The sequence below is a fragment of the Lethenteron reissneri genome, chromosome 21 (assembly GCF_015708825.2).
Source record: "Lethenteron reissneri isolate LAM-NWPU_2019-01 chromosome 21, ASM1570882v1, whole genome shotgun sequence".
Taxonomy (NCBI): Eukaryota; Metazoa; Chordata; class Hyperoartia; order Petromyzontiformes; family Petromyzontidae; genus Lethenteron; species Lethenteron reissneri.
The window spans coordinates 11,847,251-11,919,339 of record NC_083799.1 but is presented as its reverse complement, the minus strand read 5'-3'; the positions used below and the strand labels follow the sequence as shown (position 1 = coordinate 11,919,339).

The window sequence follows — 72,089 nt, the reverse complement described above, 5'->3', positions numbered from 1 at the left end:
ATAAATGTGTCGTAACCCTCCACCACCCGACACGGCCAATCAGTAAAAAAGTGTCACGTTGACAAAAGACAAATAGTTCACAGCTTTAGCCCACCGGTGTGTTCAAGCGTGAAACCACAACATTTACAATTTGAGTACGACGTTTCGCTGGTAATTGCATCCAGCGAATTGCCCGATGATACTGGATGCAATTACCAGCGAAACGTCGTACTCAAATTGTAAATGTTGTGGTTTCACGCTTGAACACACCGGTGGGCTAAAGCTGTGAACTATTTGTCTTTTGTCAACGTGACACTTTTTTACTGATTGGCCGTGTCGGGTGGTGGAGGGTTACGACACATTTATAAATAACGCGATCTAAACCCAAAAACGTTGATTATGAAGTAGACACGTGTCTGTATACTTACACTGCACGCGGCCTGAAGTCCCGTTTGGTTTTGTGAAATTGCCAAGGCTAAAAGTAAGTCATGGCACAGTTTCGTGCCAAATTTGTCATATCCTGCTCGGAGGGTGTCTCTCTCTCTGCGTGCCTTCGTCACGACGTGCGGCATAGCGGTTCTTAATTCCATCCGAACGCCACACCCACAAGACAAAGCCAAAGATTCCCCTCCTATATCCGTTCAAGAAACTTTTGGGGCAAGTGCTATTAACGAACACCTATGAAGGCTCGACACGGCACACGAGGGAGTCGGTGGTAAACACCACGCCCGGCCGCCTTTGTCTCCCCAGTTCTGGTGTTTATTTTTAAACGAGCACCAGGTACCGAATTAAGGCTGGGTCGATCTAGGTAAAGGACCACGGCCCGTTCAGATATTTAACCACAGCGCTACCGCTCCCCGCACACCGTTCCGTATAATATTTTTTGGCGCGCCATGTCGCTCTCGTCCCTTAGGGGCCGTCCATAAATGACGTCACGCACCTAGGGGGGGCTGGGTCAGACATTTGTGACGATGTGTGACGAGGGGGGAGGGGCGGTTTGAGAAATGTGACGTCACATCAAAATGCGCAACTTTAAATAAATATAGACAACACGTTCTACTTAATTAAATAGACTTTTTAATAAATGTTTCTCCTACAACATCAGAGTGCAGCGCCACGTTAAATACGCATTACAATAAAAATAGTTTAAAGCGATTTGAAGCATGTTTGATTTTTTTTTTTTTGGGGGGGGGGGCAGAGCCTTGTGACGCCTTATTCGACCTCATGTTCTAAATATGTTCATAGGATACGAGGAATATAATGTGAGATTGCTATGAATAGGCGAACCTTGTCCTCTCACGGTAGCATTTAACCCCTGCCGCAAGCCAGCCGTGCCCTGGACATATCGAGCCAGATGTTACGCGCTGGCCGCAAGCGCGAAGTCGATTGGACTCGATTGGAACTGTTCAACGCGGGTCGGTCGATCGAGCTCACGAAACCCGGGGACGTCTTCGCCTCCGCCACGAGAGGTTTTTGCGTCCCCGTCTAGAGGGATCGTTGGTTTCGTCCTCGACGTCCCAGCGTCGTCCACCCTTAGTCCCGTCCACCCCGCGTGGGCGCCGTGGATTTTCCGCTCATGCAGAGACGCGGGCAGCGGTGCTTACCAGCGCGCACTGTCAATCAACGCTCCGCGCCTGCTGTGTACGCGTGCGTGCGTGCCTGGGTGCTGTAACGAACCCCGACCACCCGAGTTCGATTCGCGCTCACGGTCCAACACCAGTGACAAGTTATCTCAACCGGTCCTGGGCCTCCCCTAGATCCACTCAGCCTCAAATGAGTACCTGATCCGGCTGCGTAAAAAAAACATTTGCCACTAGGGAGACAAAGGCGGTCGGGTTGTGGTGTTGGCCAACCACCCGCTCGTGTGCCGTGCCGGCCTTCATAGGCGCTCGCTAAAAGCACTTGCCCCAACAGCATGTTAAGGCTATACGGGGCATCTTTGTCTTTGTGTGCGTGTGCGTCTATTTCTTGTGTGTACGTGCGTGTGCGCACGTATCTGTGCATGTGCGTGCGTTTCTGTGTACGTGTGCGTGTCTGTGTGCGTGTCTGTGTGTGCCTGTGTGTGTGCCAATCTGTGTGCGTGTCTGTATGCGTGTGTGCGTGTCTGTGTGTGTGTGTGTGTGTTTGCGCACGTATGTGTGCATGTGCGTGCGTGTCTGTGTACGTGTGCGTGTCTGTGTGCGTGTCTGTGTGTGTGTGCCTGTGTGTGTGCGTGTCTGTGTGCGTGTGGGCGTGTCTGTGTGTGTGTCTGTGTGCGTGTCTGTGTGTGTGTGCGTGTCTGTGTGCGTGTGTGCGTGTCTGTGTGCGTGTGTGTGTGCGTGTGTGCGTGTCTGTGTGTGTGTGTGCGCGAGGTTGTTCACGCAGCCCCCCGAGCGCTCTTGCCCGTTCTCCAAATAAACGCCCCTAACGCCGAGGACATTCGTAGGGATCGCGTACAATGTAAAACAAGCCCGCAGTTTGTGGCAATAAACGGGCAAAATCGTCCACGCGAGGGAGCAGCCGGAGTGCACGAACACCCACACCACCTTGCGCCGAGGGTGAGTCAGGGTTCGAGGTGTCTTTGCTATTGATTCAACCATGGCATCGATTCAACGAACGTATTAAATAAACTAAAACAACGTGGCAACTTTGTTTGTTTCTTTACCGAGTGAGTAATGTTTAACACGTGTGGCCGTTGAATGATAATATGCACTGACGGGATCAACGCCTTCGACCCATGCTGCACCGTGTCTGATCAGGAGGACTGGCTCAGACGTCGTTCACTACCGATCTTGGTTATTGGGCCGATAATCGATTTCGGGAGGTCAGGTTCACAGGGCGCTGCGCTAACTGCTGCACCGCCGCTCCCCCCCTACGTAGTAATTACTTATCGCCATCAGCAGCAGCAGCCATGCTCAATCCACTGCTAGACAAGGTGTCAATTTCGTTCATATGCCTTCGATAGTAATTGATTGAAATGCAATTTTGTTGAATATGGAATTTACTTTATTATTCTTGTGATTTAGTTTATTAACAATGTTTTTTTTATATATATGTACAGAACTTTGAATGGCATCCTTTGCACGAAATAGTGCTATAGAAATACACACTTGATTGATTGAAAGGCCTCGGCAAGTCCCCGCCAGCGCTCACGATCCTGCGATGCAATAGTCCGGCACCTGCGCACGAAGTGATTCAATCGCTCCTTCTCCTCGCTGGTCAGCCTCTCGGCTGCACTCCATTCCACGCACAACATTGCCAAGATTGATGATGGTGGTGATTGTGATGATGATGGTGATGATGGTGGTGGTGATGATGGTGATGGTGGTGGTGGTAATTATGATGGTACTAGTGATGATGGTGATGATGATGGTGATACTGATTACGATGATGGTGGTGATTATGATGGTGATGATGGTGGTGATGATGGTAATGGTAATGCTGATGTTGATGACTATGATGATGGTCATGATGGTTCTGCTGCTGATGATGATGGTAATGATGATGATGGAAATGGTGTTGATGATGATGCTGGAGATGATGCTGATCGTCATGGCGATGGTGATGATGTTGATGAGGAACAGCAGCCACTTCGCCACGATTCCCGTGCCGAACCGTGCAAGGCGTGAGCTCTGAGGCTCTGAGGCTGCCGTACACACGCAGACGCTGCGTGCTTCACCAGGGGGCCTCGGGTTCCACGCCAGTTCACCGACCGCCGTGTTTGAAGGTGAACGCACACACGCACACACGCACGTGTGTTCATTGTTCAATCGTTGCTGCTTCAGTGGACACGCACAGTGAACCTAAGCTCACGGCAAAAAGACAAAACGCAAGGAAATCCTTTCGCCTTAAGGAGGTCGAGCGGCTGAGAAGTCGAGATCTTCCTTCCCTTTCAATTACAAAAAACAATTCCCCCCTTTCATTTGTTACGTAGCCTTCGACTCACGCGCACGCACCCCCCCCCCTCCACCCCCACTTAGAGCCCTTGGTCACTCCACTGCTGGATGAAGGCCTCCACCCACCGAGCCGCCTTGGTCGTGGGGGCTTTGTTTGATCATACTTCACCACGCTGGTCAGTGCGGCGGGGTTGATGACGGCGCGGGGGAGGAGGAGGAGGGGGGGGGAAAGGCCTCGATTATCGATCAGATGTCTCTCACCCACGACCTGAGCGAAGGCTGGGGATCGAACTCGGGTGATGAAGTTTATGGCGCAGTGCCACAGTCACTGCGCCAACGCCGCACTCCATGAACGGACGACTCGCTGTGCTAAACACCAAAAATCAGCATGCTCCGTCACTCACACTGCTGAGAGGCCGTGGCTGATGATCAGTCGCGAAGGTCGAGTTAAGAAATCGCACTATCTCAGCAGACAGAGAGTAGCCAACGGAGCTCATGGCTACGAGCGGAGGGGGGGGGGGGTGAAGATAATGATGGAAGGACACACATTACCGCCTTCGCTTAGACTAAACAAATACCCGGACGCAGCCGCACAACACGAGGACACAGCGACGATTGTTTCGATGTAAGCGAGAACGTCCTTAAATGTTTCGTACAATTATACTCGAGTGTATCGATCAGACGTGCCCGTCGATGAACACGAGTCGATTCGTAACATCGGTGTGCGCGCAATTTTCCTGCGCGGTGCAAAACCGATCCTCGACCCATCTAACCCGTCCACAGCATCACTCAACGTGCAGCCACTACTCCTCGATGGCCAGAGTTGAGAGGCAACGGAGCGTGTACTCAAGCACACGATTTGTCCTGCCTAATAATAATGATATATTTTATTTTCCAATCAAGAATGTAAATCGACATCGAACAAATATGCACATGATTATAGGTTTTTACCCTTTTTTCTGGCAACAAAACAGGGTTTTAAACACCAAACTGAAACCTTTAACAAGGAATCGTGTCTGCATTAACCACAATGCTTGTGGTCAGAATGCAAACAAAAAACATACTCTGATAATATATGCATTGTCTTTGAAACTGATTGGTCCACACCAGAGACAGCTTTCTTTTGAGCCTCGTCTCAAACGGTGTTAGACCAGAGGACGTCAAACGGCGTACAACCCCAGACATATATGAGGACCTGAAGCTGCTGATGAGACTCTCAAAAAAATTAATCCACTCCTGGTGTTTTTTCTTCCTTTGCTTATGAAATAATTCCTGCTGTTGTGGATTGGTCAAGAAGGCCTTTAAAATAACTGACTAAACCACAAGTTATTTCATTGTACGAAGAGAGAGACGGACTGTTGGATAATACACGCGTATAATGAACTATGGGGGGTTGTTTGACCATACTCCTCCATGCTGGTCATTTCTGGTTGATAAAGGGTAACAGGTAGGCAGACTCAGCACTTACGTTGACTGACGTTAGCCGTGTCCGGGAATCGAACTCGTGCGTCTCAGCGAAATGTCCCCGGCACACCAATCGCTTCACCTCCTCGTTGTAGCAACGCTCAAAGAAGATTCCGGCAAATAATCCGAGATGCTTCGTAGTGGCCGGGGGATGCTCAACATTCGAATAGTGGACAATGCGAAAAGTCATCCAGGACTGCCTGTCAACGTCACGTGGACATCGCCTATAAACAACGGGCATCGTGACACAGCCATTATAAAAAAAGACCGCCTCGAAACAATTGAAAAGGTCTTGTCTTGACTTTTTGGAGTCAAAAAATATTCTCAACTAAAACTAAACTTACTTTAATTCTATTTTAACCAGGTGAGCTCTATAGATCTCTTTCGAAAGCGACTTGGACAAAAATGATGGCTCAACGAAGTGACTTCTCATCGCGTGGAAACATGTATAGCAGCCAAACACTCTAAACGCGTGTTTCTAAATGTGATGAAGGGTAAAAAAAGCACACAAAAGGAATGACCCAGAGAAAAATTCACGCGACCACGTGTGGGTCGGGATCGAACCCACGACCTCCCGCACACCAGTCGATGGAGTTAACATCTCGCCTGAACAGGCCTTGCTATCTTTGTTTGTTTGTTGAAGCGTGAAATTCGAAAACGCGCATTTTTTTCTCCGTGTGTTTTGTTTTTCAGAAGCTTGGGAATTTATCGTCGCGTCGAGGGTGGCGTCAAGAGTCGTCGGACTCGAGAAAGAGGCCCCCTTCAGCGCGATGCGCGCGACATTCTTGCCTCCTCGCCACGACCGCTCGTGATGAGAACAGCGCGACACGGGGGGGGAGGGGAGGTGGAGCGGTGAGGGGAGGGCGATGGTGGGAGGCGAGAGGGAGGGAGGCGAGAGGGAGGGGGGGAGGCGAGAGGGAGGGACGCGAGAGGGAGGGGGGGAGGCGAGAGGGAGGGGGGGGAGGCGAGAGGGAGGGGGGGAGGCGAGAGGGAGGGGGGGAGGCGAGAGGGAGGGACGCGAGAGGGAGGGGGGGAGGCGAGAGGGAGGGGGGGGAGGCGAGAGGGAGGGGGGGAGGCGAGAGGGAGGGGGGGAGGCAAGAGGGAGGGGGGGAGGCGAGAGGGAGGGGGGGAGGCGAGAGGGAGGGGGGGAGGCGAGAGGGAGGGACGCGAGAGGGAGGGGGGGAGGCGAGAGGGAGGGGGGGAGGCGAGAGGGAGGGACGCGAGAGGGAGGGGGGGAGGCAAGAGGGAGGGGGGGGAGGCGAGAGGGAGGGGGGGAGGCGAGAGGGAGGGGGGGAGGCGAGAGGGAGGGACGCGAGAGGGAGGGGGGGAGGCGAGAGGGAGGGGGGGAGGCGAGAGGGAGGGGGGGAGGCGAGAGAGGGAGGGGGGGAGGCGAGAGGGAGGGGGGGAGGCGAGAGGGAGGGAGGCGAGAGGGAGGGGGGGAGGCGAGAGGGAGGGAGGCGAGAGGGAGGGGGGGAGGCGAGAGGGAGGGGGGGAGGCGAGAGGGAGGGGGGGAGGCGAGAGGGAGGTAGGCAAGGGGGAGGGCGATGGTGGGAGGCGAGAGGGAGGGAGGCGAGAGGGAGAGGGGGAGGCGAGAGGCAGGTAGGCAAGGGGGAGGGCGATGGTGGAAGGCGAGAGGGAGGGAGGCGAGAGGGAGGGGGGGAGGCGAGAGGGAGGGGGGGAGGCGAGAGGGAGGTAGGCAAGGGGGAGGGCGATGGTGGGAGGCGAGAGGGAGGGAGGCGAGAGGGAGGGGGGGAGGCGAGAGGGAGGGGGGGAGGCGAGAGGGAGGTAGGCAAGGGGGAGGGGGACGGAGGGAGGCTAGAGGCGAGGGAGGTGAGAAGGAGGGAGGGAGGCGAGAGGGAGAACTCGGGGGGGGGGGGCGGGGGGATAAAACTCCCAGCACCCAGCCGAGTGCAAGTGCCCTCTACAAGCCGGGGAGTGAGCGGGTGAGGCGGAAAAAGGTCGAGGAGGAGCGGTGGAGAAGTGGTTAGGGGGCTGCGAACCCCGCCACCCGAGTTATAAACCCTGGCAACGGCTGCCATCGTTCGGAGATTGACATCGGAAGAGTTCCTTGGGTTCCCTCCGTGCCCTTCACCAGCAATGCGTATCGAGTGAGCATTGCTGAAGTTGTGGCCAAACAACCTCCACGTGGAGGAGTGGATTCGTGAAGGGTTACACATATTTATTTAAACTATGGCGGTGAGGTGAGGATGGTGGGTGTAGGATCGTGGGTGGTGAGGGTGATGGGTGGGGGGATGGTGGGTGTAGGATTGTGGGTGGTGAGGATGGTGTGTGTAGGATCGTGGGTGGTGAGGGTGATGGGTGGGGGGATGGTGGGTGTAGGATCGTGGGTGGGGGGATGGTGAGTGTAGGATCGTGGGTGGTGAGGATGGTGTGTGTAGGATTGTGGGTGGTGAGGGTGATGGGTGGGGGGATGGTGGGTGTAGGATCGTGGGTGGGGGGATGGTGAGTGTAGGATCGTGGGTGGTGAGGATGGTGTGTGTAGGATTGTGGGTGGTGAGGGTGATGGGTGGGGGGATGGTGGGTGTAGGATCGTGGGTGGTGAGGGTGATGGGTGAGAGGATGGTGTGTGTAGGATTGTGGGTGGTGAGGGTGATGGGTGGGGGGATGGTGGGTGTAGGATCGTGGGTGGTGAGGGTGATGGGTGAGAGGATGGTGTGTGTAGGATTGTGGGTGGTGAGGGTGATGGGTGGGGGGATGGTGGGTGTAGGATCGTGGGTGGTGAGGGTGATGGGTGGGGGGATGGTGGGTGTAGGATTGTGGGTGGTGAGGGTGATGGGTGGGGGGATGGTGTGTGTAGGATTGTGGGTGGTTAGGGTGATGGGTGGGGGGATGGTGTGTGTAGGATTGTGGGTGGTTAGGTGATGGGTGGGGGGATGGTGTGTGTAGGATTGTGGGTGGTTAGGGTGATGGGTGGGGGGATGGTGTGTGTAGGATTGAGGGTGGTGAGGGTGATGGGTGGGGGGATGGTGGGTGTAGGAGTGTGGGTGGTGAGGGTGATGGGTGGTGAAGATGGTGGTTGTAGGGTCGTGGGTGGTGAGGGTGATGGGTGGGGGGATGGTGAGTGTAGGATTGTGAGTGGTGAGGGTGATGGGTGGGAAGTGGTGGGTAGAGTGGGTGTGGGGGGTGTAGGGGATTGAGGTCGTGGCGGGGGAGAGAGAGGAGGAGGGGGGGCAGTGTTTTCACGATGGTGATGGGCGCGATATTAAACTTGTCCAAACGCTACAATGGGGAGCTTCAATCAATCTCGCCGCGGTCGGCCTCTAATTCCCCTAAATAAAAAAATAAATTGTCGCCACCGCCGCCGCAGTCTCGGCCGCCTCTTTGCGTCCTCACCGGCTGCTGACGAGCACCAGGGGTGGATGCGGTGCATCGCCTCGACCCCGTGAGCGAGCCAAGCGATGCCCTCTCCTGATACGGAGCAACGGAGTCACCGAGCCCTCCATGGTGGTGGTGGTGGTGGTGGCGGTGGGGGCGTCTGCAAAGCTGCGGATCTTTCAAAACGCCCGAATCTTCGCGAAGTTATTCGTTAAGGGGAAGCCCAGCATCGTCTCGTGGTCACACCACGTTGCATTGGGCGGATTTTGAAATAATTGAGGGTTGTTTTTGTTGTTTAGTTTATTACCGAAGTCAGAAACAAAAAAATGGCTCCGCTTGTAATTTGGGTTGCCTGACTCACACGCAGCCGATGAGACTCACGACATTGAAACCAGTCCGATTATATGTTTAATATAATGATACATAATAACGCTACATGTTAGACAACGTATAACAATAGGCTTCGTGCGGAGGGGCACAACAATTTCTAGTGCACTATATTATAGACCATGGAACTTGAATTCGATTCCTCACCACGGCTAACGTCAGTGGCGAATGATATCTGAACCTTTGAGTTATTTCGGTAAAGTCACGTGGGTAGAAAAATAATAGATCACGACGTTTCGATCGCAACGCAAGCAATCGTCATCAGGTGGGACAACCACAGCAAGAAAAAAACTTCTGAAATGTTTTTTTCAGCAGATTTTCTTGCTGTGGTTGTCCCACCTGATGACGATTGCTTGTATTGCGATCGAAACGTCGTGATCTATTATTTTTCTACCTACGTGGTGACTTTACCGAAAGAACCAAAGAGTACGGATTCCTGCAGTCACGAAAGCTTCAAATCACAGATTGATATCTCAACCGTTTTTTGGCTCCCGTCTCTTCACGAACGGGCACCGACCCACGTGGTGACGTGTAGTCAAACAACGACCACAATGGGCATGGCATGTGAAGACCTTCATGAGCGTCTTGGCAAAGGGCGACAAATTTCTATCATCCATACTTACGGTACTGTTAGGCTTACTTAAAATGCCCATCTCTGTATACAAATCACAGGCTAAGATAGGCCTGGTCATGTAAGCGTCGTTACTGGTATAAAAGCATACGTGATATAAGATACATTAAAAAAAAACTTTCCTCTGTCATTAAATCTGCATGATAACAGAAAAGGTAACTTTTGGGAAATTACTTTTGTGAAGTTTATTTATGGGGCGCCACGGTGGCGAGATGTTAACTAACTCGCCTGGTATGCAGGAAGTCGTGGGTTTAAGCCAAACCCGCACTCCCCATGCCTGTATATTTGGAGTTTGCATGTTCCACCTGATGACGGAAGCTTGCGTTTCGGAGGTAACGCAAGCTTCACTTATTTTCATTATATATTTATTATTATTATTATTTTTCATCTACGTGACTTTACCGAAAGAACCAAAGAGTATGGATCCTTGCAGTCACGAAAACTTCAAATCCAGTATATAAATGTGTCGTTAGACCAGCCACCACCCGACACAGCCAATGAGTAAAGATTTGCCACGTAAACAGAACGTGGCCAATTCGTCACGAGCACAGCACTAACCGGTGTGTTGGGAGAGCAAATCCACAACATGTACAATCCTGAGTACGACGTTTCGCCGGTAATTACAACCGGCGTCATCAGGCGGACAGCCAAATTTGTGGTTATGGACGATTTATATAATATGGTCGCGAACGCAACTGCCTACGTCGTTCAACTACCTGCTGCTAGCCCTCGCTGGTGATGTTGCTGCCTCCGTATTGCCCGTCGCGACGCGCTCTCTGGGTGGCGCTGCTGCACAAAGAGAGGAGGCGGCCGCGGTCGAGGGGGGGGTGGCTTGGGCTGCTTTGGCAAGAGCCGCTACCCCCCTTTGCGCTTGGCGTGAGAGCCACCACCACCATCACCACCACCACCATCACCACCATCACGATAGCAAGGTGAGCGGCCAGGCTCGAGGCCGGTATAACGCGGCGGCGGTGAGCCACGGTGAGATCGAGAGTCAGAGTCGTCGTCGTCGCCGTCGTCGTTCTGAATCAGAATTTGCATTCCGCGCTGGAGGAATCCGATGAGCTAAAATGCTCTTTTTTTATTTCGCGATTGTCTTAGTGGTTGTTTGTTGCAAAGCGCGCATCGGGGTTTCAGGGGGGGGGGGTTGCCGCGCGGGGGGGTTGACGCGATGGTAACGAGAGAAGCCTTCGTCAATGGGGTCGTTATCAAGGAGTGTGCAGGCGGTGCAACTGCGACGAGGCTACAGCCAAAGTAGGAGAGGGAGAGGGTCGGATGGATACGGTGTTTGTGATGGTGGGGGGGGGGGGGGTAATTATTTGCACCAGATCCCCATTCCAACCACGCTTCGATACTAACCGTCGCTTATAATTGTACGCATCTACTTAATTAACGTGTGTATTATGATGAGACAGCAAGGACCGATCTACAGATGCCCCACACTTTCGGACGAATCGCTCCCCCCCCAAACCCCGCTGCCGCAACGCAGCTGCACCGCCTGCACACCCAATAGCTCCCCTCCCGCTGATGGAGGCCTCTCCCGTTCGCCTGGGGGGGGGAATCATCGGGGTCGCGGTCACAACGGGCACTGAGAGATGTCCGCGTGGTCACACTTGGCGAGTGGGGTGGTGGGGTGTGGAGATTCTCATGTGGCGATTGGTACGTGCACCCCACATCTCACATCATTGCAGGCTGCATTCGTCCGAACCCCTTCCTTGAAACAAAACATCCATCCATATCCGAGCCCGTGTGATGAATTGACCACTCCGCAGGAGATGGGGAGCTGGTAAGGTTAGACGCGAGACCGTGGACCGCACTGTCCCCCGGCTATTTAATGAGCTATTTCATCGGTTTGATTATCTCTGGGACCTTTTTTGTTCGTGGCCAAGTATCAAAATGATGACACCATAAGAGCAGGGTTCACCCTTTCTGGCAACGAAACAGGAGGTGTTAATAAGACATTATCATTATTATTATTAGAGCGTGTGTGTTTCAATGTTCTGCCACAAGTAATGCAGACGTGATACCTTGCAAAAGGTATCTTGATTGGTGTTTGGAAATCTTAACACAATTCCTGTTTCATTGGCAGAAAGGATATTCTTTTTGATTAATTCATTGGCTTGAGTTGGTAGGATGGTCCGCTACTGGTGTCCACGCGTGCACCAAATAACAACAACAACAATAATGCCCTTTATTTATCTCACCGAATCTCAATGCCGTTTGCAGGAGCGTCCTGCTGAAATTGGACGTGTGACCCAATTCCATTTGGCGAGCGTTTAGAATGTGCCCGGATAAAACCCAGCACGCGTGCGAGTTCCACACAGATGGATTTAATAGTCCATTGCTGTAACTGCCATCTCCTGGACACCTCGCAGCTGTAGACACGAACACGCGTATGTGGAGTGGACACACACGTGTGTGTGTATTCGTCCATCGCGCGCGTACGTGCGAGAACGGTGACGATGATGACGACGACGACTCATGATAGCGTCTAATAATAAAACAACGCAACAATGTTGTCAATCCACTGCCGAACGAAGGCTTCCTCGCACCGTGTCGGTCACGAGGGTTTGCTCGGACATACTTCACCACGCTGGTCAGTGCCGATCGCCGCTGAATCGGCGGCGAGGAGGGGGAGGAGGAGGAGGAGGGGGGGGCGAGGAGGGCCGAGAAGACGTTCGCTGGGGGGGGGGGCCTGGGAATCGAACTCGAGTTCCCCCCGCTGTTCATATCGCAAGTTGCGCCGACCACACGCAGCCGCGGCTCCAAGTCCCCACGCCCACGGAGCGAATCGCAATCACAAAGCGATTGCGATTGTGCCGAGCGGCTATGGCGGGGTGGGATGGGTGTGGGAGAGGGAGGGGTGGGTGAGGTGGGTGGGGTGGTGTGGGGTGGGGGGCTGGAAGGGGATGAGATTTAGGGGCACGGGGCGACACAATTTAAGAAAAGCGGCGGCTTAGTGGCGCTCGGTTTAGCTAGTTTATGGTCTTAGCGACGTGATGGTTACGCAGCTTAGAGAGACAGCGATCCCGGGGGGAGGTGGCTGGGCAGGTCGGGATACAGGGGGAGGGGGCGGGAAGGATCTGCGTCCGTGCGTGTATGTGTGTGTTTGTTCATGTGTGTGCGTGTGTTTGTGCATATGTGTGCGCGTGTGTATAGTGGGGAGCGGTGGTGTAGCGGTCAGCGCTACGCTGCGCTATTAACCCGGCGACCCGGGTTCGATTCCCGCTCACGGCCAACACCATTGACGATTATCTTAACCGGTCCTGGGCCTTCCCTAGGTCGACTCAGCCTCAAATGAGTACCTGTGTAAACATGGCCACCGGGGAGACAAAGGCGGTGGTGCAGCCCCCTCCCCCCCCCACCTCCACCGCCCCCTCGTGTACCGTGTCAGCCCTAATAGGGGCTCGTCAATTGCACTTGACCCAAATGTCTTGAAGGCTATAACGGGGGTGTCTTTGTCTGAGTGTGTCTGCGTGCGTGGTTACAGCAGTCACCTGCAGAGGCACCGGACTCGACACCCGCCTCGTGTTCTCCACGCGCTTGCACTGAGGAGTCGTTTTCTTATATTTCCTTTTTACGGAATTCGGAACGAACACAAAATTACCTTCCTTGTAATGTTGCTTGCAGACGCCTGCCACCTCCGAGCAGGTGATTTGACTTCAGGGGGGGGGGCATCTTTGTCTTTGTGTGTGAGCGCGTGGGGAGCGGTGGTGCAGCTCACGGCCAACACCCAGTCACGATTATCTGAACCGGGCCTGGGCCTCCTCTAGGTCGACTCAGCCTCAAATCGGTACCTTGTGCGGTGTGTAAGCATCGCCACTCGGGAGACAAAGGCGGTCGGGCGTGGCGCTGGTCACCCACCCCCTCGTGTACCGTTCCGGCCTTCATAGGTGCTCGCTAACAGCACTTGCCCCCTATATCGATTGCGTGTGGCTTTGCATGGGTCTCTATGCGAACACGTGAGTGTGTGCGTGTGTGCGCGTGTGGACACGTGTGCCTGGATGTCTGTGTGCGTCCCCGGCATTCTGCGGGGAGCGGTGGTGTAGCGGTTACGCTACGAACCCGGCGACCCGAGTTCGATTCCCGCTCACGGCCAACACCGGTGACGATAAACTAAACCGGTCCTAGGCCTCCCCTAGGTCGACTCAGAATCAAATGAGTACCTGGTGCGGTGTGTGAAATGTCAGCACTGGGGAAACAAAGGCGGCCGGGCGTGGTGCTGGCTATCCACCCCTCGTGTGCCGTGCCGGACTTGCCCTACAGGGATTTTTGTCTTTGTCTATTTGTGTGTGTGAGTACATGTGTGGTGTGGTGGGAGTGTGGTGTGGAGGGAGTGCGGTGTGGTGGGAGTGTGGGGTGGTGGCAGTGTTGGGTGGTGGGAGTATGGTGTGGTGGGAGAGGGGTGGGAGTGTGGTGTGGTGGGAGTGTGGTGTGGTGGGAGTGTAGTGTGGTGGGAGTGTGGTGTGGAGGGAGTGTGGTGTGGTGGGAGTGTGGTTTGGTGGGAGAGCGGTGGGAGTGTGGTGTGGAGGGAGTGTGGTGTGGTGGGAGTGTGGGGTGGTGGGAGAGGGGTGGGAGTGTGGTGTGGTGGGAGTGTGGTGTGGTGGGAGTGTGGTGTGGTGGGAGTGTGGTGTGGAGGGAGGGTGGTGTGGTGGAAGTGTGGTTTGGTGGGAGAGCGGTGGGAGTGTGGTGTGGAGGGAGTGTGGTGTGGTGGGAGTGTGGTTTGGTGGGAGAGCGGTGGGAGGGTGGTGTGGTGGGAGTGTGGTGTGGTGGGAGTGTGGTGTGGTGAAAGTGTGGTGTGGAGGGAGTGTGGCGTGGTGGGAGTGTGGTGTGGTGGGAGTGTGGTGTGGTGGGAGTGTGGTGTGGAGGGAGTGTGGTGGGAGTGTGGTGTGGTGGGAGTGTGGTGTGGTGGGAGTGTGGTGTGGTGGCTGTGTGGTGTGGTGGGAGTGTGGTGGGAGTGTGGTGTGGTGGGAGTGTGGTGTGGTGGGAGTGTGGTGTGGTGGGAGTGTGGTGTGGTGGGAGTGTGGTGTGGAGGGAGTGTGGTCTGGTGGGAGTGTGGTGGTGGAAGTGTGGTGTGGTGGGAGTGTGGTGTGATGGGAGTGTGGTGTGGAGGGAGTGTGGTGTGGAGGGAGTGTGGTGGGAGTGTGGTGTGGTGGGAGTGTGGTGTGGAGGGAGTGTGGTGTGGTGGGAGTGTGGTGGGAGTGTGGTGTGGTGGGCGTGTGGTGGGAGTGTGGTGTGGAGGGAGTGTGGTGTGGAGGGAGTGTGGTGGGAGTGTGGTGTGGTGGGAGTGTGGTGTGATGGAAGTGTGGTGTGGAGGGAGTGTGGTGTGGTGGGAGTGTGGTGGGAGTGTGGTGTGGTGGGAGTGTGGTGTGGTGGGAGTGTGGTGTGGTGGCTGTGTGGTGTGGTGGGAGTGTGGTGTGGTGGGAGTGTGGTGGGAGTGTGGTGTGGTGGGAGTGTGGTGTGGTGAGAGTGTGGAGGGAGTGTGGTGTGGTGGGAGTGTGGTGTGGTGGGAGTGTGGTGGGAGTGTGGTGTGGTGGGAGTGTGGTGTGGTGGGAGTGTGGTGTGGAGGGAGTGTGGTCTGGTGGGAGTGTGGTGGGAGTGTGGTGTGGTGGGAGTGTGGTGGGAGTGTGGTGGGAGTGTGGTGCGGTGAGAGTGTGGTGTGGTGGCGGTGTGGTGTGGTGGGAGTGTGGCGCGGTGGGAGGGCGGAGAAAGTGTGGTGCGGTGGGAGGTGGAGCGGTGGGGCGGATATTCTAAACGCATCTGTACCGCTCAAACTCCATGCTTTGAATTATTACGTTATTATTATTATTACCAAACTGCGCCTTATTTGTTTTACGGTTGACAGTAATATTTCTTGACATATAATGAAGGTTGCTTTCTTGAGTTTCACGACCGTTGTAGAGTGATATTTTTTCTTACTTAAAACAATATATATTCTTCTCGCGTCTTAAACAAAAATGAAATTTGAACGTCACGCTACAACATTTTAACGAAAAATTGCTGACGCATTTTTTTTCATTCGCCTTTTATTCATACCCGTCCACTTGTCGGGAGAAATGTCGCGATATTCCGGCTCCTGTGTCAGAAGAGGCCCCCGCGTTCGCGTCTCTCCCGCTAATGAATCTCGCCGCCGCCGCCGCCGCCGCTGCTGTTTCAAGTCGCTTTGGGTTTCCAGCGCGCGTGGGGTGACCAGGTGCAGCGATGTATTAGTCGGGTCCGAGGCGACTTCAAGAAACCGGGGAACCGAGGTCACAGGTCCCAGCACAGACCCCCCCCCCCCCCACCACCACCACCGCCACCTCGAAAGTTAGGGATGATGATCCCGACAACGGGGGCTGTTGGAGAGGGTTCTGGTAGGGGGTGTAAAGAATCATCCTGAGCTGGCGAGACATTTTTTTGTTCGTTTCAGCAGAGGAGGCAGCTCAGAGTGGCTCTGACATGACCCCTCATTTTTGGGTGTTCATGCCTCGCATTTTTCAAATCGGGGGGGGGGGTGGGAAAGAGTTCCGACGCCGGAGGCGAGGCACGGCTGAAGGAGCGAGAGAGAGAGAGAGGGGGGGGAGTGAGATAGACGCAGGGTGTTGGTGGTTTGGTGGTGGCGGTGGGGGTGGATGCGTGGTTGTGGCGAGCAAATGTGATGATGGGCTAAAGCGTGGGGAGGGCGCGCGCTGAGAAGGTGGTGGTGGTAGGGGCGGGTGGAGGAGGAGGAGGATGGGGGGGATAGTGAAGCAGGGGAGGGGGGTGTGAGAGTCGGTAGGTGGAGTGCGCGTTGAGTAAAGACGCCGAGGGGAGGGACGAGAGCCCCCGTGCGTCCGTCGCTTGCCCGGTGCCGACAGAGTCCCGTGTAGGGGCGCGCACCGCTACCGGGGACGCGTGCGAGTAGTCTCCGAACTGCATTACACATTGACACACACACACACGCGCGTACACACTGACACACACACACACGCGTACACACACTGACACACACACGCTTCTCACGTGGGCGCTTGGCAAGCGGCGTCGGGACATAGGGACGCCAGCGTTGCGCTATTTAAATGGAGGCCTCCGCCCCCTCGGCTCGACCCCAGGGCGCGCTCCCCTCTCCGCAGCGGGCGCCTTCCCAGCTGAGAGGCGCGGCGTGCGGGCCCTGTAGTACGTGAGCGCGCGTGTGTGTGTGTGTGCGCGCGTGTTCGCTAACAGCACTTGCCCGAGCAGTCTGTTAAGGGCTATACGGGGGATCTTTGTGTGTGTGTGTGTGGCGTGGTGCTGGCCACCCACCTCTTCGTGTGCAGTGCCGGCCTAAATAGGCGTTCGCTAACAGCACTTTCCCCCAAAAGTCTGTGAAGGCTATACGGGCAGACCTTTGTCTTTGTGTGTCCCACGTACGTAAGTGCATGCGCGCGCGCGATGCGTGTCTCTCTGCGAGCGCGATTGTTTCTCTCCGACTTCCTCTCCACAGCTGTTGTGTAGTTTTGCGGTTTTGCTCGCTGCGTAAAGATCGCGGAGTTTTTACGCCTGAGTGGTGCACGGGGCGTGTGGAGGTGGTGTGTGTGTGGGGGGGGGGGGGGGGTGGTGGGTGTGGGTGTCGGTCGTGCGGCAGTGCGTGACGTGTCGGCGGGGTGGCCCGGTCAGTCGGGAGACGAACGGTGCTGACAGAGAGACACGGAGAGAGCCAGCGGAGAGAGAGAACGAGCGAACGAGCGAACGCACTAGAGGGGCGAGTAGGCTAAGGCAGTGCCAGTCCCACGCACCACGAAGACACACGGACACGCGCGTGCACGACAGACGCACAGGCACACTGTCGACAGACACGGGGGGGGGGGGTGAGCACGGAATAAAATCATGAGAACTCGAGTCGCAACCACCTTCGCCAGCAAAGGGCCGGCGGTCACCGACGCGAACGCGCGCTGACACGCGGCGCGAGTGACCGGATTTTTGAAAGCAAACGAAAAACAAAAACAAGCAAAAAAGTACAAAGAAAGCAGCAACACTCACAATAACAACAACAACGACTACACAGCGACCGGGCGGGGGGGGGGTGGAAGTTGTGGGTGGGTGCTGCCGGTAAAGGCACAGCGAGAGAGACGAGACGCAAGAGAAGGCGAGAGAGAGAAAGAGAGACAGAGAAAGAGAGAGACAGAGACACACACGGGGAGAGAAGAGAGAACACGGGGCGGAGGAGGGAGCCCTCGTCGCAGGAGCAGCATGGCTCGGCTGCCCGGAGCGCCGCTTGCCCTCTTCTTCCTGCTCCTCTACCCGACCAACATCATCGGCCTGTGGTGGTGAGAGAGCCGTGCACGACACCGCCACTTCGGGGGCCACTCCCACCCTTGACACACACACACACAAACGCATCGATACACACACAGACACAATCGCTTACACGCAGACACATGTACACATGCGGAGACACACACGCACGCGCGCGCGCGCGCGCGCAGACAGGCATGGACATGCACGCACACGTGTATGTGCATGCGGAGATACACATGCATGCCGGTACAAAGACGTCACGCAAACGAAGACACGCAGATACACACGCGCGCGCAGATACAACGAGACATGCAGACACGCACTCACATGCACACATGCGAAGATACGCACGGATGCACGCGCGCGCGCATACAGGCGCGCATACAGGCGCGCATACACACACGCGCATAACCACAGACACACACGCGCACACGAAGACGCACACGACACACATTCGTAGACACGTACCGAGGCGCACGCATACACACGGACAGCAAAGACAAGGGCACACATGGCCGAGACACACACACACGCAGATAACCATGCATCATCATTATTTATTTCTTTGTATATTTATGAAATACACAAAGAAAAAGGTCACCCGTGTAGGCCTAACAGACTGTTGGGGCGAGTGCTGTTAGCGAGCAGCACCTACGAAGGTCGGCACTGCACAAAGACATGCGCAGACATCATCATCAACATCACCGTCGTCGTCATTATCATCATCATTGGTTAATTATTTATAATCGCGTTTCAATCGGTCAAAGACGCGTCCCTTAGGCGCTCGGAGTCCGGGTTTCGCGTTGCCGGCAGGTCGCTACCACAGAGCAAGTTGGATTAGCGCCGTTGGCCACGTGCTGTGCGAAAGAAGTTCAGCGTAGATTGTGCAACTGGCTCCTCTGCAATGTGCGCACGTGTCCACCCCCCCCCCCCCCCCATACGCTCGTTTGTATTCTTTGGTTATTTCGGTAAAGTCACGTAGATAGGAAAAAGAGAAGTACATTTTATTCACCTTTTTTATATCGACGTGACTTTACCGAAAGAACCAAAGAATATGAATTCCTGCAGTCACGAAAGTTTGAAGTCAAAATTTCGCACGAGTTTGTGTCGCTGACGGCGAGTTCAATTGTAGACTGTTTTAAAATGTGCATGGTCGCGATAAATAATTCGGATGGTGACGATTTCGTCTGACAGTTGCTTATACGTTGTTTTTGTTATACAATGTGGCAAAGCAGTGCATTGCTTGCTAAACCGCAATTAACAAAACAACATGCGCGCGCGTGTGTGTGTGTGTGCATATAGAGTTTTGGGTTTATATGAAATATAGAAGAAAACAATATATTAAAGATGATTCAACTTTACCATACATATGAAACTGAGACTGCTTGCAAAGATTGACTCGGGGGGGGGGGGGGAGGGTTTTGGGGATGTCCCAGAGTCGGTGAGCAGTGTCCGAGGTGGTGTTAGAGCGAAAGTAGCGAGCTGGCTTGACGGAGGTTTCAGTGGATGGGTGGTGGTGGTGGTTTAGTTTTGGAGGGGTGGCAGAAAGCTGGGGGGTGGGGAGGGAGGGGGGGAGGAAGGCTCAGCAGGGGGCGGGGGGAGGGATGAGTCCTGACCAAGGGGATCCGTCTCTTACTCCGAGGCCAAGACTCGCGGAGAGATCCCATGAATCGTGACGCAATGGAGAGACACGTCCTGCCTCTGAAAACAAACAGTTGTGAACGCGAGGGCATGCATGTTCTCTATATTATACACAGACAAAGATCCCCCGTATAGCTTTGGCAGACTGTCAGGGCAAGTGCCGGTAGCGAATAGCTCCTATGAAGGCCGGCACAGCACACGAGGGGGTAGGTGGCCAACACCACTCCCGGCGGCCTTTGTCTCCCTGGTGACAATGGTTACGCGCCGCAACAGGTACTCATTTGAGGCTGAGTCGACCTAGGGGAGGCCTCGGACGGGTTCAGATAATCGTCACCGGTGTTGGCTATGAGCGGGGAATAAAATTCGGGTCGCCGGGTTCGTGGCTATGGACTCGGCAATCCGAGTTCGATTCTTGGCCATAAACGAACATCAGTCGTGTCGGAACCGCTCCAACCCCACCTCCTTCTCCCCTTGTCACGAACCCACACCGAGCAGCGTGCTTAAGGTTCGGTCAATTGACGGACGGCTGCCAATTATTATGATATGTACACACGCCCACAATAGAGTACATATATACGTGTAATCTCACTATCATTGATAATGTGGACCGTCATTAATATTATATTCGTCATTTAATCAATAAATGCTGGATGAAGGCCTCCCCACGCCGTGACTGTCACGGGGGTTGTCAACCATACTTTACAACGCTGGTCAATTTGTTATTCTTGTTATCACCATATAATGTGTGTATATATATGCGTGTATAGCCTGCAGAACAAAAAACAACGTGTCAAATACGCTGTTGTACAACGAAGCTCCGGAATTGTGGAGCGATGCAAGCATCAGCACGAGAGTTATTTGGAAATCTGGCTGATGACATTCGCCCAGGCTAGCGGGGTGCGTAACTTGGGTCAGTGGACTCCCTCCGTGCCAAAGACACTTTCTTCCTATAATTGAATTACGACCGCGGCTCTGTTTGTTTAAGTAAAGTGCCGGATCGGTCGTTTGCCAATTTATAACTTTCGCTTTTGAAGGAAGCGGCACTCAATCTCCCTCGTCACCGCTGCCGCGCGTCTGCGCTGGTCGATGATTAACGGGGGGTCGAGGCTCGTGGTCAATATTGAGCGCCACTTAAGGGAACGAAAAAAAATCGATGTGTGTGTTTTCTCAGGATATGTCTGTGATTATTAATGATGATTCATTCGCTCGTTGTTATTCTTATTATTGCGCAATGCTCGTATTTAACACGTGCATTATTAACTGTATAGTCATCGTATTGATTTTACATTATTGTATTTTTTTATGGCAATTACCCGCAAATTATTAGTATCCTTTTCGGTTTCGGCTGAGTTGTGTGTGTGTGTGTAAATAGTTTTAGGGGGTGGAGCGGTGGCCCGGTGGTTAGCACACTGAACTATGAACCCTGTGACCTCAGTTCGATTCCCGGCCACGGCGTATTATCAGTGGCGAAGTGACATTTGAACCGGCGCTGACCGCAACTTTCGCCGACGAACGCCGACAAACGCGGTTTATGATCAAACAACACCACCCACCCCCCCCCCCCCCCATTACCGGACACGCCGTGCAGATGACGAACCCTTCATCCACGGGAGTGGATTGATAAATACACGCATCGGCGTAATGGTGCACGCGTGCACACACAGCGCCCAATTTTAGACTTCGCAATCCCCATCTGAGATTCGTTAAGTGCCCTTAGATTATTTAGAGTATTTTGGCTGCTATAAATTTCCACGCGATAAGCCACTTCGCCGAGCTATCATTTATGGCCAGGTCGCTTCTGGAAAATAAGCGAATAGGTCAGTGGGCTTAGCCTGGTAGAATAAAACATTTTATATGTTACATTTTGATTTAAACTTTCGTGACTGCAGGGATTCATATTCTTGGTTCTTTCGGTAAAGTCACGTAGAAGGGAAATAATAAAATAATAGAAATATAAAACAATAAAAAAATTTCTCACCACGTTTCGACTGCAACACAAGCAATCATCATCAGGTGTGAAATCCACAATTTTTCTTGCTTTGGGTTTCACACCTGATGATGATTGCTTGTGTTGCAGTCGAAACGTCGTGATAATTTTTTTATTGTTTTATATTTATATTATTTTATGATTTCCCTTCTACGTGACTTTACCGGAAATAACCAAGAATATTGTATATGTTCTAAGTGATTTGCTTACTTTCCCCATACTTTGCACTCCTATCGTACATTTTTTTTCGTTTGTTGTTGTAACGTTATGAGCCGCCCAAACCGGACCGGACGTTTGTGATGAAGCGCTTTTTGGCTCATTGGATTCCTCCAGTGTTCATCAATATTTCTGCTTCTGCATCGTCACCGGCACTGTGTACAAGTGTAACGATGAATGCGACAGATTGCATGCATGTACGTTGAACTTCTTTCGCACCGTACGGAGCCGCCCGCGCCAAATCGGAGGCGCCAGCGAATCGGAGATGAACCGTCGATTCGTTAAGCTCACCGTACCTGGCACCGAGTCGCGTGCCCAAGGTGACTGTTGGAGATTCGTGTCGCGCGCAATGCGCGTTCGCGTTGACACCCGCGTGTCACCGGCGTTGGAAAAATTCGATTCTTGAATCGCCGTTCAAGAAATCGTGACGATTCATCGAATTGACGATGGTGGAGAGAGAGAGAGAGGGGGGTGGGGAGAGGGAGCGTGGCAGTGAATCGTTACGCACATAGAAAGTACGCGTGGGTGTTGTTCTTTTCAGACTGGAAAATAACTCCTTTGAGTTGGTGGGCCAAGCAAAAGGCGGTGCATGGCAGTGCCACGTGACACGCCAGGCACGGTAGGGTCACGTGGCACGCAAGGCGTGATGGCAGACACCGATCCTCCTTTCCCTCTCTGTGTACCGTACGTTGAACTTCTTTCGCACCGTACGTGGCCGTTTGTGTCTCTCGGAGCCCCCTCCCCCCCCTTTGCTCTCTTGTTCATGTTTCACAAATCATCAGAATATTTATTTACAGCGCAGGAGGAATCCAATGAGCTAAGAAGCTCTTTTTCACAGATGTCCGGTAAGGGCACGGGGTCAGCAAGTTCGCAGCCGGCACTCACTCCCCTATCTGACAGGGAGGGTCCTCTCAGCGCTGCACAGAACGTGGCAACTGATGACAATGGATGTCACGTGGTAACTGATGACAATTGATGTTACGTGGCAACTGATGACAATGGATGTCACGTGGTAACTGATGACAATTGATGTCACGTGGTAACTGATGACAATTGATGTCACGTGGTAACTGATGACAATTGATGTCACGTGGTAACTGATGATAATTGATGTCACGTGGTAACTGGTGACAATGGATGTCACGTGGTAACTGATGACAATTGATGTTACGTGGCAACTGATGACAATGGATGTCACGTGGTAACTGATGACAATTGATGTCACGTGGTAACTGGTGACAATTGATGTCACGTGATAACTGATGACAATTGATGTCACGTGGTAACTGGTGACAATTGATGTCACGTGGTAACTGATGACAATTGATGTCACGTGGTAACTCGTGACAATGGATGTCACGTGGTAACTGGTGACCATTGATTTCACGTGGTAATTGATGACAATTGCTTTAACTCGAGACTACTGGCACAGAGGACATTCTGAAGCCATGCGAGCAAAAACCACCAAAGACAAATTCTCCCACCTCCCGTGTAGCCTTAACGGAATGTCGGGGCAAGTGCTGTTAGCGAGCAGCACCAATGAAGGCCGGCACGGCACACGAGGGGGTGGGTGGACAGCACCACGCCCGGCCGCCTTTGTCTCCCCAGTGTTTACACACCGCACCAGGTATTCATTTGAGGCTGAGTCGACATAGGGGAGGCCCAGAACCTGTTCAGATAATCGTCAATGGTGTTTGGCCGTGAGCGGGAATCGAACTCGTGTCGCATGGTTGGTAGTGCAGTGCACGAACAACTGCACTTCCGCACTAAATGCAAACACACACACACAGATGCCATACGTACCCTCCCAGTAGTTGCCTCCCTGTCACTGAAAAAGAGCATTTCAGGGACACATTAACCTTGTGTAAGGTCAAGAGTAGTTGTTCTATGGAGGAACTGGCCCCTGCCATAGGATTATGGAATGTGTGTGGGTTCGTAGCGCAGTGCTCGAACCGCTACACCATCGCTCCACCACCACCACCTCGTGCTGAATCAGCACTCCTCCTCCCTCCCCCTTCACCCCCCCGTGCGATACTCACGCGTACCCTGCATTCCACTCTTGTTGCTCATTCGCAGTAGCATCAGCAGTCATCTGCAGTCACATGTCCATATCGTCATCATCTACAGCCATCTGCAACATCATCATCATCAGCATCATCCCACGTTTGCGATGGCGAGATTGTCATCTCCCCGCGCCTTGTAGGCATGAGGTTCGTGGGGGGTTCGATCCCGGACCCTGACGATGCCTGTTATGTACTTGGGAGTCGGCGTGTTCTCTCTCCCCGTGGTGATCGCGTGGACTGTCCCCCGGGTTCTTCTGGTTCTGCCCCCCCCCCACACCCACATTTAGAATGAACACACCTTTAGATTATTTAGCTGCTCTTATAAATCCCACGTGTGATGATATCAGCCTCTGCAACGAGCTATCATCACGTGTGGCCAGGCAGCCTCGGTTAAAAATTCAAATGTTTCCGTTTCACCTCGCCCGCGCATCCTCTCGCGGCGTTCGCATTCCGGCGGTGCTGCCCGTCCGCGTCGGGCCGTCGCGACAGCCGCGATACGCGTCACGGTGCAGGATTGTCACAGCCAGGAGTGCACCACCCTGTTACAGAAACAAGCCCCCCCCCCCCCGCCCACCCCCCCCCCCCCCGGGGAAAAATACGTCACGCAACGAGCGACTTCTCGAGTGGTCTTCGTACAGCGATCACCCAGGCATGTATAGACCTATACTCTTAGTTATTTCGGTAAAGTCACGTGGGTAAAAAATGAAATGAAAAATAATAAAAAAATAAAATAACAAAATCACGACGTTTCGGAGGCAACACAAGTCTCCGTCATCAGGCGGGACCGTCACGGCCAGATTTGCTGCATCAAGTGTGTTGCCTCCGAAACGTCGAAACGTCGTGATTTTATTATTTTATTTTTATTAATTTTAATTTCATTTTTTACCTACGTGACTTTACCGAAAGAACTAAGAGTATGAATCCTTGCAGTCACGAAAGCTTCAAATCTAGAATGTATAGACCTCTCAGCTGGAACAGGCCTGATTATAAGCGTCATCGCCGACGCGAACATAGTGGCCTGTGATCAGGGGTCAACTGGTGACCGGAATGAGATCGTGAACTCGCTACACTTTCACGACCCGGTTTGACCACGGGCGGCCGTGCCCCCTCATTTGAACCCAGGGGGCTCTCGGCGATTACCCGGCTCAGTATCTCGGACACGGCCGTTCGGGCGAGACCTCCACCGCGGGTGAAGGCGAAGAGCACTGGCATTGGGAACATAGAAAGTAGAGTACAACTGACGTGCTTACGTCTGTGGATGAAATTGCTTTCCAGCTCAGACCCCGCTTGCTTGACCATCGCCACGTATATAACCTCTTGTTGTAGCTGCTCTCTCCGTAGTTTAGCAGTTCCACTGCTGGATTATCTTTTTTTCCGTTTGAGGACGACCGCTTGTGTTGCGATCGAAACGTCGTGATTTCTTTTATTTTGCTTTCTACCTACGTGACTTTACCGAAAGAACCAAAGAGTATGGATTCCTGCAGTCACGAAAGCTTCAAATCAAGATAGAGTACAACAATTGTTCCACTGCCCTCTGCTGCTCGCCACATAGACTTGAGAAACTTGATTGCTCCAGTAGGAGTGTTATTATTATTACACTTGGTTACCCTGGAAAGCATCACCGAGTCTCGTGAATATTTTCAAGAGGGTCCTGCCATTTTCATTTATTTGCGTTAGCGGTTTGTGATTGCTATGGAGGTTTCAACTGAGCAATTGCGGTGTAATCTTCCATAGTTGGCAACTTTGAATCAGAATCTTTCTTTAGACGGGAGGAATCCGATGAGCTTTGAATCTCTTATTCACAAATTTTGTACCATGACGCCGGCACAACAATGGCCTACTCGTGCGAATGATGTCACAGGATCTTTAACGTCCACTGTGGAAGCAGACAGCGTGGAATTTGAATGGTAAATACACCCGCGGTATTCATCAGGGCGGCATCATCTGGATTCGGACCTTGTGCATCTCTGCAACAAGCGGTGACTTCGCTGGCGCCGGGCCGCGTCACCATCGCTCGAGGCGGTTACGGAGTTAATTGCCCATCCAAAACACCGCTCAAGCTCAACACCTGCTTAACTTTTGAGCTTTTGACGAGAATCGGGCGCGTTATCATCATCATTGGATGTGAATTCACATGCATTGGGGATTCACGGTGGCGAGATGTTATTTTCCTCGCCTGATCTGCAGGAGTTCGTGGGTTCGATCCCGACCCTGACGCCTGCTGTATATTTGGAGTTTGCGGCTTCTCTCTCCCCGTGGTGATCACGTGGATTGTTCTCCGGGTCCTCGGGTTTTTCCCTTCACATTTAGAATCAACATGCGCTTTGATTATTAGGTTGCCATACATGTGCACGTGATAAGCCTTTTTGTCGAGCTATCATTTGTGGCTAGTTTGCTTCTGAAAAAGAGCGATATAGCTCAGTAGCCCTTAGCTGATAAAGTACAAATCGTAGTAGTAGTATAGTAATCAACCATGAGGACATTGGCACAGGTACCAAATGAAGCCTTAGTACCTTAGGAAGGTTACCGATATCCGCTCTCCCTTTCCGATTCGTGCTGCATTAACTGCGAAGGTCATGGGGGAGAGGCTGTCAGCAGATATCCTAACGCTAGTCCGCCAGGGATCAATGGTGAATTCGGTATCACACTAAAATTAAACTTTCTTTATTTTTTCAGGTAAGGCCCACTCAGCTCTGTAGCTCTTTAGCTCTGTTTCAGAAGCGACTTCGCCACAAATGAGAGCTCGACAAAGTGGCATATTACGTGGAAATGTATTGCAGCCAAATACTCGAAACGCACGTTGATTCTAAATGTGGAAGGAAAAACAGAGGACGTGGAGAAAAATCCACGCGACCACGGAGAGAACATCCAAACTCTAAATATACAGCAGCAGGCGTCAGGGTCGGGATCGAACCCACGACTTCCTGCATACCAGGCGAGGTAGTCAACATCTCATAGCCACCGTGGCGCCCCAACATAGCCCAGCAGGAGCCTATACCACCTGTTTGATGGACGGTGGTCGCCCATCCAAATACAATCCAGGCTCAAAGCCTGCTTAGCTTCTGATGAGATCTGGCGTATTCCGCGTGATAAAATCGTACGGCCAATGGCTGAGACGTCTTATATGTTTTCCTATTCTTAAAAAAATAAAATCTCCGGATTTTGCTATCGTTGATTTGTGACGAGAAAATAAATACATTTGAGATGTACTTACAGTGAGCAGCGCACCACCACGTGTCAGAGAGAACATACACCTCAGGTGTCACACCACAGAACAACTTACGATAGTCTCTCCAACTGGGCTCCTGTAGCCACCCCTGGGACACCCCCGCCCCCCCCCCCCCCATGTACCCCGTGAAGGGTGTTCCGTGCGTGGAGCGGTGCCAATTACCTGAGTTCCATTTCGGGTCACGGCTAACATCAGTGGCGAATGACAGATACCTAGAGCAATCTGGAACCCTCTTTCTGCTCGCCGTGGCGAGATGTTATCACCCTCGCCTGGTATGGAGGAGGTCGTGGGTTCCATCAGGACCCTGACGCCTGCTGTATATTTGAAGTTTGCATGTTCTCCCCGTGGTCGCGTGGATTTTTCTCCAGGTCCTCGGGTTTTCCCCTCCCCATTAAGAATCAACACGCGTTTAGAGTATTTGGCTGCTATAAATTCCCACGTGATAAGCTACTTCGTCGGGCTATCGATTGTGGCCAAGTTGCTTCTGAAATAAGAGCTACATAGCTCAGTGGGCCTTACCTGGTAAAAAAAAAATAGTTTGGTTTTTCAATCTACCGACGCCGGGTGGAAAGGCCGTAAATTGTCGTCTGAAATCTCTCGCTCTGAGGCTGACTTGGAACCCAACTCAACCGCCAATCCCCCCAAAACGACCGTGCAAAGCAACACATTCGGTCCAAGTTAGAATCCTGCTGCTATCGCATCCGGCCTGGGATGTTACCCAGTTCCAACCTCACTGCACTTGATAGAACGCAGCGTAAGGCAACGGCCAGGATGATCGATGGCCCAGCAACTCACCGATTCACTACGGCCACTCGCTCGCTCGCTCACTCGCCGGCGGTCAGCGCCTCCTCGTCACTGCTGTATCACCTTCACCGCATCTCCCCCCCACCATCCCCCCCTCCCCGGCACCCCCCCCCCCCCCCTGAACCGTCTCGACACGCGTGCATGTGCGCTGGGGAGCAGAGCCAGCGCGTATCACACGCGCACGCACGCGAGCGCGCACACAGAGACGGTGGTGCGGGTGGGGGGGGGGTGAAGTATAATTGGACCATTAAACATGAAAGGAGCTCTTACAATGCGTGTCATTGCATTGCTATTTACAGAATATTTTCCTTGGCCGCTCCAGAATTTCGTTACCGTGAATGCGGGCGAAGAAGATTGTTTTTAATTTCGCTCTCGCTCTCCCCCAAGACCACCGCCACCGCCTTCCTCCTCCCGCTACCTCCAGCCACTGTCGTGTCAGCAGCAGCGGCGGCGGCGGCAGTAGCTGATGTACAGCCCTTTGTGAATCTACCGCTGGATGGAGGCCTACTCAAGCCGTGTCTGCTCACAGAGGGATTGTCTGGCCATGTTTCACCATACTGCTCGGTGACGAAAGGGATTGCACAAAACCACCATTGGTACCTTATTTGCCAGTAAAAAATATGATCATTGTTTTTTACCCTTTTATCTGGCAACAAAACTGACACTTTTTTTTACAAGGAGTCATGTTTGCATAGACCACAATACCTGCAGTCATAATGCAAACAAAAAACATAACTCTGATAATGTATGCACTGTCCTTGAAGGCGTCATCTGGTCCAACCCATGTGAGACTAGGCTCTAAGGAAAGCTGTCTCGGGTGTGGACCAATCAACTTCAAGGACAGTGCATACATTATCAGAGTTATGTTTTTTGTTTGCATTATGACTGCAGGTATTGTGGTCTATGCAAACATGACTCCTTGTAAAAAAAAGTGTCAGTTTTTGTTGCCAGATAAAAGGGTAAAGAACCAATTATGCGCAAGACCAGTTCAGATGACACTCGCCACCGATGTTAGGCGGCGGTCGGGAATGGAACTCGGGTGGCCTGGTTCATAGCACGGTGCGCTAACCACTGCGCCACCACTGTAATGTGATAGGTTTATAAACACACTAATTGTGTTGAGGTTAAGAATGACTGGCTTTCTTTATGACGAGGAACCAGTGATACCAGCTCCCTTAAAACAAACGGAGAGTTCTTGCTGAAAAACGTTCAATTCATCTTCTTGGTTCTTTCGGTAAAGTCACGTAGAAGGGAAGTAATAAAATAATAAAAATAAAACATAATAAAATAATTCTCACGACGTTTCGGCTACAACGCAAGCAGCCATCTTCAGGTGAAGAATTCTTCAAAATAATTCTCACGAAACGTCGTGAGAATTATTTTATTATGTTTTATTTTTATTATTTTATTACTTCCCTTCTACGTGACTTTACCGAAAGAACCAAGAAGATGAATCCCTGCAGTCACGAAAGCTTTAAATCGAAATTTAAACGTCCAATTGTATCTTTCCTCTCATTGGTACGAAGCATGCGAATCACCATGCCAACACATCTCTCCCCACTTTTGCAAATTGCCTACATGTAAACAAATACCCGCTCGGTGAGCCCCTTGATATATCCACGTGTAACGTGCGAGTCTGACACGCGTTTGGAGGGATTGCGATCGAGCGATGAGCGCACGCAAATACACTCTCTCGTTTATTGGCTGCTCCGCGTAATTGCCGACAGACATCAATAGCCCCGTCGCCTTTTCTCTCTCTTATCGTCTATGCGAGACATGGAATAACTCAATGCGCCGGATGTTATTTCTTCAACATCCAGCTCCCGAAGAGATGTGACCGCCCCTCGTGTGATACATTCTCAAACAGAGACCTCTCCTCCTCCACACGTACTCCGCTCACTGTAGACCTACACACACACAAAGCACGTTGCTGTTAGCGAGCACCTATTACGGGCACCACGAAAAGGGTCGTCTGGCCAGCAAGCACCATGCACGCCAGAGGGCTTATGTCCGCATATCGCAGAATGTGTCAATTATGAGCTGAGTCAACCTAGGGAAAGCCCATACACGGTTTTGATGTCGTTCGCCTATGATCTTAAACTTGGCCTGGTTGGTGGCGCAGCGCCCTAACCACTACGCCACCGCTCCTCCACCGATAAAGACAGACATACTACGCACGCACATATACAAAGACAAAGATCCCCCGTATAGCATTAACATACTGTTAGGGCAAGTGTTGTTAGCGAGCATCTATGAAGTCCAGCAAGGCACACGAGGGGGTGGGTGGCCAAAACCACGCCCGACCGCCTTTGTCTCCCCAGTGGCGATGTTTACACAACGCACCAGGTACTCAATTGAGGCTGAGTCGACCTAGGGGAGACCCAGGACCGGTTCAGATAATCGTCACTGGTGTTGGCCATGAGCGGGAATCGAACTCGGGTGGCAAGGTTCGTAGCGCAGCGCGCTAACCACTACGCCACCGCTCCCCACACATACACACACAGACAGACATACACACGCAAACACAGACAAGAATACAGACGCATGTTTTTCCAAATTCACCGTGGCATACACACAGGGACAAGCACACTGACACACATTCTCTCTCTCGCGCACTCATACATATACGCATACATATACCGTACTACAAATGATAATGCTGCCATCTGTTGACGATTCGCTCCGCTATGTAAGGGGCTGTAACCGTGGCCTCGTGCGAGCGAGTTCTCCCCTTGTTGCAGAAGTTCACGGTTCAATGCCAGCGGCCGCCCTGGTCATGACTGCGGGTGTATGAACAACAACTAAAATACGCGCCATCTACTTCACACCGGACGCTAACAATCCGAGGGCGTCGTTCGCACGAGTTATGCCATCGTGTTGCGGAGTCGTGGTCCAAATGTGCCACGTTTTGCCAAAATGTACCCTGAAAAACGACTGATTTGCAAAATACCCACAAATAGTCACCGTCGTTCCCTCCGTGAAAACTTAGCAGGAGCCTCCTGGAAAAGGGTCACGGGACTACTGAGTGAGGTTTTTCCCCCAGGGTAACGAGAGTACAACCTGGATAGGCAGGCGCTGCGGTAGTGAGATGTTAACTACCTCGCCTGGTGCACAAGAGACTGTGGGTTCGATCTCGACTCTGACGCCTGCTGTGTATTTGGAGTTTGCGTGTCTCTCTCTCCCCGTGGTCGTGTGGATTTTTCTCCGGGTCCTCCGGTTTTTCCATCCACATTTAGAATCAACATCCACGCGTTTAGAGTTATTTGGCCGCTATTCTTTACCACGTGATGATAAGCCACTGCATTGGGCTTTCATTTGTGTTAGCCTGGTCGCTTCTGAAAAAAAGAGCTACATAGCTTAGTGGGGGTCTTACCTGGTAAAACATAAATCGTCGTAGTTGAAGTAGTTTAGAGTTGCCATACGAATGGGGGGGAGACAGCTTTCTTAGACTCCCTCGGGAATTTGTCCAAGAGCCGCTGCCTCTTCTGAAGAGTCGAGTCCAGAGGTGATTTGGGTGGGAGCCTGGGGTTACGGGGATCAGAAGGAAAGGGATATGCTGGGATGTGGGGGTGGCGTGTGGTTAGGGTGGGGAGGGTGGTGGTGGTTCTGAGTAGTCGGATTCAGAGATGGTCGGGATAGTGGGCGGGGGGGGGGGTGTAGACGGGGGTAGGGGGGGATGAGAGAAGCTGCAGGGCGATTGGTGCTCCTCGCGTTTGACTGATGCTGCTGCACGCGATGTTTGAGTGCAATTTGACCTCAAAGTCATCCGTAACCATTTACGCGACCCGCGAAGCCTCCTTCGTCCGCGCAGAGACGTTTCTAATATCAGGGGGAGGGGAAGGGGTGGGTGGGGGTGGCACGTGGCGAGCAGACGAAAAACGTGGCCGTGTAATCGGTCTGATTCACGTGAAAGTGCTGGCCGAGTGATGGTGGATGATGATGGTGGTGGTGGATGATGATGGTGATGATGACTTTTGACAATCGGCCAGCGTGGGCAATGTATGGTCAATTCAACTCCCTATGAAAACCCGCACAGCGCGTCACATAGCCTTTCATCCAGCAGTGCATTGCGAAAGCGTTGGATTTTTTTTAGTTTTTATTAAAGAAGGATTTGGCTGGCGTTCACATGTTTGACCTATTTGCAAATGCACGAAAACGTGTTTGCGAGTGTTCAGCATGTGCGGTGGTGACGCATTGGTCAGTGCACTGGGCTACGAAACCGGCGATCCGAGTTCGATTCATGCTCACGGCCAGAATCGGTGACAAATATCTGCACCGGTCTTCCCTAGATCAACTCAGCCTTTAATTAGTACCTGGTGCGGTGTGTAACCATCAGCACTGGGGAGACAAAGGCGGCCGGGCGTGTTTCTGGCCATCCACCCCCTTCGTGTGCACGTGTTGGCCTTTGTTAAGTGCTCGTCAACAGCACTTGCCCCCGAGTCTATACGAGGGATCTTTGTATTTTGTTCGTCACGTCACGATTCGAGGTGACGGATGCGCTTCTGTCTTCTGTCAAGTTGGCTTCGTCACTCTAAACGCGACGTTGTCATTTCCCTTCGTAGCGCATACAGCTGCGCGGTAAATCGATTCTTACACAGATTAGCGTTAGATGTGCGTTAGAACGTACTTGCGAAGCGTTCCACGTCAACCTGATATTACAACCATAAGCGTGAGAGCGACTCGCGTGCGTTCTAACGGTGTTTGAAGGGCTAGAAACAGAACAAAATGTGCAAACAAAAAATAAAGCGATTACTGCTGAAACATTTACAACAACCCCAATTAATCGAATTTAAGCTCCCAAAAAAATCACTGCGCGGGGATTGACTGTGTGCCCTTTGATGAGCGAGGCCGCTGAACCTGAATCTGTCCCGGGATGAACGCGAACGAGTGCCCGATCCCAGTCGCGGATGAACCAAATCATTCTCCTCCAGCGGAGTGTGGTGGCACGAAAGCTGATAGAACACGAGCCGTGATTTAGCTGTCGAAAAATACAAGGGAATATCAAACTTTTTAAGACAGAATAACTTTGCTGTCACTAACAGCGAAAAACGAATCTCCAGACAACTGGAATTTTCTCAGGATACTTCCTGAAGAACGCTAGTCATCCTGAGAAAGGCCGTTTAGCCGAAACGTCGAGATGTCCATCTTCTCGCGATGACAACCCTAGGTTATTTATTTTCTCTACGCGTGTTTCCTTTCCACACTTTCAATGAAGTTTTCAACTTTCACCTGGCATATACGTATCCGGTGGAAATTGTCCGTAATTTCACGCGTGAAGTCCTTCAAAAGGACTCGATTCCCCCTTCCACGGACGCAATCGCACGAACGCAACTATCCTCGTGAACGCGCGAGAAAACACGCACTCATGTACACGAGACGAAGACAAAAATATCCCCCGTACAGAATGGAGAGACTGTTGGGGGCAAGGCAAGTGCTGTGAGCGAGCAGCACCGATGAAAGGCGGCACCGCACACGAGAAGTTGGGTGGACAGTAACTACGCCCGACCGCCTTTGTCTCCCCAGTGGCGATGTTTTACACACCGCACCGGGTACTCATTTGAGACCGAGTCGACCTAGGGGAGGGCCCAGAACCGGTTCAGATAATCGTCAATGGTGTTGGTGGTGGCCGTGAGCGGGAATGGAACGCGGCCTCGCTAAACGCCACACTACCGCTCCCCACATGTATTCGAAATGCACACATACGCACATACACACACACATATCATTTTGATAAACATAATTAAGGACGGACACGGTACAATTATGATGCATTGCGTGTGAGCGCTGCGCATAGATGTGTGTGTGGTTACAGACGCACGCGTGTGCGTATCGTAAGGTGACACACGTTCCACACCACACGTGGCCACCCGCTGTCCCTCCCCACGTGTCTCTCTCTCTCTCTGACACCCAGCGAATCATAAACACGCGCGCGGCATCTCACACACACACTCATGCCGATTTGCAAAAGGTTGCGCACTCTCGCTCACACGCACGAAAGACAAAGATCCACCGGATAGCCTTTAACAGACTGTTGTGGCAAGTGCTGTTCAGAGCGGCAAGGGGGTGGGTAGGTGGGGTGGCCAACCAGTGCTGCTGTTGACGCAGCGCACCAGGTGTCCATTCATTTGAGGCTGAGTTGACCTAGGGGAGATCGAGCACTGGTTAACATATTCGCCACTGTGTTTAGTCGTGAGCGAGAATCGAACTCGTGTCGCCGGGTTCGTAGGGCAGTGCACTAACCAGCACACGATCGCTCACCACAAGACAAAGTCAAAGATCCCCAATACATATAGCCTCAACAGAGTTTTGGGGGGCAAGTGCTGCTAGCGGGTTGTGGTTCTGGGTGGCCAGAACCACACCCGGTCCCCTTTGTCTACCAAATGGCGATGTGTACACACCGCACCAGGCACTCATTCGAGGCTGAGTAGACTTAGTGAGAAGCCCAGAACCGATTTCAGATAATCATCACCGCTGTTGTCCGTGAGCGGGAATACGAACTCGGGTCGCCGGGTTCGTATCGTAGCGCGTTAACCACGACACTACCAATACCCGGCATTCGCAACTAAGTGACGGTGATGTCACCACGGCGCTTGTGCCAGGCCAGGCGCACTTTTTTTTCATAAGCGACCAGGCTAACGCAGATGAAAGCTAAATCGAAGGCTCACTGACAGAAGGGCACGGGACAGACCCAGGTGCCATGGCTTGACTGACATGAGACCACTGGCAGATGCACCATCTGTCCCCCCCCCCCCTTTACTGTGCCAACTCGCAGCACTTTGACCGTCCGTTGCGTTGTGAGCGTCGCTCCTCTCCCCTCCGTCGTGGTTGCTGGAGGGCGACTGCTTCCAACCGCCCAGGAGCAACGTCCTCCACAGAGGCCGATCTTGACCACCACTACAAAGATCCCCCATATAGCCTTTACAGACTGTTGGGGCAAGTGCTGTTAGCGAGCACCTATGCAGGATGGCGCGGCACACGAGGGGGTGGGGTGGCCATCACCACGCCCGGCCGCCTTTGTCTCCCCAGTGGCGATGTTTACAAACCGCGCCAGGTACTCATTTCACGCTGAGTCGACGACCTAGGGGAGGCCCAGGACCGGTTCCTATAATCGTCACTGGGTGTTGGCCGTGAACGGGAATCGAACCCGTGTCGCCGGGGTTCGTAGCGCAGCGCGCTAACCGCTGCACCACCGCTCCCCGCTACCCCGCCTTACGCACCAACAGGGCCGTGGGCAGTCCCCTCGTCATGGACCCCAACAGCATCTGCCGCAAGACGAAGCGACTCGCGGGCAAGCAGGCGGAGCTGTGCGTCACGGCGCCCAACGTTGTCGCCGAGGTGGCCAAGGGGGCCAAGCTGGCGCTCAAGGAGTGCCAGCACCAGTTCCGATTCCGCCGGTGGAACTGCACCGTCACCAATAAGTACTTCGGCAAGATCCTGCAGCAGGGTATGTGTGCACGTGCGTGCGTGTGATGATGCGGCACTCTCCGAGCCTCTCATCTCACTCTACTCCCCTCCACGCACTCTCCTGCCTCTCCCCTCTCATCTCACTCAACTCCCCTTCACGCACTCTCCCGCCTCTCCCCTCTCATCTCACTCTACTCCCCTCAACGCACTCTCCTGCCTCTCCCCTCTCATCTCACTCTACTCCCCTCCACGTACTCTCCTGCCTCTCCCCTCTCATCTCACTCTACTCCCCTCCACGCACTCTCCTACCTCTCCCCTCTCATTTCACTCTACTCCCCTCCACACACGCACTCTCCTACCTCTCCCCTCTCATCTCACTCTACTCCCCTCCACGCACTCTCCTACCTCTCCCCTCTCATCTCACTCTACGCCCCTCCACGCACTCTTCTACCTCTCGCCTCTCATCTCACTCTACTCCCCTCCACGCATTCTCCTGCCTCTCCCCTCTCATCTCACTCTACTCCTCTCCACGCACTCTCCTATCTCTCCCCTCGCATCTCACTCTACTCCCCTCTCATCTCACTCTCCTGCCTCTCCCCTCTCATCTCACTCTACTCCCCTCCACGCACTCTCCTGCCTCTCTCCTCTCATCTCACTCTACTCCCCTCCACGCACTCTCCTGCCTCTCCCTCTCATCTCACTCTACTCCCCTCCACGCACTCTGCCTGCCTCTCCCTCTCATCTCACTCTACTTCCTTCCACGGACTCTCCTACCTCTCCCCTCTCATATCACTCTAATTCCCTCCACGCACTCTCCTACCTCACCCCTCTCGTCTCACTCCCCTCCACACACTTTTCTACCTCTCATCTCACTCTACTCCCCTCCACACACTCTCCTGCCTCTCCCCTCTCATCTCACTCTACTCCCTTCAACCCACACGATCCACTGGTGCGCCGTGACGACCTTAATAGGTGCTCACTAACAACCCCTGCCACAACAAGTCTGTGCAAGGCTACATGGGGGATATTTGTCTTTGTGTGTGTCAGCAGTCTGGAGTGCGGTAGGGTAGCAATTATCGCGCTCCGCTACCACCCGCTCACGGCCAACACCGGTGACGACTATCTGAAGCTGGGCCTCCCCTAGGTCGATTCAGCCTCAAATCAGTACCTGGTGCGGTGTGTAAACATCGCCACTCGGATTACGAAGGCGGCCGGGCTTGGTGCTGGCCACCCACCCCTCGTGTACCGTGCCGGCCTTTTTAGGTGCTCGCTAGCAGCACTTGCCCCAACAGTTTGTTGAGATTGTACGGGGGATCTTTGTCTTTATCGTGGCAGCATGGCGCACGGAGAGATAGCGCACACAACGCCTCATACGGTGCAAGCTTGGGCGTATACACAGCTTAAGTCTATAGAGTATACAAGGTATGTGTAAGTATATATACATTTACGTATGACGTAATCTTTGCCGCTTTGGCGAGCATACTTAGCTCATGTAAATAAATACAAAATGTAAATGCAGGCCACACCATTATCATCATCCTCAGCCGTGCATCAATCCACTGCTGGACCCACTGCTTTCACGACGCAGAGATATCGTACAAATATGTAACGACTGTTTCTCGCTGTGGTCGACAAATTTCGAGGTCACAGCAACGACATGTAATTATCTTCTTGGTGTTTTCGGTAAAGTCACGTAGAAGGGAAATAATAATAAATAAAACATAATAAAAAAATTCTCACGACGTTTTGGCCACAACGCAAGCAGCCGTCCTCAGGTGAAAAACAGGTCTGTCGGAATAAATTATTGTATTATGTTTTATTTTGTATTATTTTATTATTTCCCTTCTACGTGACTTTACCGAAAGAACCAAGAAGATGAATCCCTGCAGTCACGAAAGCTTTAAATCGACATGTAATTAGGCTAACGTTTCGGGCAATGGCCCATTTTTAGAGCAGAGTTCTTCCTGGGATCGGACGTCCTGACCGTAACATTCGTGTCGTTCGTGTCGAGACACGTGCTCCACGTGTCGTAGTTTACATCACTGCACAGCCACCCTTGGGCACTCCACTGCTGGATGAAATCATGCGCACGCCACGTTGCCCGTGGCGTCTGTACGTTTGTATGTTGAACTTCTTTCGCAACGTACACAGCGAACCGCGCTAATCGGACGTGAGTGTGAAGGACGACAAACCAACACACACACACACCAACAGTTCTAAAGAAATGAGTTTTCAATTTGGACCATACCCCAGCGCGCTAGTCAGTTGGGGGGTTGGTAGTTAAGGGAGGGGAGGGGGTGCATGAAAACGCTTAGCATTTTGCGACCGGTTACCCAGTATTTTTGGGGGGGGGGGGGGGGCCGAGTTTGGCGAGATGTTAACTGCTTCGCCTGCTATGCATCAGGATCGCGAATGGGGGTTATATCCCGACCCTGACGCCGGTAGAATCGGAGTCTGCGTGTCTCTCTCCCCGTGGTCGCGTGGGTGCTTCTCCGGGTGCTTCGGGGTTTTTCCCTCCACATTTTTGCAAGCACGCGACGATGAGCCACTTCGTTGAGCTGTCATTTGTGTCCAGGTCGCATGTGAACAAAAAATAGCGATATTGCTCAGCGGGCCTTACCTGGTTTAAAATAAAAAATTAAAACTTTGGTTCAGTTTAGAAATGACATCGATACAACATTGCGATAGGCACGTTGTTTACAGCTTTAAATACGCCGTATGAAAGCGGTCCAAAATACGTTTCGTTGACGTCGACACAGTGGCATTTAGCACTTGCCAGCGCCGAGAAGCCAGCAGCGCCGTGGAAATTGATAAATCGTGGATAACTCCGTAAACAGTCCGAGCAGCTCCAACAGAGTCGGCGTTCGTAATGGCCTCACTTTCAAACAACGCCAGGTGATACGTGATCCCGAGGACGCGCTCAAACACGCGCACACAAAGACAAAGGTCACGCGTATAGCCTTGCAACAAGACTGTTGGGGGCATGTGCTGTTAGCGAGTAGCACCCATGAAAGCCGGCGCGGCACACGTGGGGGGGGGGGGGGGGGTGGCCAGCACCACGCCCGGCCACATTTGTCTCCCCAGTGACGATGTTTTTACACACCGCGCCAGGCACTCATTTGAGGCCGAGTGGACCTATGGGAGGCCCCATTACTGGTTAAGATAATCGTTATTGGTGTTGGTGGTGGCCGTGAGCGGGAATCGAACTGAGGTCGCCGGGTTCATAGCGCAGCACGCTAACCATTGCGCCACCGCTCGCCTATGCACACACAAATACAAAGATCCCCCCGTATAGCCTTAACAGACTTTTGAGGCAAGTGCTGTTAGCGAGCACCTATGAAGGCCGGCACGGCACACGAGGGGGTGGGTGGCCAACACCACGCCCGGCCGCCTTTGTCTCCCTAGTGAAGGTGTTTACACATGGCACCAGGTACTCATTTGAGGCTGAGTGGGCCTAGCGGAGGCCCGGGACCGTTTCAGATAATCGTCACTGGTGGTGGCCGTGAGCGGGAATCGAACCCGGGTCGCCAGGTTCATAGCGCAACGCGCTATCCACAACACTACCGCTCACACACACACACTACCACACACACACACGCTCCACGTCTGCTTCAAGTGAGGGTAAAGACGTCATCAGGGCCAATGCTGTTGATGCCACTACAAGTCGTGACCGCACTTTCCTGCTGGGCAGATCGCATGGCATTGCACAATGATTCATCTACTTAAGGCTGCCCTTGGAGTCGCATACTAATCGTCTGCCTCTCGTTGCAGTTGGCAAGTTCTAAAAGAGGCACGAATCACAGTCTCATCATCACCAGCTGGTGGCTTTAGGTTTTCTCACTTGTGTCAGCACAGTTGGCATGTCCGTCAATGATCACTCTCACGGTCTATCACCATCATCATCAGCAGCAGCAACATCAGCAGCAACTGGAGTTAGGTCTTCCCCCTTTATCGACGACTGCACAGGTGTCCCACCCATCACAACCTCCTTCTTCATGACACTTTTCTGCCACGTTACAATCCCAAACTTGCACGCCACTTCCTCCACATGCGCAATTTTGTACCCAAATGCCAGAAGCTTAATTTCCAGTCGCTCTATTAAAGTATCCGCCCCAGAAACGAGCGCAGTGAACTTGCTCCATGCCTCGAACATCTGTCTCCGAAATATTACAGTTAACTTTTTAATGTTTCAAAGCTGTACGTGCAGTTCATAAAAGACGCGCCTTTCAATATATTTTATTTTAAGCCATGCCTCAGAATATAGCTGCAGGAATGTTCAATCAGAGTGCGTTTTAAGTGAAGGAAAAAAAACGTGTCTGTGGTGAACGGCTGAAGTTCAACAGGTTCACGAATTTGGATGTTTGGCTAATTCCATGAATGGGAGGTGGGTTTCATGTGGGAGGGCATCGGATAGCACGGGGAATATTCACCACACTTACGAGGGTGGTCCCACAAAGATGCATTTAAGAATGCATTGTTCGTAAAACGAAACTATTTTTTTTATTTTTCCAGGTAAGCCCACTAAGTTATGTAACACTTTTTTTAGAAGCGATCTCGCCACACATGATAACTGAACGAAGTGGCTTATCACGTAGAAATGTATAGCGGCCAAATACTCGAAACGCTTGATGTTGATTCTGAATGTGGAGGGCAAAAACCCAGAGGACCCGAAGAAACATCCACGCGACCACGGTGAGAAAATAGAAACTCCAAATAGATAGGCGTCAGGGTCGGGATCGAACCCACGAATACATGCATAGTCAGGCGAGGTAGTTAACATCTCACCATTGTGGTGTGTGATAACTCCTGGCATATGCTCAGCCCAAGTCGTTTGCAGTCTGCCTACCCAAGTGTTTACCAGGTTAAAAACCTGAGCTTCGCTTCCGAGTTATGGTCGTAAACTAAGACAGCATCTGTGTGCATTTGAGTGTTAGAACAATGGAACGAATCTTATAACACGCAACTCGTATATATATACATGAAATATAACATTACGTTTTACCCTTTCTGGCAATAAAACAGGTGCCAGAAAGGGTAAAACCTATTGTTTTATATAAATATACATGAGTTCGCGTCCATGGAACGTGATGTCGTGAGGCGAGTTACAGACCTGTTAAGAATAACTGAAGCTAAACATTCGAAATCGTGGCAGCGGTGGTGCGATGGTTAGCGCACCGTCCCGTTAACCTGACCACCTGAGTTCGATTTCCCAGCCACGGCTAACATCAATGGCGAGTGATGTCCGGGCCAATCCTACGTTCCGCACTGACCAGCGTGGTGAAGTATGGTCAAATAGCTCCCGTGGCCGTCACGGCGCGAAAAAGATTCTTGATCCAGCGGTGGATTGACCCACTTCTGTGAAATGTGCAAAGTAATAGTTTCTTGAACGCATACGCGTACGCATGTGTGCGAGTTATTAAATTTTACACAGAAGGCGACGGTGATTCAAGAACAACGTGGAGTTTGCATCGGTATTATATTAAACGATTAAAAGTGAGGCTGTCCGTTTCCTCCCCATGTCTCCTCCCCATGTCTCCTTCATAAACACGCGCACGTGCTCGCGCACACGCACGCACGTGAACACACTCACGTTACCACTCCACACCCCCCACGCACTCTCACGCACATATCCAAACTCACACTTGCTCACAGTCACGTGCACACACACACACAACCACACGTGCATGCACAGCCACACACACCCTCACACACACACTCGCACACTCACTCACACACCCACACACACCCTCACTCGCCTTCACACACTCTCACACACCCTCACTCACACACGCACCCTCACACACACCCTCACACTCACACACGAACCCCCTTGCACGCACACACATACACACACCCTCACTCACATACGCACCCTCACACACAAACTCCCTTGCACGCACACACACACCCTCACTCACACACGCACCATCACACACCGCACACCCAAACCCCCTTGCACGCACACACGCACCCTCACACCCAAACCCCCTTGCACGCACACACACCCTCACTCACATACAAACCCTCACACACATCCTCCCATACAAACCCCCTTGCACACATACACCCTCACTCACACACGCACCCTCACACACACCCTCACACACACACACCCTTGCACACGCTCGCACATCATCCACCACCCGCCCCCCACAACTTCCTCGCGTGTGTCAGCAGACATTCGCGAGACAGCCTTCGTGTACGCCATCACGTCCGCGGGGGTCACGCACGCGGTCACGCAGGCGTGCAGCATGGGCGAGCTGCCGCAGTGCGGCTGCGCCAACACGAGGAGCCGGGCGCCTCCAGGCCCCCCACCGGCCCAGCACGGCCCCCCACAACCCAACCACCACGGGGCGCCCCCCACCAACCATCACGGCTCGGAGGGCGAGCGTGACTCCGAGGGGCACCCCACGGCGTGGGAGTGGGGGGGCTGTGGGGACGACGTGGAGTTTGGCTACGACAAGTCGAGGCAGTTCATGGACGCGCGGCGCAAGAAGGACGGCAGCGACATCAAGACGCTCATCGATCTCCACAACAACGAGGCCGGCCGCCTGGTGAGTTGCTGCCCCCCCGCCCCCCCCCCCTCTGTCTCGGGGAGCGGTGGCGCCGCGGTTAGCGCACCGCGCGATGAACACGACGGCCCAGGCGAGTGTTTGATTTCCCCGCCGCGGCTAGAGTCAGCGGTGAGTGATATCGGAATCGGTTCTCGGGTGTTTGCCGACCACCCTTCACCAACACGGACCAAACAGGTGACGTTTCAGGCAATGGTCCTTCTTCATAGAATATTCGTATTTTTTACTATTTATTTTAGCAGGTAACGCCCACTGCGCTATACAGCTCGTTTTCAGATGCGACCTGGTCTCAATTGATAGCTCAACAAAGTGGCTTGTCACGTGGACACGTTGATTCTAAACGTAAAGGTGAAAACTGGAGGACCCGGAGAAAAATCCATGCGACCACGGGGAAAACACGCAAACTCCAAATATACAGCAGGCGTCAGGGTCGGGATCGAACCCATGAACCTCCTCTATACCAGGCGAGGTAAGTTAACATCTAGCCACCGTGGCGACCAGAGATGTAGAGTGGGTAACAATAAGGGCTGGAGACGACACTTTACACCGTGGGAGCCTCGTGAGAATTGCATTGCAATCAGGACAACGGCCCGAAAGGCAATGAGTTTCGACCAAATCCACGTTGGTTTGCATTGCGGGAGTCACTTACATATACAGGTGGCTGTGTGGGCTCAGAGAGAGTTTCCTCCTCGTGGCTGAGGCATAGGACCCTGAGCCGGCACCGCTGAAATTCTCCACGGCATTTGGGTAACCGGGGTTCAGCCGCCCGCGATTAAATCGGGTTTCTCTCGTGCAAATGATTTGGTGGTCTCAGACAAGGTCACACAGAAGCTCGCCCATGTTGCATTTGGTTTCTCGCTTAATCGGGTAAATTCCCCGCTCAGAAGAATTCGTGTTTAGTTTGTTGTCCCACCCCTCCCCCCGCACCTCCGATTAGCACGGTTGGCTTCGTAGTGTACGAAACAATGTCAACGTACGTACAGACGTACAATAATAATAAAAAAATACGGTTTGATAGAAAAAAATAAGAAGACTCTAATCAGGGAGTGTAACTGCATGTACGAAGTGTGGACGAATATGCCCCTTGATGAAGGGATTCGGGAGTAGTGCTGTGACGCGACTCTCAGTCACAAGGTGATGCACTCCTTGGCTGAGGGAGCAAAAAAACAAATGAACGGCAGATGAACAACTCCCCTGGGGCGCATGGACTGAAGCCACCAGCGGTCGACGCTGGCACGAGGCTGCTGATGAGACTCGGAAAGTGGAAACCAGAAAGGCCGACGGGACGATTGACGAACACGTTCCTCGCACAGGATGTATTTATCGCACGCGGTGAAACAGACTCCCGTGTACCCCGTGATGTGCCGTATTCAATGTTTAATTCCATAACCAAACACTAAGTAATTAAAACAAAGCGTACCGATACTGAATATCATACGAGCATTGAATCGATCGACGGACGGACGATCCGATATAAATGCAGCACCTCGGACGAGGGATCTCAGTTGTCTTGTGGGGTTGTAGTGGAGCGGAGGCGGGGGGTAGCAGAGGCGAGTGGGGGGCACGAGAGCGCTGTACATCACTACGTGATCACCAACCCACGTCTCCATATCTCTGTGTTCCAGGTGTGCCACCATATCCTGGCTATATATATTTATGATAGGTGATCTTGATTTAGTTTCTAAGTAGGAAAATTACCCACCACGTACTTCGATGGCTTTTCATCACTCACGTGTGGACTGCTTAGTACGATGTGATTTTGCGCTTCAGCATTTTTAGCTTGTTAAATGGCAGCTAGCTCACTCCACGGAGCATTGCGTCGGTGTTTGTCCCCCTTGTATCTTCCCAGACGATGCAAATCGCTCATTGCAGTTGCACTGGCCCAATAACCCAATCCAGGACGCTACTGACAAGGAATGTAGAAAGTCAGGGAGAGGGGAGGCTTTCTCTGGCAACGTAGAGGTCATTCCATTCATCCTCTCAGCACACCACCCGGATCGTACCTTTATTGCACACGGATTTCACCCGGATTGTACCTGAATTGTATCAGGATTGCATCCGGATTGTACCTGTCCACCGGGTGAGACTCGGACGAACTGGAGACTCGGGGTTGGTGTTGTCTCGTGAAAGCTGAGCTGTATTGGCTTGTGCTTACAAGATCAGTGGTGGTGGAATTATGGAGTTGTCTGAGTTAATGGCGATGTTTAGTTGTATGTATATGCATATAGCGTCGTCGTCGTTCACGCAAATTGCATCTCACAATCGCGAAAGGAACCACGGACGAGCCAAAAGGCAGCAGCAAGGCCGTGTTGCGTCGCTATTCAACAATTGGCCAATATCTGCGGTCCCCTATGTATTCAGATGTTTTCAGACAATGAATGTTCCGTTGATGGCATCCGTTGAATTGGCGTAATCGGCAGCATGGTCCTCTCTTAGTTTAATTGGTGAGAGGCGTTGTCGTGGGTTAAGTGGCAACACGAGGTGTGTGGGGTTCATTGTTGAAGCTATCGCGGTGTAATTTTGCCGAGTTGAGTCATGTTTGGACTTGGGTTGTATTGACTTTGCTGGCAAGTTGAGTCCTGCTGGTTTCTATGATGGGCTGAGTTTTCTCTCTGCAATTGGATATCGTATTCGTATCGGTGTGTATGTTTGTTTGTGTGTACGTGAACGTATTTCGCTCCGTGAGTAGCCAACCGTGCCATCGTAAAAATGAGTTGTGTTTAATTATTTGAGCTGTTTGATTTTATTGGGTTGCGTTAATGTGATTGGCAATGTCAGATGCGTTGCTTAATTGAGCATTGCTCATGGCATTGATTTATGTTGAATCAATCGGGCAGTGCCAGTTTTAACGGAGTTTACTCAGATTTAGTGATGCTATGTGAATTTTACGCGAGTTCCTCACCACCACCACCATCATCATCAGCCATGATCTATCCACTGCTGGACGAAGCCCTCGCCCCAGCCGTGGTGATCTCTCACGGCCCTGCGATGCAGAGTTGTGACTTTTTGAATTGACGTCTCTGTTAAATGTGGCTTTGTGTCGCAAGGCGAAGTTGTGCCGGCTTAAACTGCGTTGCGTCGTTCTCAATCGAACTTGCGTTCCCGACGTCTTTAGATTTACACACAAATACAAATATCACCCCCCCCCCCCCCTTAAAACCTTAACAGACTGTTGTGGCAAGCGCTGTATGTGAGACCCTATGAAGACCGGCACAGCACACGAGGGGGTGGGTGGCCAGCACCACACTAGTGGCGATGTTTACACATTGCACCAGGTTCTCATTTAAGGCTGAGTCGACCTCGGTGTTGGTGGCCGTGAGCAGGGTATCGAACTCGGGTCGCCGGGTTCGTAGCGCAGCGCGCTAACCGCTGCACCACCGCTCCCCACACACTCACCCCACACACTCGCACACAGACGGTATTTCGTTTACATAAACAAACACCTTACCACCGCAGGCGATCCTACTTTACTGACACTCCCCACGTGGTATGGGGCTATATGATAAGATTGCCGTGCTCACGTGTTCCTAGATCCACGTACTGTAATCCTTTTATTTCCGTTGCCACGTGTATGAAGGGTCGTAGCCCGAAACGTCAGCCAATGATGTCTGTAATGCAATAACACAAGCCACTGCATGACGCAATGTCATATTCTCAGTCGGCGTGTAACGATTAATATCGATTCTAGATTTGAAGCTTTCGTGACTGCAATGATTCATATTCTTGGGTTTTTTTCGGTAATGTCACGTCGGTAAAAAATTAAAATTAATAAAAGTAAAATAAAAATAAAATAAAAATCACGACGTTTCGGAAGCTTGTGTTGCATCCGAAACGTCGTGATTTTTATTATATTTTTTATTTTACTTTTATTAATTTAAATTAAAAATTTTTACCTACGTGACTTTACCGAAAAAAAACCTAAGATTAATATCGATTTCCTCGACGAGGATCGACACTTCCGATGCATGTGCCGAACTGCCGCTTGTGAACCTATCGATTATTTTACACCTCATGCAAATTCGCATGCAAATTCCGGCGATGCGCGCGTGTGGGCGTGCTGGTGAGCACGCGCTGTCTTCACAAAACCTTTGCCACGTCGATCATCGGTGTCGCGTGGTATCTGAACCGTTCCCGGGAAGCCGAGGCTCGGCGGCATGGTGAAGTATGGACAAGCAGCACGCAGAGGCGTCACAGCGTGGAGCGGCAGCGGATTGACAAAGCGGCCGTAACCGTTACGCGCGCGCGCACGTCGACAAGACTTAGGGGCCGTCCATAAATGACGTCACGCACCTGGCGGGGGGGGGTGTCAGACGTTTGTGACGATGTGTGACGAGGGGCGGGGGGGGGTGGTTGGGGAAATGTGACGTTACGTGAAAATGCGCAACTTTAAATGAATGTAGACAACACGTTCTACTTGATTAAATATACTTTTTAATAAATGTTTTCTCTTACAACATCAGAGTGCAGCGCCGCATTAAATGCGCACTACAATGACAATATTTGAAAGCGATTTGAAGCATGTTTTATTTTCAAAATGGAAATATGGTTTTGGGGGGAGGGGGGCAGAGCCTTGTGACGTCGTGTGACGAGGGGGGGGGGTCAAAAATCGTCCAAAATCGCGTGACGTCATTTATGGACGGCCCCTTATTTACGCGCATGTACTAGGCGTTCATACGAAGGCGCGTGCTTGCATGTGCTGCGTTGTCTAACCCTATATTCCCGGTTGGTGTTTATAACCACTCCAGTGTAACTGTATCTCTCGTGTTCCAAAGCAGGTGTTTTATGTTCAATACGCAGCGTGCCGACTCGGGGGGGAGGGAGGGGGGGCAGTGGTGGCCCAATGGGTTTTGCGCACTGCCAGCGAATTGAAATCGATGCCCGACCACGGCTAGCGTTAGTGACGAGTAATATCTCTCCACCGGGCCGAGGTGAGTGCCTAACCGACAATTGGTGGTGAAGTATGGTCACGCGACCTCCATAACCGACTTGGTATCGGTAGGCCGTCATCCGGCAGTGGATTCCTCCAATCTAAATCAAATAAAGATCCTGACTCTGTATTCTTGTGTTTTTTCGGTAAAGTCACGTAGGTAAAAAATTTAAATTAATAAAGTAAAATAAAAATAAAATAAAAATCACGACGTTTCGGAGGCAACACAAGCTTCCGTCTTCAGGTGGAACCGCCACAGCACGATAGCTGTATACAGCTTTTACTTTTATTAATTTTAATTTTTTACCTACGTGACTTTACCGCAAAAACCTAAGAATATGAATCCTTGCAGTCACGAAAGCTTCAAATCTAGAATCCTGACTCTGGACTGACAGAGGCTTGAGCATGATTATCGTGACTCTAGGCTTAGTGAGAAATAAGCAATAGTGGGTAGTTCACCCGTCACGATTGGTTCATAGCCTCCCCGTGACCTCGTTCTTGTGTACATAGCGACTGCATTTCAACATGAACTGGAGACACGGACGGTTTGTCATTGCGTCGACGATATTCACACTCTCTGTGGCTCTGGAGAGTGGCATAACTTGCCGGTGTAAAACTAAAAACTAAATTTATTGTTGTTATTGTTCGAGGTTGAGGCGCACTAAGCTATGCAGCTCTCTTTCAGAAGTGACCTGGCTATCGAAGATGATAGCTCAACGAAGTGGCTTATGGCGTGGAAATTTATAACAGGAGCCAAATAGAAGGGAAGTAATAAAATAATGTATTACTTCCCTTCTACGTGACTTTACCGAAAGAACCAAGAAGATGAATCCCTGCAGTCACGAAAGCTTTAAATCGAAATTTAGGAGCCAAATACTCGCAACGCGTGATGTTGATTCTAAATGTGGAGGGGGGAAAAACCGGAGGACCCAGAGAAAAATCCACGCGGCCACGGGGTGAGAGAAACACGCAAACTCCAAATATACAGCAGCAGGCGTCAGGGTCAGGATCACACTCACGACCTCCTGCATACCAGACGAGGGAGATAACATCTCGCCACCGTGGCGCCCTGCAGAGGTCCTGATATTAAAACCATTTCTTTTACCGCCCGCCGAGTCTTGAGACTCTCGCTTAAGAGGGTCCTGCCACATTGTGGTGTTGTTTGTCTAATTCCGCGAATGAGCGTTTGACGTCGTGTGGGAGGACGAAACCTGCACACCGAGAGAAAACCATCCGGGCATACGAGGCAGGGGGTAACGCTCAAAGCGTCGCACAGATAGATTCAAGAATTCACGGCTGTCACATCGTATCTGTTGGCCATCTCGCAGCGCAAGGCGATCCTGTTGTCCGAGTATTGGCAGACTTATGTGCTACCGAGCTTTGCGAGATCTGTCGAGATCGACTGCATTCAGAGCGATACAGACGTAAAACCGTACAAGTCCTTATTTAACTTGACAAGGGGTTACATGTTAAGTCAATTCAATGTTAGTTCTAAGCCAAATTCTATTGCTTATAATAACAGTAACGCAGAACGATTATTCTTCAAATTACTCGAGCCAGCTCTGAAAAACACAAACCCCCGCGACCTCGTCGCCTCCAGGCGCTCCTCGCCAACCACCACGGCTCCCCCCCCCCCCCGAGTTGACCAACTTAGCTCCGATTCCATTACAAACCGTTCAGTGGCCACACGCCGCACGCGCCTGATGGTTGATAAACACGTACCACGTGATACGCGGAGACCAACGGCGATTTAGAATGGTCGCTCTTTATTACGTCACGAGCGACAGATACAAAGTGGTTAGCCTCAACAGACTGTTTGGGGAAATATTCTTAGGTTGTTTCGGTAAAGTCACGTAGGTAAAAAATTAAAAATTAATTAAAATTAATAATTAACAACATTTACTTGATACAGCAAGCGTGCTGTGACGGTTCCACCTGAAGACGGAAGCTTGTGTTGCCTCCGAAACGTCGTGATTTTTTATTTTATTTTTATTTTATTTTACTTTTATAAATTTTAAATTAAATTTTTTACCTACGTGACTTTACCGAAAAAACCTAAGAATATGAATCCTTGCAGTCACGAAAGCTTCAAATCTAGAATTAATGTTTGGGGCAAGTGCCCTTAGCGAGCACCTATTCAGGTGCGGAACATCACGCACACGACGGCGCGGCCGGCACCAATCCCGACCGCCTTTGTTCTCTCCAGTGACCATGTTTAAGGCTGAGTCGACCTAGGGAAGGCACAGGACCAGTTCAGGTAATCGCCACCGTTATTGGTCGTGAGCGGGAATCGAACTCGGATGGGCGGGTTCGTAGCGCAGCGCGCTGACCGCTCCCCCACCGCTCCCCCCCCAACGAGTGACGCACACGTGCGCACAGACTCAACACTCTTTATTTGAATAATTGTTCTCTACATCAAGTGCGATGCACACACACGCGATTGTATGAACAAGCACAATACCTCACCCTAATGTTAATTAGCTCTCTCTATGCTGCGTTAGGTTACTCACGTGCGCACATTAACGCTCCCTTGTGGCTAGGCAGCTATTAGGCTGTCACGTATCGTCTCTCTGTGTGTGTGATGGGTAGGGTTGCCACCTCTGCAGTGCAAATAATTTGGTACATATGAGACAATGTCACCGCATCGCGCGCTTTCAGATGCGCTTCTGCGGCCGTGTGGAACGATCATCCTTCCGACATTGGAAAGCCATTGGAGCTATGCACTTTTAAATCATATAGATTGAAAACTCATTTATTTAGAATGGCCTTTTGTGTTCAGTTTGTTGTCCTTCCCCCGCACCTCCAATTAGCACTGGTGGCTACGTACGGTGCGAAAGAAGTTCAACGTACATACACTGCATACAGAAACAGTCGACTTGATACAGGTCGTGAACTTTACTCGAGATGCCCCCTGCCAGGCCCCGCTGTTAACCCGTGATGAGAGAAGGTCCCGGATGAAGCGGGAAACGAATGATTTGACGAATCTTCGAGGTTCATTACAGGAAAGTAGAGTTGGTGAGAGACGTGGCAGAGTGTGATAGAATCAAACAGAAATTATGTAAGGAGATGGAATGGTGGAGAGAGATATGTAGGTGGGTGGCACGGTCGCGGTATGTTGACTACCTTGCCTGTGTAACCCGCCTGCCCTATCCCTCTCCTCCCGTGTTCGTTACGAGGGGACAGGCCGGTTAATAAAAAAAAACACAACAATAGTAGATGATTTCGGAGGCGATGAGTGGATACTCTGCGTTGTGTTCTGCCCTCCTTCTGAGAATCGGATGACTCCACCACCAAGGGACACCAGGGGATTGTGTGACTGCAACTCTTTATTTCAAAGTGTTCTTCTGAGGAGCATGCACGCATCTGTAATTATGACCAGATGCACAGCAATCAACCCCATTTCACATCATCTCACTGCTCAACCCCTGTACTGTACAGCGTCCACCCGAATCTGAATAACTAGACTTTTGCCCATCCAAGGACGGGTGTATTGCAGTACATCTGAAACTTGCAAGTGAAAAGCAGACCGCGACGTGATATTCATTGTATCAATGAGAGTGCAATTTGTAAGGGCGCGGTGACACAGACCTATTTCATTTTAAGGTTATAATCCCTTGTTCATCATGACGTCCTTTTTACTTTGATGTCTCAACAGCGTTATGGAGATCGCGTGACGTGAGGGTTCTGCCCTTGTAGTGAGGGTTGTAATTTGACGCCGAGGAGGGGGGAGGAGGCGCCTCGCCCCCCCCCCCCCATGGAGAGTGACGTCACCCGTTAATTATTATGATGGGGGGGGGGTGTCCATTTGGAGGTGACGTTATGAATGGGGGAGGGGTGTCCATTTGGAGGACGTCACCTTATAATTATTAATGATGGGGGATGTTTGATGTGGAGTGACGTCACCTGCTCATGATTATTAATGAGGGGGAGGGTGCTCCATGTGGAGTTACGTCACCTGCTCATGATTATTAATGAGGGGGGGGGTCCATTTGGAGGACTTAACCTGTTCATTATTATTAATGAGGGGGTCTGGTCGATGTGCAGTGACATCACGAACGTTAAGGACAGACATTCCTGGGTGATTATAGTAGGTATGATAACAACTGCTTATCATATACAATCGTATGAGATCCGAAAGATTTAACACTTAACAAAAACTTCTTAAATATTTAACATAACTATCTTCTAGAAACATCTAGAGTATTTTCTAAATACTGTATTCTAGTCAGCCACTGTGATAATACTGCTCAAATTAAATAATATAATAATACAATATTTTTATTCTATTAATCTAACATAAGTTTGGCAAGTAATTTTAATTACCATAAATCTATAAAGCAACTATTCTTTCTTATATCTTAATCAAAACAATCTCTACATATATAATGTTGCTCGTCCCATCAGCTCAATGTTAAATTAAACACTGCAGGACGGCCATTTTGTACGGCTTTTATTTCCCAACAATATAACTACATAAAACACAAAATTTAATCAACTATCAAAAAAACAACTCCTATTTTTACCACTACAACATTCAAATCACATTCTCGGTACTATATATGTAACAAATGATCTTGAACTTATAAAACTAAACAAGTTATTACCACTTGTGTATAGAATGACTTAAGTGAAATCACGAGGGTGTCGCCGCCATCTTGTTTTTCAACTTTGCCGCGCAAAAACGACAAAATAAATGAAATTAAACTAAAAAGAAATCAACTTATCATACCTGTAATTATGACCAGGTGCACAGCAATCAACCCCAATTCACACCATCTCACTGCTCAACCCCTGTCCTGACGGGATTGAGTGCAAGTGTTAATATTCTACAACCACACCCTCAATTATAAAAAAAATATCAAACTCTTAACTGTGAATATATTTACTATCATTAAACAATCAGCAGATAATTAACACCACTTAATCACTATTAGTTTATATTATAACAATGATACGAATTATTAAAAAGTTATATTTATCTATGTTTTAATGGAGCTGTAAATCTGTGTGTTACCTGTACAGCGCCCACCTGAATCTGAATAGGTGCCCTGTATTCTAGATTTGAAGTTTTCGTGACTGCAAGGGTCCATAATCTTTGTTTTTTTCCGTAAAGTCACGTCGGTCACCTTCGTGACTTTACCGAAAAAAACAAAGATTATAGGTGCCCTGTACCCTGAATTGATTACTCCACTGGTGGGCCTGACCTACTGTGTACTCACGTAACTTAATGGGCCCAATCCATGGTATTATTATTTTAATTCACAATTATACTTGTGGTTCATTTACATTAAGAAAATACCGGCCACACCTGGTATACAGGATGTCGTGGAGAGGGAGATGACAGGGATTGCATTGGTGATCAAATGGGCGATTGGGATGACAGGGAAATCAAATGTAGACTAGGAGAGAAAGATGAGATGGTGATGAAGATGAGAGCGAGGGAGATAAAAGGGAAATGCTGTGGAGACGTAGAGAGAGTACGTGTTTGAGATGAGAGACGAGAACGGAGATGGGTAAAGATGAGCAGAGGGAAATGTGAGAGTCAGAGAGTGGGAGATGCGGATAGGGGGGGAGGTGTGTGCATAATAGAGACATTTATGGAGATTATTATACAGAAAGAAATAGAGATGAGAAAAATAGATGACACAAGTATGATGCTATTGATGGAGATGATAGACATGATGCAGTTATAGACGAAGCTCGGCCAAAAACGGTGACATAGATCGTGTTGACAGAGGTGGATATGAGACAGAGGAAGATGATGGTTATTTATTATATAAGACGAACAAAGGTGACACCATGGTGAATATAGATGGATGTGACACTTGCTAGATTGAAGCGAGACAGACCAATCAGAATCAGAATATTTATTTATACTGGAGGAATCCGATGAGCTATAAAGCTCTTTTTCACAGACGTCCAGTTGAGGCGGGTAAGAACGTGACAACAACCACGATAGCAGTGCAAAGTACAATACACATCTCCCAAAACACATACAAATAAAACTAAACCATCCCCATTCAACCAGGCAAAGCCCACCGAGGTATTAACTCATTTTTCAGAAGCAACATGGCCACAAATGATAGCTCAAAGTATCATTTGGACATTCATAGCAGTAAAGAAGAAAACACGATCTAAATAATCTCGTGTTTCTAAATAACGGTACGTAGAATACGAATAGCGATGCAGAGGAGATGCTAACGCGGTTATATAGCGCCGATATACAGCGTTGGGGGGTAACAACGGCATCGAGAGTTAGTACGCACGGAGCGACGCGAGACAGAGTAGCCGCCTTTAATTTGACCCCCAAACCACGAGGCGACGGTGACCGCGTGGAGGTGGCGGCCGCGACTCGCCCAACCGCATTGTGATGCAGATGGTGGCGGGGGAGGAGGAGGAGGAGCTGGCCTCGGGTTGGTTACAAAGGGGGTGAGAAGGGCGCGACCCCGGTGAACAGCGGGGGGGGGGGGGGCTATAATGCTGGGGGGGGGGGAGTGTAGAGGGTTAGGGGGGGCGTAGAGGAAGGGAGAGGGCATCCAAGGAGGAGAAGAGGGGTAGGGGGTTAAGGCGGATTACAGCGAGCCCCCCAGCCCGCGCGAGAGAGAACCCCTTATTCGTACCCTTTTCAGGCCATTAGCCCATTAGCGAGCAGCACAAAGCGAGCCCCGCGGCGTTCCCCTCTGTCCGTGTGTCTGTGTGTTAACTGCTTCGGATATCCATCGGCCCTATCCATCCCACCCATGCACCCCCTACCCCCCACTCACACACAAAGCGGCGGGCGGCAAAGTTAAGCAGGAAGGGAGAGATCTGCTGCGTAAAACCTGGCCCCCTCGGGACAAACACCGCTTAGTGGAAATAAATCTTCACTCGCCCACCGGACCTGAGTGGTTTCCCCGAAACGTCAGTTTCCCCCTCGAGGCAGAGCGGCCACCAACATCACCACCACTAACATCACCACCACCAACATCACCACCACCACCAACATCACCACCACCACCAACATCACCACCACCACCAACATCACCACCGCCGCCGCTGCTGATGCAGCTTTCGGCCGTTTAACCAATCTCCTCCGTTTTATCGAGAACAAATCCAGTCGTTACACGCTGCACGCGCCCGATGCTGATTGCTTAAACACGTAGCGCGTGATGACACGGAGGGCGCCGATTTACATTGGGTTGTTCTTGTTTGCGTGTGTGTGTTTGTGTGTGTTTGTGTATGGGGAGCGATAGTGTAGCGGTTAGCGCGCGACGCTACGAACCCGGCGACGAGAGTTCGATTCCCGCTCACGACCAACACCAGTGAGGATTATCTGAACCGGTCCTGGGCCTCACTTAGGTCGACTCAACCTCAAATGAGTCCCTGGTGCGGTGTGTAAACATCGCCACTGGGGAGACAAAGGCGGCTGGGCGTGGTGCTGGCCACCGACCCCCTCGTGTGCCGTTTCCGGCCTTCATATGTGCTCGCTCACAGCACTTGCCCCAACAGCTATACGGGGAACTTTGTTTTTGTTGTGTGTTTGTGTGCGCCAACGTGGCTATGCACGTGCAGTCCACATGGCGTGCAAAGCCGTGTACAGACAGACCCTTTATTAATGCACTGCTGGATGAAGGAGTCCCGATGCCATGCGGCTCTATAAGGACCGTCACAGCCTCAGCGTTGGCTGAGGCTGTGACGCCCGTCGCTTTAATTGGGACTAATTGTTATAGCATAATTTTGTTTGAATCGATACGAATTTGGAATGGGTGGGGACGGGGTGGGGTGGGTGAACCTTCATCATCCCCCCTCTCTCTCCACCCCCTCCCCACGCCCCCCACGCCCCCCCCCACGTGGTGCTCCCTACCAGCCCTCTCATGAGAGTGGCCCGAGGGTGAAAGAGTTGCGACGCGAGTCGGCCGACATCTGACCGGTCACGTGACGACTCATCAATTCTCCCTTAAACCCCCGACCCATCGGCATAATGAGGACAAACCATTCACCAAACTGCGGTCATCGTCACGGCGGCGGCTTCAGGCTGCCTGGCCATTGAACGAAGACGGTGGCCACCGCATCGGGCGGCACTTTCAGATGCGCACCTGCGGCCCGTCTGGAACGCTCTTCCTTCTAGTATTCGGACGCCACTGGAGCCATATACACTTTTACATTTCGAGTGAAAACTCGCTTCTTTAGAGCTGCTTAGTGTGGTTTGTTTGTTGTCCTCCACCCGCGCATCTCCGATTAGCGCTGATGGTTGCGTAGCGTGCGAAAGGAGTTCAATAGACAGAACATACATAAAGCGAATAGGTTTTCCTCTTTCGTCTGGTACCAAAACAGTTGTGTTAAGATGTTAAAACACCAAACTGAAACCTTTTACGAGGAATCATGTCTGCATTAACCACAATGCTTGTGGTCAGAATGCAAATAAAAAACATACTCTCATAATGTATGCATTGTCTTTGAAACTGATTGGTCCACACCAGAGACAGCTTTCTTTTGAGCCTGGGGACGCCTTTACTGTAGGTCTAATATAATTCCTTGTAAAAGGTTTCAGTTTGGTGTCTTAACATCTCAACACTTGTTTTGTTGCCCGCAAAAAAGGGACAACCTATTCTCATACTTTGGTCCTGGCAAAGGAGGTCCCATGATGCATAAAGCGATTAAATCAGCTCGTGTGCAGGACCACGAGAGATGGTAACGACTTCATCCAGCAGTGGATTGGTCATGGCTGATGATGATGACCCTCCCCCCCAGTTGATCATACGTACTGAACCAACTCAGATCGATTAATTCCTCACGATTCGAGGGTCTCGCGTTACCGTCTCATTCGTATCGTTGGTTTTGTTTCTTGTCTTGTTTATACAGCTACGTTCGTGTAATATATGTAATTATCAGACTTGTAACTGCCACCCCTGGAAATGTGTACACGGGCCGCCCAATATCACCGTCTGGCACACAGTCTGCCCCAAATGGGACGCCGTGGCGGATGATGCACATGTGATGGCAGATGCCGTCCATCAGAAAGCTGACTTTAGGTCGATCTGCGCGAGCGGCCCGGGCCGGTCCCTTACTTTAAAGCGTAAAGTTAGAGTCCGTGGACTTAAAGGCGACAGTCCGAGCGGCGTGCGTGAGTTGTACCTGACAGCAAGCGCTCTTGGGTAAACTAAACTTTGTATTAACCAGGTAAGGCCCACTGAGCTATATAGCTCTTTTTTTCAGAAGCGACCTTGCTATCACAAAGTGGCTTATCACGTGGACATTCATAGCAGCCAAATACTCTAAACGCGTGTTTCTAAATGCGGAGGCAGACACCAGAGGACCCGGAGAAAAAAAATCCACGCGACCACGGGGAGAGAGAGAGAAATGCGATCTCCAAATATACAGCAGGCGTCGGGGTCGGGATCGAAGCGCAGTGGCGTAGCTAGGATATTTTGCGCCCGGGTACGAACTATAAAATTGGCGCCCCCCCCCCCGTTTAATCACATACCAAAATATAATTACATGACATGTAGGCTGTGTGTGGCGGGATATATAAACTTTTAGGTTGAGGTGTAGATTTGTGCAGTAGTTTCAGGCTGCCGCGCCCGCCGCAATAAGTTATAATGTAACGTCGTAAGCCTCATTTTGGCGCCCCTTTACCTTGGCGCCCGGGGACATATGTACCCCCCTGCCCCCCCCCCCCCTAGCTACGCCTCTGTCAAAGCGACTGCCTCCCGTATACCAGGCGAGGTCGTTAACATCTCCTAGCCACAGTGGCGCCCGTGGCGACTGCTGCTGTGTTGGCATCGGAGCACAAACACGCCCGGTGATTGTCGAGCGCATCGTGTTGGATAGATGATTACCATGGTGAATTGAAGGATTCTGGACTACGGCTTTCGGTCGAGGGCAGGGGTAGGCGCTCTGCTGCCCCGCAGCCGCGCGTGGCTCTTTAAGGACTGCTCCCTGACGTCTTGTTGTTTTGGTTGCCCTGATCCCTGATGTAAAGACTAGCGCCTCCAGTCTACAGTCCACACATACTCTTAGTTCTTTCGGTCAAATCACGTAGGTAAAAAAATGAAATTAAAATTAATAAAAATAAAATAATAAAATCACGACGTTTCGGAGGCAACACAAGTCTCCGTCATCAGGTGGGACCGTCACAGCCAGATTTGCTGCACGGTCCCACCTGATGACGGAGACTTGTGTTGCCTCCGAAACGTCGTGAGTTTATTATTTTATTTTTATTAATTTTAATTTCATTTTTTTACCTACCTGACTTTACCGAAAGAGCTAAGAGTATGAATCCTTGCAGTCACGAAAGCTTCAAATCTAGAATTGCAGTCCATACAGCCTACAGTCCGTTATCCATGCAGTCTCCGGCCCATGGTCCACATATTCACCAGCCAGTCGACATCCTACACTCGCTGGAGATGCCCCGAGTCAACAGTTGTCATACGCGTGTTTAATTTCAATCACACACGGATACGTGCACACGCAAAGACAAAGACTCCCGTATAGCCTCAATAGACTGTTCGGGCAAGTGCTGTTAGCGAGCACCTGTAACAGCCTGCACGGCAACACGAAGGGGGTGGGTAGCCAACAACCACGCCAATGCTGATGTTTACACACACACACACCGGATACTCGTGTAAATAATCGTCGCTGGTGTTGGCCGTGAGCGGGAATCGAACTCGGGTGCGCCGGCTCCGTAGCTCAGCTGTGCACTAACCGTTCCGCTGCAGCTCTCACCGTGCGTAGCGCGACCGTGCCCATCGGAGGTGCGTGGGGGGGGGGGGGAATGGACAACAAACTAAACACGGCAATCATCTTCCTGAAAAAGAACGACATAGCCTCGTAGACCTTACCCCGTAACACAAAATATATAAGCATGGATCTTGATTTGAAGCGTTCGTGACTGCAGGAACCCATACTCGTTGGTTCTTTCGGTAAAGTCGCGTTGGTAGAATTTTTTTTAAATAAAACACAAAAATAATATATCACGACGTTTCGATCGCAACACAAGCGGTCGTCCTCAGGCGGACATCGTAATGCTGAAGCAGCCTTGCTGGAGGAGGAGGAGCAGGGAAGACGCTGTTGGCCGGCGTGCTAGTGAAAGCCATCGTCACGCACGCGTGCACAGAGGCGTTACGGGGTAGGGGGGCCGCCTCTGCGAGGGCCCCCCACCCAGCCCAGCCCACCCCACCCCCGTAACACTGCCGCACCTCCGATTAGCACCCCCCCCCCTCTGCCCCCCCCCCCCACCTCTCTCTCTATTTCAGGCCTCGACACAAAAGCGTTGTCTTTCTGTGTGCCTCTGTGTGTGTCACTCTCTGTGTGTTTGTCTGTGTGTCTCCGTGTCTGTGTTTTGTCTCTCTCTCTCAAATTTAGCAATCTTTGTAAGAACGTAATCAACCAGGTGGGGTGTTTACTGTTGTGCTGGCCGACTCTCTGTGCTGTATTGCATTATATTTCCAAGTTTACTATGTTTGTTTTCTCATTCGTTTCTACCTGATGATGGTTGCTTGTGCTGCAATCGAAACATCGTATTCTATTATTTAATTTAATGTCTTTCTACGTGACTTTACCGAAAGAACCAAAGAGTACACATATGCTCTGTGTGTATAAAAAAATATGCTGTGGATATATGCACCTATAGGGAAGAGTGATTGTAAAGCAGGAAAGGCGATTCATATTGAGAATCGTTATTCATACTGGGGGAATCCGATGGACTATAAAGCTCCATTAGGGGCACGGGGTCAGAAAGTTACAACAACATAGAATAAACAAAAAACTCTACAGGAGTGCAAACTCTAGGAAATGTGAAGGGTGACATCAGACAAAGAAGACTATGTGAAGCCCTTTGAGCTATCAGCTTCCTTCTCACAAGCGACCTGGCCACAAATTATCGCTCAACGAAGTGGCTTGTCACGTGGCAATGCATCGCAGCCGAATAATCGACACGTGTTGCAAATAAACACACTCGTATTTTAACAATAAACATTCAAACACTCGCGAATCAATGATTTCCCCCGTTTGGGTTGACTGAATGGACTGTTAAGAGTCTCTTACTAAGGCGGGTAATGGTGCACGAGGCGGCGATGTTGTTAGAACCGCGCCCGACCGCCTTTGTCTTCCCGTATTGGTATTTACAAACTGCACTAGGTTCTCGGTTAACGCCGAGTCGAACTATTGCGTAGACCCAGGCAGCATTACCGCCTGCCAATTGATGCGCAAAAGCATACGCGTATACAGGCATACACACACTTTCAACGCCACACACACTGAACATCACACGCACACACAGTCAGGCACACAAATAAATCAACACACGCAACATATACTCTGCACACAGAGACAAATATGTCCCCGTATAGCCTTAGCGGACTTGGGGCAAGTGCCGTTAGCGAGCACCTATGAATATCGATAATGATGCTGCTGATGATGATGATGGTGATGACTATAAGATAGGTCTTTGGGTTAGATCGCATAAATACGAATATGTCGTTAAACCCGCAAATGAGTAAGGTTTGTTACGTAAACAAAACATTCCAATTGGTTACTAGTACAGCACACCGGCGTGTTGGAGAGTAGACCCGCAACGTGACGTTTCGCCGGTAATTGCAACCAGCATCATCAGGCGACGGCCAGGGTTGTGGAGAAAATCCTCCTGCTGCGATCTTAAATCTAGGGGGTAAATGTCGTGTCGTCGCTTGCGAGCGAATCAGGAGCGACGACCGTGAAGGGGGCGGGGGGGGGGTTAATGTAATGATATATATTCTTTGGTTCTTTCGGTGAAGTCACGTAGGTAGAAATAAAATCAAATAAAACAAATCCCCACGTTTCGATCGCAACACAAGCGAACTTCATCAGGTGGGACAACCACAGCAAGAAAATGCTGAAGTCTTGGTTGTTCCACCCGATGAAGTTCCTGCTTGTGTTGCGATCGAGACCGTCGTGATTTGTTTCATTTCATTTTATTTCTACCCACGTGACTTTGCCTAAAGAAGCAACGAGTATGGATCCCTGCAGTCACGATAGCTTCAAATCAAGATTGTAATAATATGAATAAAAAATAATGTATTTAATATGAATGTATAATATTGGTCGCCAAAGCCTGCGTAATGACTACCCCCCCCCCACACCACTTGCGAAGGCGGTGAGTGACTACATGCGCGTGGAGTGCAAATGCCACGGCCTGTCGGGCTCGTGCGCCCTCCGCACGTGCTGGAAGAAGATGCCCCCGTTCCGGGAGGTGGGCGACCGCCTCAAGGATCGCTTCGACGGCGCCTTCAAGGTGATGGGCAGCAACGACGGCAAGACCCTGCTGCCCGTGGGTCACAACATCAAGCCGCCAGGTAGCCACGACCTCATCTACTCGGCCGAGTCGCCCGACTTCTGCTCGGCGAACCGCAAGACCGGCTCGCTGGGCACTCGCGGACGGACGTGCAACAGCACGGCGCTCGATATGAGCGGCTGCGACCTCCTGTGCTGCGGCAGAGGCGCCCGCCAGGAGACCCTCACCTTCCAGGAGAATTGTCAGTGCCGCTTCCAGTGGTGCTGCGTGGTGCACTGCAAGAAGTGCACGGTGCAGAGGGAGCTCAGCATCTGCCAGTGACGAACGCTGTTGGTGGATTATGACGAGGGGTTGATGACGGACGGACGGTCGGTGATGATGATGATGATGGTTCTCATGGTGCAGAGCGTGAAGTATTTGGCAGTGACGGTGATTCATGAGGGTGGTGTTGGTGATGACGAGGATCGAGATGATTGTTGCTGATAGTGGTAATGTGGATGACGGTGAAATAAGAGCTGAGCATCTGCCACTGATGATGATGGTGGTGGTGATGACGGCCGTGATGGTGATCATAATGAGCGTGGTGATCATCGTCATGATGATGACGGTGGTGGTGATTTGCACAGAGGAAGCTCAGCATCTCTCAGCAACTCCTCTGCTGCTGCTGATGATGGTGATGGTGATGATGATGGAGATCGAGGCAGTGGTGGTGGTGATGGCGATATATTTTTTTGCGCATGCACGGCCGACGTATCCACACACGCACACAAAGACAAAGACAAAGACAAAGATCCCCCGTATAGCCTCAACATACTGTAGGGGCAAGTGCTGTGAGCGAGCACCTATGAAGGCCGGAACGGCACACGAGGTGCTGGGTGGCCAGTACCACGCCCGACCGCCTTTGTCTCCCCAGTGGCGATGTTTACACACCGCACCGGGTACTCATTTGAGGCTGAGTCGACCTAGCGGAGGCCCCGGACCGGTTCAGATAATCGTCACTGGTGTTGGCCGAGAGCGGGAATCGAACCTGGGTCGCCGGGTTTATAGCGTAGCGCGTTAACCGCTTGCACACACACGCACACACACGCGCACACACGCACACACGATGAACGACGATGGTCCTTCGAATGGATCGTTTTCCTTTAGTCGTGGTCCCGTGTTCTTCCGATCGTCTTGCGAATGATCGGGCCAACCCCGCACGGCCTCGGAACGCCTCCCTCGCAGAAGAAGGGGAACGGATTCAACAACGGCGAAGAGCACCCCCGCCGCCACCACCACCACCACTACCGACACGATCGTCGTGGAGCAGTTACTCTTACTGAGATGTTGTCTTTTGACTAACGTATATATATATATACATGTTATATATATATATATGTATAGAAGCACACACAAGTGTGGTGCCTACTTTACAGTGAAAAGTGGCCTCCTTCACAGACGCTGTGACACCAACAAAGCCCGACGGACTTTGAGAAAAATGAAAAAAAAAGAACACTGCCAGGCACACGCGCGCGTGTGTGTGTCTGTGTGTGTCTGTGTGTGTGTGTGCCTTCAACGTCTCTCGAGTGCCTTTAGCAGCCCGCCTCAGTGCCTACCGGCGTGCCTGTGCGTCAGCGAACGAGCGTGAAACCCGCCTTATCGTTAAGTGTTATTTGTATCATTATTGATTATTATTATTATTTACGAACTGTCGTCGTGTGCTGCGTGCAAAGCGTTAGGCGCAAGCGCACGTATTACACGCACACACACACATGCCTTTGCACACTTGCCTGCGTGGCACGCTTTATGTGGTGGTGGTGGTGGTGATGATGATGATTATGACACAGAGCACGCGCTGTAGATGAGTGCGGGTGACGGAGCAGCGAATGTTCACGCCGCTCCACTCCAGAACTCGTGGCGTGCGTCCTCCGCAGAGATTGGCAAAGCCCCCCCCCCCCGTCCCTCTCCCCGCCCCCCATATTTCCGTTCATTGGTTGAATGTGAAATTTGCAGTCGCGAGGAATAGCAGCGGCGGCCGCGAGAAAGTGATTCTGGATTCGCGTTCACCGTTGTGTGTTCTCGAGCACACCGAACGCGAGAGACAGCCTTGTGCCTTACACAACCGGCTCTTTCATTCCCACCCTCGAATCCTCCTCTCCCTTCATTAACGCACTCATTCAGTTCAGTCATGGTTTCGTTCTATCGCCATCATCCATCCGTCATCAACGACACTCCCTCTCATTCTGTCAATCTTACCTCCATTTCTACCCATCCCTCCATCTCTCCTTGGCATCATCATCATCGGCCTCGGCATCCTTCGATCCCTCTCTGCGTCCCCGTCACCACCATGCCCCAAACCGTCTGCAATCATCTTCGCTCTCTCCTTCTCTCCCTCCACCCCTTTCAGTCTTCATCGGAAAATCATTCCCAGCCTAAATCATATCCCCGCATTTACTCCCGGGCACCTTGTTTTAAACTCCCCCCCCCTACCCACCCTGCCCCCCCCCCATAAGTCTCCGTGCGTAGCTCGCGTTTCAATAGACAGGACGAATGTATACTACTGACTTAAAGATCACGGACGCACGTTTTGTAGCAACGAGGACACACGGCGACAAATGACACAGTATGCTTTTGCATCTTGCCTCCGCGCTGCCCGCTGTTGTTCTTCCATGACATTTGCAGCGGCCCGGATTTCTACCGGAATGTGCGCCCCTCTCTTGCGTGGGGTTGACGCGCTTGCGCCGCACAGCTCTCGAATGCGTTTTCGGAATGTGACCGCCAAGTCCGACGTTTCACTCCAGCACGCTGGGTGGGGTGGGGGTCATATTCTTAGGTTTTTTGGGTAAAGTCACGTAGGTAAAAAATTAAAATTAATGAAAGTAAAATAAAAATAAAATAAAATAAATACCTTGGCTCCTCCCACCCTCAACCAGTATATATACAAATTCTGTTTCTTGGAATTTCTCTCACTTGATACAGCTATCGTGCTGTGACGGTTCCACCTGAAGACGGAAGCTTGTGTTGCCTCTGAAACGTCGTGATTTTTATTTTACTTTTATAAATTTTAATTTTTTACCTACGTGACTTTACCGAAAAAACCTAAGAATATGAATCCTTGCAGTCACGAAAGCTTCAAATCTAGAATGGGGTGGGGGTGTTTCTTCTGGAACCGAATTGAGGTTGTGACAGAGAGAGAGAAAGAGAGACGCCCAGTAAACAGAATCAGAATCTTTATATTCTTGGTTCTTTCGGTAAAGTCACGTAGATAGAAAAAAAAACCACGACGCAACACAAGCGGTCTTCAAAACAGAATCAGAATCTCTATTAAGACTGGAGGAATCCGATGAGCAATGAAGCTCTTTTTCACAGATGTCCAGTAAATAACAGCAGCAGCAGCAGCGGCGGTGGCAGCCGGCAACGTTGTCTAGTTGAGGCAGAGAGTGAGCTGCTCAGTTCAGCTCCTGAAGAAGCTCCCAACGCGAGCGGAGTGAAACGTCGGACGTTATGCCGAACAACGCCACGGTACAACCGTAATGAACGAGAGAAAAACAACACGTCCGATTAGATTCGAAGCTTTCGTGACTGCAGGAATGACTCTTTGGTTCTTTCGGTAAAGTCAGGTAGAAAGAAAATAAATTTAATGATAATAGAATACGACGTTTCGATTGCAACACAAGCAACCATTATCAGGTACAAATGAATTGTGTGTCTCCGTGTCTATGTTTTGTCTCTCTCTCAAATTTAGCATTTTTTGGAAGAACGTAATCAACCAGGTGGGGTGTTGACTCTCAGTGTTGTATCGCATTATATTCCCAAGTTTACTATGTTTGTTTTCTCATTCGCATGTACCTGATAATGGTTGCTTGTGTTGCAATCGAAACGTCGTATTCTATTATTATTTTACTTATTTCTACGTGACTTCACCGAAAGAACCAAAGAGTAACACTTCGGATATTGTCTTCTTGTAGATTTCTTTTTTTTTTACTTAACGAAAAAAAAAACCGAGATGATCTCGCCTGAGTTTGTCCACGCGGTTCTTCCGTTGTTTGTTGTTGTTGTCAATTTGTTTTGGAGCCAAGTGTCGGCGTCACCGCGTAAGCGTCACCGTGTTTGCCGTCGAAACAAACTCCGCGAGAATAGAAGGAGGAGAAGCAGCGACCACAACAATAGCCGAAAGAAGATGCCTCGAGATGAGTGTGGTTGATGGACGAGAGATGAGAGGGGAGACAGCTCGAGAGACGTATTTATTGTTAATACGTGTGCCTGTCCCATATTCTGCTGCTGCTGCTGTTTGTTGTTGTTGTTGTTTAAAAATGCGCATTAACTGACACGTGCATTCGGCTACGGTGGAGGCCGGGCGGGGGTGAGGGCCGTGATGAAGCGAATGAACTCACACCCAGCGGACAACCCTGTCATTCCTTTGTTGGTCATTTCAAAGTAATGCAATCTCACATTGGTGGCGGGTGATGTCTGAAATGGTCTCCGATGCACCAATTCGCACCGACCAGCGTGGGCGAGGTACGGCCAAAGAATCAACAACCCCCCCATGATCGACGCGGCATGGGGGATCGCTTCACTTAGCAATGCATTCGTGTCGTTATACTCCAGTCAACCACCCATTCCAGACCCCCCCCCCCACCCCTTTCCCCACAATGGAACATTCCAAATGACGAGTGCCCACGTCCACAACACCCAGCCTCGTGGATTTTAGAATGTTCCATTTGGTGCAGGGGGGCCGGGGTCAGGCTGTGAGCTTTCCAATGTTTGGGTTTCTCGAGCCAGATGTATCAGACGTACTTGCCTCCGTGCTCTTCAGAACAAATGAGCGCGCCCTGCATTTTCTAAGGAGCTCGATGTCGCCACCACTGAGTGATGGTGACGATGATACTGATTATTATGATGATGATGATGATGACACCTAAACCTGTCACCTCCTTCGATTTAAACTTCTGGAAGATGCCTCATATTTATATGTGCAGTACAGTATTATAGTTGCATGGGTAACGTATCGCCCGCTATTACTAACCGTACGTTGCTACTATACAGAGTGTATATATAGGAGATTAACTTAAGTCCACCGACATGCAGTCTTGGAATAAACTCATTTTGTTCGTGGAGGCGACAATGTTCGAGGATTTATTTGTCAGAGGAGTGAGCATGGACCGAGAGATTTGCCGCTTCGCACCAAAGAGCCCAAGAACTCCACTCACACACATCCCCGCAACAACGAACGTGGAAAACATCAGAGGCACATACGCACCACGTGCCGTCCATAAATGACGTCACGCACCTGGGGGGGGGGGGGGGTCAGACATTTGTGACGATGTGTGACAAGGGGGGAGGGGGTTTGAGAAATGTGGCGTCACATCAAAATGCGCAACTTTTAAATAAAGAAAGACAACACGTTCTACTTAATTAAATAGACGTTTTAATTAATGTTTTCTCCAAAACTTCAGAGTGCAGAGCCACATTAAATACGCGCTGCAATGACAATATTTTAAAGCGATTTGAAGCATGTTTTATTTTTTTGGGGGGGGGGCAGGACTTTGTGACGTCATATTTGAGGGGGGGGGTCTGACTTTTTGTGACGCCTTGTGACGAAGGGAGGGGAGCGTGGGGTCAAAAATAGTCCAAAATCGCGTGACGTCATTTATGGACGGCCCCTAAACATCAATTCGTCGTTAAACCCCCTTAGTACGGTATGTCAAGCAAACAAGACGCGCCGGGTTGGTTACTAGTTCAGCACGACGGCGTGTAGGAGAGGAAAAACACATCATGTGCAATTCAAGCACGACGTTTTGATGCTGGTTACAACCAGCTTCATCAGGCGATAACCATAATTGCAACACTAAAGCCATCCTGTGTTTCGGTCTTAAACCACATCCACACCACAAAGATCACCCCTCTCCCCCCTTAACACAATCTTGTCGAAACTACTATTAGCGAGCACCTATGAAGGGAAATACGGCATAAGAGGGGGTGGGTAGCTACTACCAGGCCCGTCCGTTTTTGTCTCCCCACTGCTAATGTTTACACATCGCACCGGGTAATCGTTTGAGGCTGAGTCGACCTAGGGGAGGCCCAGGACCGGTTCAGATATTCGTCACCGGTGTTGGCCGGGTTCGTAGCGCAGGCTGCTAAAAACTGCGCCACCACTGCCTACTACATATACACTGTGCACACACACACACCACAAACACTCCACCTTCATCCATAAATATACACCACAAACAGGCTGCAACCACATCACAGACGTGCCGCATACAAAGGGTTTTACCACAGGCACACCACAATCACATATCGCATGTAACGCGAGAGTCAAACAAACACACACCCCCCTCCCATGCACACCATTACAGCTACAACACATACACAGTCACGCCATGTGTACATCACAACCAACATAAATAGACACCACAAACACTCCACCTTGATCCATAAATATACACCATAAACACTTCATCTTGATCCATAAATATACACCACAAACACTCCATCTTGATCCGTAAATATACACCACAAACACTCCACCTTGATCCATAAATATACACCACAAAAACTCCACCTTGATCCATAAATATACACCACAAACACTCCACCTTCATCCATAAATAGACACCACATACACTCCACCTTGATCCATAAATATACACCACAAACACTCCACCTTCATCCATAAATAGACACCACATACACTCCACCTTGATCCGTAAATATACACCACAAACACTCCACCTTCATCCATAATAGAGGTTTGTTTGGGTTAGATCGCGTAAATATATAAATGTGTCGTTAAAACCCACCGTCACCCGACACAGCCAACTAGTAAGGGTTGTCACGTAAACAGAACGTGGCCAATTCGTCACAAGTACAGCACACCGGTGTGTTGGGAGAGCAAATCCACAACATTTACAATCTAAGTGCGGCGTTCCGCCAGTAATTGCAACCGGCGTCATCAGGCGGTTAGCTATGAAGCCCTGTATTATTATATTATGGATGATATTGGTCGCGAAAGCCTACGGTGTTAAACTCCACCTTCACTCACGATCTTACGTCTGACACAGTTGGTCTAGGTCTGGTTGTCAAACCAAATTGTTATTTCCAGGGTGAGACTTAAGTTTGCGTGGGCAGCGGTAGCATAGTGGTTAGCGCACTGCGTAATGAAACCCGCCAGCCTGGGTTCGATCACTGGCCATGGCTAACATCAGTGGCGGGTGCTCTCTGAACACGGACCTCAGGTATGTTGACTCAGCCTAAGGTAAAGTGCAGCGTTGCGGTGTGTAAAACTCAGCATTCGGGAGACAAAGGCGGCCCTCTGTGGCCTTGTCGACACCAGCCCGCCGTGCGTGCTCTGCCAGCCTTAATAGGTGCCCCGCTAGCAGCACTTGCCCCGACATTTTATGTCGGCTTTCTTTTGGGGAGGGGTATCTTTGTCTTTGTGCGTCGACAGAGAGAAAGTGTTGAATGGGGGCAGAACGTGCGTGTGATTTATCGGTGCTTTACTGAGCGCGGCAATGGCCCATCGAGAGGGCTTTAGGGTCGTCCTTCGCACTTTCGGTCCTGTGACGGGGTCCCTGACCCTCGGGTTCACTATCGCTGAGTCCGTGCGTGGCGATAACGCTGCGTGGCCAGGCGTTACAGCCATCCCACCGTCACCTTCAACTAAACTATTTATATTTTACCAGGTAAGGCCCATTAAGCTACACAGCTCTTTTTTAGAAGCGACTTGGCCATAAATACTAGCTCGACGAAGTGGCTCATCACGTGGAAATTTATAGCAGCCATATACACTCTAAGTACATGTTTTCAAATGTGGAGGGAAAACCCGAAGGACCCGGAGTAAAATCCACGCGACCACGGGGAGAACACGCAAATTCCAAATATACAGCTGGCGTCTGGGTCAGGATCGAACGCACGACCTCCTGTATACCAGGCAAGGTCGTTAATATCTCACCACAGTCACGAGCCACATGTACATGCTCGTTTCGTGACTGCAGACATTGCATTTCGTGACTGTAGACATTGAGGTCAAAGGTCAAAGGATGGCTCCCTACTCATAAACCACGTAGTGTACGCAGATTACTTGCTAAATTGCTGCTCACTCTGAGCAGGAGTTGCTCTTGCTGAACCTGGAGCGTACCCCGAAGAGGCGAGGCATTACCATCAGCCCCACCAAAACAAAGCACCTACCTGGGACACCGCATCATGAACTCAAAATCCTGGGTTCGACTCCCGATTCCTGGCAGCATGTCACTCCATAAACAACAAGAGATCGCGAATATGCAAAGCCTGCATCACGCGCACACGTTTCTGTCCCAAACACTCGGAACTTGCCCTTGTCATTATCAGCAGCAGACTTTGGTCTATCTTCTGCCGGATGCGGACCTCCCAAAGTAGTCGCCATCTCTCACGGTTCTGCGATGCAATAATCCAGCGATGACCTGCAACACGATCTGATTTCATCCCTCCATCTCCACGGCGGTCGTACCGTCCTGTCGGGTGCGTCACCGATGTAAACTGTCGAGGAAGACGAGCCAGACACATCGTCCACTCGCCTCCGTCCAAGTTGACCCCTAATTACGTTTCCCTCGTCTTTCTCTCTCGCTCTGTCTCCACGCTGCTTGATGTCACATTCCGAAGCGCGATTGTTTTGCCTCTGCAGCGCTTGGCAAATGTGTGCACATCGCGTGGTATTTTCCCCGAATGGCGGAGATACACTGTGGATATAACGGACGTAATGATCAACAACATCAACTCAATGCATTCGTCAACAATGATGCCTTATTTTTTTTTCAAGTATACAAGAGGCAACGTTTCAGGCAACGGCCCTTCCTCACAGCACAACGGCTCGCGGTTCCCCACGAACGCGTTCACGAACCCCACTTACTGCGCTGACCGGTGCGTGGTTTTGGGCTTTCACAAATCTCTGCGTGACCCACCAACCCTTTGCGTCACGAGGTTACAAATAGGCCGTGGCAGACGTGATAAGTCGACAGGGAGACGATGACTGAACGCAACGGGAACAGTAGGGAGTAATTCATCCACGTGCGACTTCGGCCTCATTGTTCTTTATTGGATGATGTTTGTTGAAGCGGTCGAGAGAGATACACTGTGGATACAATGACCTTAAGACCGAAACAGGATGATTTCTCCACAATTGTGTCTATCGCCTGATGAGGCTGGTGGTAATTACCGGCGAAAGATCGTACTCGTATTGTAAATGTTGTGGGTTTACTCTCCAACACACCGGTGGTGCTGAACTAGTAACGACTTGGCAAGTTTTGTTTACGTGACGAATTGGCTGTTGGGTGGTGGCGGATTTAACGACACATTCGTGTTTATGCGATGTAATCAGAAAAAAAAACATGTATTGTGGATTATATTGGTTGCGAAAGCCCTACGACTACGTGTTACACTCATTGTAATGTAGTTGAACGGTGGATTGTTAATGGGTGGTGGTGGTGGTGGTGATTTATACCCAGTGGACATTCTCTTCCAATGTGAGTAGACGGGTGAGAACGGGAGAAGTTGTGTTAAGTTGGGTGTGCATGCATTTCAAAGAGAATGCAATATTGCACCGATATTTAATCAAGGCCACTCCCAGATCGGTATTTGAGGGCTGAAAAGAAAATGATGCGAGGCTCAGTCGAGAGGAAGCCCGACAGAGGAGTAGCAGCTGCTACACGCGGATGCACCTCCGATTTGCACGATTGGCTACGTACGGTGCGAAAGAAGTTAAACGCGAATGCATACACGTCAGCAAGCTATTGTTGTAAGAAACTTAGTGCGCTACACGTAAAATACGGCGCTCGTGGCGACGTTTCGGTAGGAAGGTGGAGGCCGACTGCTCCGTGTCTCCTCGGACCCCAGAGCGTACGCGGTTTAATGAGGGTAACGAGGGGAGATTTGATTGGAATGGCGAGTGAGTGAATTAGAGGGAAGGGAATATTTCGTGAAATTCTAGGGGGCCATAATCCACACACAGCCTTGTGGGTGCAGGGGTGAGGGATAGACAATGGACTTTCACAACGAGGTATGCGCGATATTGGAGGTTGAAGATCCAGGTGCGACACAAGGCTCCCAGTCGCCCAGGCGCGAGCAACACGGCTGTCGGCAAGGTGCTGGTGGTGGTGGTGCTGGTGGTGGTGGTGCTGGTGGTGCTGGTGGTGGTCTTGGTGCAGGGGCGATCGGGCAGCATCAGCCGCTTGTAACCACTCGACGCAGCGACATCCAGGAGAGTGGGCTGCGACACGACGCTGATGAGTGGGACTGTCCGTTGCTTGCCATTCGAGAAATGAGGGGAGACAGGCCTGATTCCATGAGAGCGGTGAAGACCGGGGACACTTTGGGAGGAGGAGATGGGGGGGGGGGCAAGACCTCACCCAAGGGGGTGTACCTGCTGATGTATGTGTGTGGGGAACGGTCGTGCAGTCAGCGCGCTGCACTCCAAACCCGGCCAACCGAGTTCAATTCCTGCTCACAGTCAACACCAGTGATTATGGTTAAGCCATGTTTGTTTGTTGATGTACTGCGTTAGCCTGATAACTTTAATTTTTATTTTCTTTTTACTTAAATCCCATTGGGAGTTTTGCACACAGCCTTGCTATACGGTGGGTTTTTTCTGGAAGATTTTGCAGATTTTTCCTGGATGTTTCTGTTCCGTGTCGTCACTTTAAGATGCTCTTTGTTCATGTTTTTGTTTGTTGCGGTTGCACCCGAGTCAAGAGCCACATGGCTCACAGGGCTATACCTAATCAATAAACTTTAAACTAAATTTGAATCGGTCCTGGGCCTCCCCGAGGTCGACTGGGCATCAACCGCAGCTAGGGGGACAAAGGCGGCCGGGCGTAGTGCTGGCAACCCACCCCCTCGTGTGCCGTGCCGGCCTTCGTAGGTGCTCGCTAACAGCACTTGCCCTAACATTCTAAGGCTACACCGGGGATGTGAGTGGAGCATCATGCACGGTACGTCTTGTGTGCATTGTGGTTACACATGGCGTGCACGTACGTATCATGTATGTGTCCTATATGAAGCACGCGAACAGGCGCTCTTCCCAGCCAGCCTGGTCTGCTACCAATTAACATCACATTCAGGAAACCCGACGGCAAATGTTGGCATAATTTAGTGCATAACTTCGCGACTTAATGGTGCTATCATTTTCTTTCTTTTTTTTAATCGCCGGGAAGCTCTGAGTGATGGTGGACGCTCGCTGCCGAGTTTGTGTACATAATTGTGCACACACACGCGCGCACACACACGCGCACGCACACACGCGCGCGCGCACACACGCATACGCGCACGTGCGTGCGACACGTGATCGCTCGCGCCGGTGCTGAACACATCCCGACGACGGAACGAGTTCCACGTCTCACGCTCCGTCATCCGCGCCTCGTGCATGTGTCCATCGTCCGTGGCCGATGGTCACGTGTTTCCACGCGTGACCACTGACTCTCGTGGCGATGTTTACACATCGCACTAGGTACTCGTGTGAGGCTGAGTCGACCTAGGGGAGGCCCAGGACCGGTTCAAATCATCGTCACCGGCGTTAGCCGTGAGCGCCAATCAAACTCGGTTCACCGGGTTCATAGCGCAGTGCGCTAACCGCTACACTACCGCTTCCCAAACACAGAGACACACAGGCACATACACATACACGCGCATAGGCAAGCACGCAACACACTCACGCACCTCCACGCACACATACACACATCAAGTGTCCGACACGCGTGCTAGCACGAGGTAACATTCGTGGAGACAAGAGAGGAGCCACCGACGGAAGATTTGGACGAGCACCAAACGCGGGCATGAGCGTGCAAACCATGGAGATTGGCCGGGCGTCAACTCAGCGAAGTGCTGCGCGATTTGGTCAGAAGGAAGCGAGGGATGGCCGTGGTGCGTTAGCAATCGGCAGCATTCTTCCGCAATTGGCTATTTAACTTGAGGGAAGGCGAAGGTGGGTGGGGGGCGCATGGGATCTGCTTCGCTGTTATGGATGAGTGGTGGGTATCCGTGTAGTGTCCAATGCCTCGCGCTGTGTGTGTACACGCGACGTGGCGCGATAGGGCACCGAGTTTGAAAGTGTGGTGGTGGTACGCATGGGTTTAGGAGGAG

The 72,089-nt window shown here is 51.1% G+C and overlaps 1 protein-coding gene across 3 annotated transcripts; it reads left to right on the top strand.

Annotated features, from left to right (window-relative positions):
• The first annotated feature begins 17,275 nt into the window (after positions 1-17,275).
• On the top strand, positions 17,276-65,145 carry WNT6 (Wnt family member 6). Of its 3 annotated transcripts, none has more exons than XM_061555834.1 (4): positions 17,276-17,936; positions 35,071-35,291; positions 41,429-41,805; positions 59,859-65,145. In XM_061555834.1, the coding sequence occupies exons 1-4, from the start codon at positions 17,860-17,862 to the stop codon at positions 60,318-60,320; spliced, it is 1,137 nt and encodes a 378-aa protein (XP_061411818.1). In that variant the 5' UTR covers positions 17,276-17,859; the 3' UTR covers positions 60,321-65,145. The 3 variants fall into 3 exon arrangements, with proteins under 3 accessions (XP_061411818.1, XP_061411816.1, XP_061411815.1); XM_061555832.1 differs by having other exon boundaries at positions 41,426-41,805; XM_061555831.1 differs by having other exon boundaries at positions 40,904-41,805.
• The last annotated feature ends 6,944 nt before the right edge of the window (positions 65,146-72,089 follow it).

Coding starts and splice junctions, on each gene's coding strand:
- WNT6 (XM_061555831.1), top strand. CDS start 17,860: ATGGCTCGGCTGCCCGGAGCGCCGCTTGCCCTCTTCTTCCTGCTCCTC. Junction 17,937..35,070: donor AACATCATCGGCCTGTGGTG/GTGAGAGAGCCG, acceptor ACGCACCAACAG/GGCCGTGGGCAGTCCCCTCG. Junction 41,806..59,858: donor ACAACGAGGCCGGCCGCCTG/GTGAGTTGCTGC, acceptor CCACTTGCGAAG/GCGGTGAGTGACTACATGCG.